General features: G+C 44.1%; 4 long non-coding RNA genes across 8 annotated transcripts in view; all 4 read left to right on the forward strand.

Annotated features, from left to right (window-relative positions):
• The first annotated feature begins 9,148 nt into the window (after positions 1–9,148).
• On the forward strand, positions 9,149–20,246 carry LOC134424482 (uncharacterized). 3 transcript variants are annotated; one of them, XR_010029437.1, is made up of 4 exons: positions 9,149–9,321; positions 13,410–15,259; positions 15,381–16,149; positions 17,294–17,812. It is a non-coding gene; the product is annotated as an uncharacterized LOC134424482 (long non-coding RNA). The 3 variants fall into 3 exon arrangements; XR_010029438.1 differs by lacking the exon at positions 9,149–9,321 and having other exon boundaries at positions 12,599–15,259; positions 15,381–15,640; positions 15,749–16,149; positions 17,294–20,246; XR_010029436.1 differs by lacking the exon at positions 9,149–9,321 and having other exon boundaries at positions 12,597–15,259; positions 17,294–20,244.
• Positions 20,247–24,230: 3,984 nt separating this feature from the next.
• LOC134424483 (uncharacterized) lies at positions 24,231–46,149 on the forward strand. 3 transcript variants are annotated; one of them, XR_010029440.1, is made up of 8 exons: positions 24,231–24,407; positions 42,095–42,159; positions 42,778–42,841; positions 43,134–43,212; positions 43,532–43,607; positions 43,727–44,036; positions 44,377–44,494; positions 45,640–46,149. It is a non-coding gene; the product is annotated as an uncharacterized LOC134424483 (long non-coding RNA). The 3 variants fall into 3 exon arrangements; XR_010029441.1 differs by lacking the exon at positions 24,231–24,407 and adding an exon at positions 39,459–39,574; XR_010029439.1 differs by lacking the exon at positions 24,231–24,407 and having other exon boundaries at positions 41,793–42,159.
• On the forward strand, positions 27,805–32,307 carry LOC134424484 (uncharacterized). Its single transcript, XR_010029442.1, has 3 exons — positions 27,805–30,340; positions 30,462–30,721; positions 30,830–32,307. It is a non-coding gene; the product is annotated as an uncharacterized LOC134424484 (long non-coding RNA).
• A 23,805-nt stretch (positions 46,150–69,954) lies between the features above and the next one.
• LOC134424091 (uncharacterized) overlaps positions 69,955–70,510 on the forward strand; it is a 1,574-nt gene continuing 1,018 nt past the window's right edge. The window contains exon 1 of the long non-coding RNA XR_010029334.1: positions 69,955–70,510. This exon is cut by the window's right edge and continues 855 nt beyond it. This is a non-coding gene — a long non-coding RNA (uncharacterized LOC134424091).

Genomic DNA, 70,510 nt, shown 5'->3' on the forward strand with positions numbered 1-70,510 from the left:
TAATGGTGAGTTTTTCACCTTCTCCTTCATTGTTTTGCTCATCTGAATAAAAAAAAAAAAAAAGGCAAGATTAAAGAAAAAGCAATAGTTTTATTATTTTTACCCTGTTATGTCTGTTTCCTCAGTATTTGCTGCAGCTCTGCTTACCCAAGGTTTGGGTAAAACAAGCTTTGGGTTCCCTCTGTCTCACTGGGAGTTGCCCAATTCAGTTGCATCTGGTGAAATTCACCCTGAGACCTTACAGAACCAGCTCCAACTACGTGAGAGCCATTTGCAGTTCTCTCCAGACACCTGGAGAATGGGCGACATTTCTGAGAATCCGGCGAGCGTGCTTCTATCAAAACTCAGTCTGTGAAATTCCTGGGGAAAACCCTTCTGTGTCCTGAAGGGTTCAAACTCTGGTGAGGATCCAGTTATCAGGTGCTCACCTGGATGGTTCCAGCTCTTAAAGTGAACACTTGTACTCTTGCCCTGTAGTTTACATCTATTGTATTTTTGTTATTTTGCAGGATTTTTTGTCTTTGCAAAATATTGTGCATTTCACTCTTTGGAACCTCTCAGATGGTTCTTTGGTGCAGCACCACCCCAGGGGACACTTGCCTGCTGTCCTGAAGGGGTTGGTGGCTAGAATTGTGAATCCTGGAGAGTTTATAAGTCTTCTGTCCCCAGGGAGGTGTCGTGCTTTGTTTACTTTTGTTCTGTTGGTTAGGCGCTGCTTCTCGTTGCAAGTACGAATTTCAAACTGCCCTGTTCTTTTTTTAACTGTTTTCCTGGTTCTCTCCCTACGGCAGGGAAAGACTCTCGTATCCTTGTCATCGGGCTCGGTGCTGTCCAAGAAGATACAGAGACTAAAAAAATCATAAGAAGCAAAATATGACTGCAGGGAAAAGAAGCTGGAGAGAACAGAAGGTGATGTTGTTATCCTTACCCTGTATTAGAAACATCCGCTGTGCTTTGATGCTGGCAGCTGCCAGGGGCTTGTTAGCACTTTGTAGGCAGGTGTAGGTGTTCACTTGTAGGTTTTTTCTCTGTTCAAGTCAATTCAAACTTTGCTAAGCTTATATTTGCAGATTACTCTCTAGCACAGTCCAGCATGACATTTTTGAATGTTGTAAAAATACCATGTTACTTGGAAATTGCTAATGAAGAGAAGATTTAGGGGAAAATAAGATTTCAGGGTTGGAAGATGTGAGAAGAATTTTGTGGGGACGTTAGACTGAAGTAAAGCACACTTGAAGCTGGACTGGCACGCTGGCAGGTCCCCTATTAAACAGTAGTGCTGACATTAGCCTGGGGGTTGCCCATTGTTTCTGTAGAAATCAATGTTTCCTGGTCTTCAGAGGTAAGCTGCTTTGAAAAGCTGGAAGGTGCAGCATGCTGACAATCCCCGTGCTTTGGATTAAAAGTAGATTTCAGAAGGGTCCTAAGCTTTTGTCTTTTCCTTGAAGTTGATGTAATCCTGTCGAGGAGTTTTTAATTCTCTGTTGCCATGTCATCCATCAGAGCCCTGTTGTACTAATCTTATACAAGTACAAAACAAAAAATCAGACCCTGTCCCAAGCACTTAGAGGCCAGAACACGATTTCCTCGGGCTGCCGTTTGTGTGCCATCGGTACTCACCACGAATTGAGCCCTCTGGCTCTGACAGAGCCCCTGGATGCTGACGGAAGGGGGCTGGTCACAGACCCTGGAGGTGCCTGTCCCCCAGGGAGGGAGAGGACGAGGCAGTGTGGCCTGCAGGGAGGGTGTCGTCCCCAGAGAGCAGCCGGCGACTCCATGCCTGCCCGGGGCTGCGGGTGCACCCTCGGGGTGGACGCCTGCCCTCAGGTTTCCCTCTGGGCACCCGGGGAGGGAACCAGGTCCATCCGTGTGGCAGCTGCAGGGCCTGCAGGCTCTGGGCCCTGGAGCCGAGTGAGCCTGAGCTGCTGCACGCTTGCTGTGAGCTTTGGGGTGAGCGTGCATCACCGCAGGCCTGGGATGGATTGAAATGCGCTGAGGAAAGCAGAGGGAGGGAAATGCTCTGTTAACTTGTGCCAATTCTTCTGTCAGACTCATCACGGCGGGACAGCGTGAGGACTGAAAGTGTAAGAAGATGTGGAGGGAAACAGAGAATCTGACAGGAGCAGCGAACGCACGAGTGCACGAATTTTGCTTTTTGCTTGGATGTAAACTCAGGAGTTGAGAGGAATTTGGGAGTGAGAAGGGACATCTCAGAAGGAGAAGAAGAAAAAGAGGTTGTTGTTGTTGTTACAGTCCTGGCAAAATCTTTTGTTCTAGCTAATAAAAGAAGTTAGTTTAAAAAACAAAAAGGAAAAAATGTAGTGTTTTTTTTTTCCTTCACTATGATATTCATTGGTGGTATATGGTGTGTTGTTTCATTTCTTGGTATTATTAACTCTGTGTAAATTGTTTTTTGAGTGAAGCTGACTTTCTGGATGGGTTGGTTTGTATTTGAGGCAGGATTAATTTCAGTAGGGTTCTTTCATAGATTTCTGATGGGTATTACTGGGATTTTGGTTTTGTTTACTGTATGTATGAACCTAGAGCTTTGGTAGGGCCAGCTGGGCTGCTGGAGTTTTGGGTGTGAATTTATTAGATGGCTTTTGTTAGATGCAGTTTTTAATTTTTGAAATGTTTTTCAATGTAGTGGTTTTAAGGTGGTTTTTAAGAATTCATTGTATTGCTTTATCTTGTTTGTAGTTGGTGTATGATAAGGGATGTGGTGTGAGTTCTTGAACATTATGGTTTTGGTGTTCCTAAGTTCTGATTTCTTTGTGGTTCAATAGCTTTTTTTATTTTTATTTTTTGGGACAGGGGCATTTATATGGTGGGTTTTTATAGGCAATATGTTTTTTAATTTAGGTAGTGATATTTTTTAATATTTTAATAGTTTAGGTTTTTTATTTTCATGGTTTTAATTATTTTTTTTAATTTTTTGAAATAACTTTTATAGATTACATGTTATTATTTGTGCATTAACATAAAGGTAGAGCTTTGGGGACTTTTTTTAGTAATGTTTAGGGTCAGTTGTGCAGTTTTGAGTCTAGTGCGTTGGTTTGATTTAATTTTTAATGGGTGTTTGTTTTTATTAGCAGTTGTGTCATTTTCAAGGTGTGTTTGAGTTTTTTGGGGTTTTTGAGATACTGGTTTAGGAGGAAGTTTATGATGAGCATGTGCGGAGGTTTTGGGCTACTTTATAGTGGGATTTAAAATTTATTTACAGTTAGGTTTATTTGAGTTTTTATTAGGGTTCAGTGACGTTGTGGGATGTTTGTTCCGTTAGTAACAGAAATAGGTTTTGTTTTGCTGTGCTGCGATGGGATGGGCGTGTGCTGCGTGCCGGTGCTGACAAAGGTACAGTATTGTTGTGGCTCTGGTGCGTCGGGTTAATGAACTGACATGGTTTAATGTAGAGATGAAAATAGAAATAAATATACATTTAAAAATAAATATAAAATTAGAGTGGTAAACATAAATATAGATAACAGATACATACATAAAACTATAATATATGGTATATAATTGTAACATGTTATCATATAGATAAATGATAGTCTATTTTATATATATATACACAAAGATATATAAATATAGATTGTAAATATAAAAATATTTAAATAGAGTTAAAGTAAATTGGGCAGTTTTATTAGGGTATAGGCTGGGGTTTTTAAATGATAGCAATAAAATATAAATTCAGATATACAAATATATATAGAAATACAAATATCTATACATATTTAATTTAAACAAATATAAGTAAGAAAATATGTATAATACAGAAAATATATTTCTATGATTATATTAGAAGGTATTCCCTCTAATATAGATAAAATCTATGCATAAAATAAATAAAAATATCCATATAAATATCATTATAATTTTGAAAAATAAATTTACTTCGTAAATTTTAAATCTGGTTCAAATAAAGGGGTGTCCTTGGTTTTTATTTGGTTAGAGGCAGGAGTTTTATTTTAAATAATATAAGCAATATAGAAATGTGGATCTTAAGATAGAAATATATAATAAATATATAAAGAGAAATTGCTAAACTATGAATATAAATTTAAATATAAATATATGTAAGTAATATGAGGAGTTGTGGCATGGAATATAAATAACATTAAATGGCAATATAAATTATAAATGGGAATATAAATATAAAAATATGTAAATATCGTTTAAAAGAAATGGAATGTTTTGGCTTTTATTTAAGTAGAGGCAGGGTTTTTAATTTGAATATTATACGTGTTCCAGAAGTAAAAATCTTGACGCAGAAATATTTAATCCATATAAAAATATGAATAAAAAAATATAAAAAATATAAATACCTACTCGCATCGGATGTAATATAGAATATAAATTTATTTATAAATTGACATTGGTAAAGATAAATATATAAGTAAGCAATATACATTAATATACATTATAAATACAAATATGAATATAACAATTGAACATTAGGATAAAATCTATTTAAATATTTTTTAAAAGAAAGGGTTCGGTTTTTTTTTATTGTTGTGTTAGAGGCAGGGTTTTTATTTTAAATAGTATGAATGTAGATATTGTTATATATTTCTAAATATTGAGATATACAATCAAGATATAAATATATATATAAACACAAAATATAAATAAATACAAATAATAGGAAGTGATGTAATGAAGAATACAAATAACAGTATACATAAGTATACATTTTAAATGTAAATGTGAATATGAACCTGAAAAATAGAATTTTATAAAATATTTAAGTACAGTTTGGAAGAAAGGGGTTCTTTTTGGCTTTAATGTGGATGGAGGCAAAGGTTTTATTTTAAATAATCCAAGTGTTACCGAAGTAAAAATCGTAACAGAAATGTATACTTACTATGTGAAAATATTTATAAAAATATACAAATAAATTTAAGTTTTAGGGATATATGCAATATGGAATAGAAATGTATTTATAAAAAGAAATGTATAAATGGACAGTGTACATCAATATACGTTGTAAATAGAAATGTGAATATTAATATGAAAAAATATTTTAAAAAATATTTAAATATTTTTTTTAATAATTTTTTTTGTGTTGTGTTTTGTTTTGTTTTGTCTTTTATCCTATTAGATTAGAGGCAGACGGTTTTTTTCCCTCTTCCCGGTTGTTTTGGGGCATTTATTTCAGAGCAGTTTTCGGCGGGGGTCGCCCCTGTTCTTTTTTGCCGCCTTCGCTGCCGCAGCCCCGAGGCGCGCTGCGCCCCCGGCTGGGGCGGGCGGCAGTGCTGCCGCCTTGTGGGCAGAGCGCGGTACTGCAGCCGTGCAGCTAGAGGCGGCCAGCTTGGGAGTGGCGCGTGGGCGATGTCGCGGAGTTTTGTTTGACCTTCTCAGCATGGCGGCGAAAAGGGCGGGGAAGTGGAGGACCGTGTGGGTGTTTAACTGCACTGCCTGCACGGAATACCGACGTCATGGCGGCCCCGACGGATTTTTCTGTGGCGTTTCATGTGTACCCGAGACATGCTGTGGGCTCAGGGGCTCCGCGGGCGGGCGTATTTTGGCGGGTTTGTGAGAGGCATCTGGGTAAACGCCTCGCTGTGCCGGGGTCCTCTCACGTCCGCTTTCCCGCCCTGAGGGAGCCGAGCCGGGCCGAATAGTTCCGAAGAGCCGAAGAGTCGAGTGTGGCCGGAAAGAGCCGAGTTTCCCCGAAGAGCCGAGTGTGGCCGGAAAGAGCCGAGTTTCCCCGAAGAGCCGAGTGTGGCCGGAAAGAGCCGAGTTTCCCCGAAGAGCCGAGTGTGGCCGGAAAAAGCCGAGTTTCCCCGAAGAGCCGAGTGCGGCCGAAAACAGCCGTGTTTCACCGAAGAGCCGAGTGCGGCCGAAAACAGCCGAGTTGAGCCGAAGAGCCCAGTGCGGCCGAAAACAGCCGAGTTTACACCAAGAGCCGATGATAGCCGACTGGAACCGATAGCCGAGTGTAGCCGACTTGAGCCGCATTTAGACAATGTGCCGAATACGACCGAGTTTAGCCGAAGAGCCGAACTGAAACGAGTTTAGACCAAGAGCCGAACCACGCCGAATTCAGCCGAGTTTCATTAAACAGAACCGAACGACGCCGCAGCGCTCTGCATGCAGTGCGCCTGTGCAGACGGCAGGGATCGCTGTGCCTGCAGAGCGCCGGTGCACACGGCAGGGGGCGCTGTATAAAGTATAAAATATCAACTATCTATAAAAAGGAATAAAAGCTCTATGTCATGTGCAGCAGTAGAAAATTTCAGGCTCCCAGGGAATAAATCGTTTTCTTTAAATCATTTTCGTTTTGGAGGTATTTTTACTCCCAGGTAGCCTGAAAGTTACTACTGCTGCTTTTTTATTCTAAAGCTAGAAAGGAAAACCAAGATTAGAAATGCAGGGAAAGAAAGAAAGAAAAAGAAAAAAAGAAAATAAGGAAAGGAAATGAAAGGAAAAAAGAAGGAAGGAGAGGAAGGAAGGAGAGGAAGGAAGGAGAGGAAGGAGAGGAAGGAGAGGAAGGAGAGGAAGGAAGGAAGGAAGGAAGGAAGGAAGGAAGGAAGGAAGGAAGGAAGGAAGGAAGGAAGGAAGGAAGGAAGGAAGGAAGGAAGGAAGGAAGGAAGGAAGGAAGGAAGGAAGGAAGGAAGGAAGGAAGGAAGATAAGAAGATAAAAAAACCCAAAAACCAGGAGGGCAAGGAGAAACCTAGGGGGAAAAAAAATAGAAGAAGAAAAGAAAAGAAAAACCAACAAAAAAAAAAAAAAAAGGAAGATGGGCAAGAAAAATCCCTGAAAACAGACCAGAGGAAAACCCCAAGATGGGCAAGAAAAAAAATCGCAACAAAAAACTAAGATGGCGAAGAAAAAATCCAGAAAAGGAAAACCCAGGAAAAAAAAAAAAAACCTGAAAAAAACCCCCAAGGGGGGCAAGGAAAAACCAGAAAAAACACCAAGATGGGCAAGAAGAAACGAAGAAAAAACCCCAAGAAGTGCCAGAAAAAAAGAGAGGCAATAAAGGCCACAAAAACTCAAGACAAAAGAAAACAAAACCAAGACATGCCAGAAAAAGGTACGAAAATGGTTCTGCCAGGTGCGATCAAGGTGAGCGGGTTCAGATTCAGGTCCAGGAGATGAACAAGTGTCAGATTAGCTTGGGGCACTGCTGTGCAATGCAGCCGTGACAGGATTCATGTTTAAATATAGTTTAAATAGATTGGGGATTGGTTGGCTTTTATTGGGGTATAGGCTGGAGATTTCATAAAAAATATAAAACTAGAAATGCAAATATATCATATATATGTCGATATCAATAAATATTTAATACATATAAATATAAGTAAAAGAAATCTATTGTGTCAAAAGAATATATCTATTATTATATAAAAAGGTATTCTCTCCAATATATATAATATCTATAAATATAACAAATGAAAATTACAAATATAGATGTGAACAAAATTATGACAAACAAAATTATTTTTAAAATTTTAAATGTGTTTTAAAGAAAGGGGTGTCTTTGCTTTTTATTTCGTTAGAGGCAGGGGTTTTATTTTAAATAATATAAGTACTATAGAAATGTAAATCGACATACAGAAATATATAATAAATATATAGAGATATAAAGATATAATACCAAACTATGAATAGAAATAGAAATCTATGCAAGTAACATGAAGAGATGCAATATATAATATAATTTTTATTATAGAGTAATATAAATTCTAAATATAAATGCGAATATAAATATGAAAAATATATGATTGGGGCTCGGAGCAGCCCAGGTGTCAGCTGTAATGATGATGGGGGCTCGGAGCAGCCCAGGTGTGAGTGTGAGGATGATGGGGGCTCGGAGCAGCCCAGGTGTGAGTGTGAGGATGATGGGGGCTCGGAGCAGCCCAGGTGTGAGTGTGAGGATGATGAGGGGCCGGCTCCTGCCGGGGCGAGGCTGTTTTAGGGGGAGGCTTTGCCTCAGCTCCCTTTTGCATGGAGCTGCTGAGTGGAGGGGTTTATGGGGCACTCCCGGCGCTGTCTCATGGAAGGACTGCGAGAGCTTCCCACAGGGTCGGGGGCACCACCTGGATCCGCGCTTGGGTACGTGGAGCATCGCTTAAAGGAGGCGCCGAGGGACGAATCTTTGTGCCGGGGAGCAGCAGCCGAACAGGTGAGCCCGTGTGGGTTCGGAGCGGGGACTTTTCTCCTTCCCCTTTGCAATTTCATCTTGCCAGTCCCTCCCCGGTTCCCCAGGAACACAAATGGAGCTTATGAAGACAAAAGGGATTAAGGAGAAGGAAGCAGCTCCTCTTCTTTTATTGTCTGCGTTTGACCTGAGGGGATCCCTCTTGACTTGTGGTTTTAAAGGTGTTGATTGCAGGAAAAGCTGCCTTTTCCAGGCTGTTAGGGGTATCCCGGGGGTTCTATTCTAAGGGGAATGGGAAAAGTATTCTTGTGGTATTATGGGTTTGATTTGAAGGCAGCCACCCCATTTGCACCACCCTCGGGTTTAAATGGCGGGGGCAGCCCTGGTGTCCCTCCTTTTCAAGGGTTTGAATGGAGGTCGAAATCGCCCTTTCCCATCAGTCGAAGGCTTTCATTTGGGGAGCGCCCCTACTTTTCTGCTCTCCTAGGGGGTGAAATTTTAGGGGAGAACACATTTCTTTGCCCTTGTTGAAGTGAGGTGCGCCCCGTCTGCGGTTTCGGGGTTGGTTGCGGGAAGCCGCAGCTCCGGCAGCGTTTGCAGGGCTGCAATGGGGCTGTGCCGCTGCATTGGAGGGCGCTGCCCGTGCCCGCGGCCCGGCCCGGAACGTTCCCGCTCGGGAGCGCTGCTGGCACGGCCCGGGCAGCTGCCGGGGCGCACGGGGGATTCGGCGCGGCCGGGCCGGCCGAGGGCGGCAGTGGCGGAGCCGCGCCGGTGCGAGCCGTGCGGAGCCGAGCGGAGCCGGGCCGGGCCGGCCAAGGGCGGCAGAGGCGGCGCGGGCGCTGCTGCGCCGGCCCGGGCGGTGCCGGCCGCTCCGTCCGCTCCGGGCGCGGGGCTCGGGCGCCGCCGGTAGCCCCGGGCCCGGTGCCGGCCCCGCCGGGCAGGGGCAGTGGGCGGGGCTCCCCGGGGCGGCGCCGGCCCCGCGCGCCGGAGCAGCCGCCGCAGGAGCCGCTTTCCTGCCGGGAGCCGCGCTCCGTCCGGGGCCGGCAGCGAGCGCGGGGTTCGGCCGCTCCAAGTTCGGCGGTGCCGTGGCTCGGAGGCGCTTTGGAGGCGTTGATGGCATCGCTGGGTTCGGTTTGCAGCGGGTGTCCGCTAAGGGATATGGTGTTCTTCCTGAGCGGCACGGTTCTCGGTGCCGGTAGAGATGATAAAGGTTCGTTTCGGATTGGCTTTTGTAGTCGGATATGAAATAAACAGGGCCAGGAGACTTCTTCTCCTGTGTAATGCCTTTATTAAAAAGTGATCAGCTCAGGATTGGGCGGCTCGACGGGTCTGCAGCGTCCGTCGTCTCCCAGGGCGACTCAGAGGAGGAGGATATGCGCAGCTCTGTCCACCAGGGGCAGAGCCGGGGATCAGATCCTCTTGGGAGCCTTTTTAGGTCTCCTGATCCCATAAGATGGTGTCAGATGTTGGTTTCTCTCACTCAGTCGGCCTGGTCTCAGCTCCGGGGTCAACTCCCATGGTCAGGGCGAGAGGGTCCGAAGGTGTTCTGCGTCTCTGCAGGCTCAGCACTCGGTTCCTCACGTCCAGACATCACTCTAGTCTCTCAACTCTTAGGTGGCTCGTTGTTTTTGGGGTTTCTCCATGAGTTTGGAGATGGGGGTCTCACAAAGCATTCTGGTCTTGCGAGTCACTTTGCATAACCCCCCCCCCCACCTTCTCAGGTGTCTTCACTATTCTGGGAAAGGTACAACTTAGCTTCGGGCAAGGTCCCCACCCAGGAGAAGGGCCATTACCTCGCCCCGGCCAGGGCTTTTACTAATACAAAAACAACCATTAACGACAACGACCCGTGATTACAATAACAAAACACACAGAACTTGGGCAGGGCCAGTGGTCTGGCTGCCTTTTTGAAACTTTTTCTCATAAAAAATATTAACCGAGTTTTTGTTCATAACAGGATATATATTTTTTTGCCGGGGTATTATGTTTAGAAGGGCGCGCAATGGTTTTTACGGGTCGTAGCGCGAAGCAGCGGTTCGCATTTTAATTCTGTTGCGGTGGCTTTTATTAGCGTGAGTGTGTAGTGTTTGTTTTGGGGGGCTTGGGGTAGCGTCCTGTCGTTCATAGCAGCGGGTTTTTAATCTCGATAATTGCATGTGTGTTTATCGTCTTCCAGGGCTTTTATTTGTTTGGTTTGTTTGATTGTAGTGTATGTTTTATGGTTACGGGTAATTTGGGGGACATTGTTTATGGTTACGTTTGTCTTTAGTCTTTGTGTTTGTTTCTAGGTGGTATTTTTATTTTGATAGCTTGAGGCACTATGGGTTTATTCAGTGGGGAATAATTTTTTTGTTGCAGATTTATCTGTTTTTTGGTATTATTCTTGTTGTTGGTTTCTTTATTTTCCTTTGTTGTTGTTGTTGTTGTCTTTTAATGTATTTGCGTATTGTTTATCAGGGTTTTTTTTGGAAACATGGGTATTTATATGGTGGGTTTTTAAAGTATTTATTTATTTGGGTAGTTAATTTCTTAGTTTTTAGTGGTTGAGATGTTTTTCCATTTTGTTAATTAGTTCAGGTTTTAAAGTTATTTTTACAGAGGATTGTTTATTCTTTGAGTTAGTGTAGAGGTAGAATTTTGTTGTTTTTTATTTTTTTTTAGTAACGTCGTTCAGGGTGAGTGGCACTGTCTTGAGTTTAGTAGATTGGTTTGACTTTTTTTTAGTACTTTTTGTAATTTTCTGTGTGTGTTTCTATAGGATTTTCTTTTATTTTGGTTCCATTTTTCTGTCGTGATGAGAATTGTTATTGAAAAGAGTGTTCTTTGTTTTTTCGCTGACACTTGTTTGGGTGTTGGAGGTATCTTGATGTTTTTGGAAGATATTGGTGGGAATTTGATGCTGTTTGTTCTGTCATTTCATTTAGGAATTGGATTTTAAATATGCAATTATGACTCTAACTATATTGAAACAAAAGAAATAGATGTGTAGCAATGGGAATGGGCCAATTTTATTTTTATATATTCGGTCAATTTTTAAAATTTAACATGTAACATAAGTCATTATATGTTACAATAAGTTACTCTAATTTTAATAGAGTATTGTGTATGTTTATAGATATATGAATAGAGAATATAAATGTAAATACAACCCAAACAAAAATACAAATATATAAATGTATTGCAACTATATGCAGATATATCAAAAATTAATAATAAATTGTAAATGTAAAATAACATGAATTGTAAAGTATATAATACACGTAATACTGCATATATTTTATTAAATATATTATAGGAAATGGATATAAAATAGATATAAATATGTATGTGATATATGTATCTATCTATCTATCTATATCTATCATTTGTTGTATATTATGATAAATATAAATATAAAAAAAATTTAGGTAGTTTAAAATAATGGATGGTTTTGTTTTTTCTTTGCCAAAGCAGGTGTTTTAGTGTAAAAATTACAAATACAAATAATATAAAGGTAGAAATATAAGTATAGAAATATATCATAAACACATTAAAGATTTATATAAAAATTAGAAATATAAGGAAAAATAAGTTGTAGCAGTAGATATGGTAAATAATTTAAAAAATAATTCCCGTATATTTTTTGAATAAGGTGCATATTATATATAGTTATTAATATAATGCATCAATATAAACTATAAATTTATATAAAATATCAACTATCTATAAGAAGGAATAAAAGCTCTGTGTCACGTGCAGCAGTAGAAAATTTCAGGCTCCCAGGGAATAAATAGTTTTCTTTAAATCATTTTCGTTTTGCAGAGTTTTTTTTTTACTCTCGGGTAGCCTGAAAGTTTCTACTGCTGCTTTTTTATTCTAAAGGTGGAAAGGTAAACCAAGATTAGAAATACAAGAAAGGGGAAAGGAAAGGGAAGGGAAAGGGAAAAGGAAAAGGGAAGGGAAGTGGTGAAAAACAGAGTGAAAAAAGTAAAAAGAGTTGGAAGGAAAAAGAGAGGGCATTCGGGAGGAGCGGTGCTGCCTCAGGTCCTTCCCCGCCCTGGGGCGAAGGACCCGTTTGATGCCCAGGAGGGAGTGCAGGTCCCGGTGGCTCCCGGGGGACGGAGCGGTGGCTGTCAGCCCGAGACTACAACTCCCGGCAGGCCGTGCTACCGACGCGGCGTGTGACGCAACGGCCGACGCGGCACATGAGTGGCTGGCGTGCCAGGCGGCCGCGCGGGGCTGTGCGCGCGCAGCTGCCGGCGCCTCTCCCGCGCGGGACAGCGACGCTGGAGGAGCGCAGCCTCCGTCTGGCCGCCCGCCCGGAGCTGAGCAGCGCGGAAGGAGCGTCCGCCCGGTTCCTCGGCCTCCCTCAGCGGTGCCGGGGGCGGGGGCGCTGCCGCCCGCCGATGGCGGAGGGCGAGGCGGTGCTTTGCTGCCGCGGGCCGGGAGCTGCGGGAGCCGCCCCGGGCGAGCGGCGCCGGGCGCTGCCGCGGTCCCGGTGGGGCGGCCGCCCTCGGGCTGGCGGAGGCGCCGGAGGAGCCCCCGAGCTGCAGCCGTCTCCCTCGGGCTGCTGCCGGTGCTGCGGGCGGAGGCGGCTCCGCCGCGTGTTGGGCGCTGCGAGCAGGGAGCGCTGCGGTATCGCCGGCATGACGGGGCTGCTGCCTGCGTTAGTGCTCGTGGCTCTTTGTGCCGTGACAGCGGATGGAGCGGCGCTGAGCGGGACACCCAGAGATGGCCGGGAGAATGCCCAGCGCAGGGAGCGGGCGGGCTGTGTGCTTCGGATGGCACAGGTGCGAGCTGCAAAGTCACCCCCCCTTCCGCCCCTGCCCTCCCGAGCCCCGGAGAAAATGCTTTCCAGCATTGTCGAGCTTCTGAAAGACAAAACTTGTGATTTGACACTAGCATCCAGAAAAGGTTTCTGTCTAGATTAGCAAATGCCTAAATTGTTCTTGGTTACATCCCATGACCGGTTTTAGGCAGTGACTTCATACTGCTTTTAGGATTTTCTTGTACACTGGTGAGAAAATAGGCAGGTCTGATAGTGGTTTCACTTTTTTTCTACTTCACGTTCCATAAGATTCTTTTATCCAAGCGATTGTTTTAAAATTCTACTGTAAGCGTTTGTGGTTCACTTTTTTTTTCTTTGCAGCACCCGGGCCTTTTTTTTTTTCTCTAAATCGGGAGTAAATATAGCTGAGTAAAATTACCTTGGTTATCTTCCTTCTTTTTAAACTTAATTGTTTTTATTAATAATTCTATCTGAATATGCAGAAAAAGTGAGTATGTCCTGTAATCTATGCTAGCTTTTCTCGTTTACAGGGTACTCACAAAATATGTCTCCCTTAGTGTCCCACAGAAACATTCTGGGTGCAATCTGAATTAAGGTATGTGTTTTCAAATAAGTAATCAGTTTAGATATTTGCCTGTGTACCTTTTCCTGTAATTCAGAGCTTGTGTTCTGTGGGTTTTATGATAAACCTGTAAAACATGTAAGAATGGTTTTGCAAGTCTGAATCGTTGAAGGCAGCAATAAGTGGATTTAAAGCCTGTTCTTGAGCAGACAAAGGGGAAAAGTGTGACTCTGATGCTGAACTTGTCATTTTTCATTTGACTTGCCTTTAATTATTGAAGAAGAGAGAGAACTAGGAAAAGAAATAGAATTGATTATTGAGCACTCCTAAAAAGCTCACCATGATTCTGTGTAGAGCCAAAGTGAAGGATGATGGAACAGAGCTCTGTGCATTAGAAGGAAATAAACCTGATGTCCACACAGAGTCTTACTAATTTCTGTTTTTAAAATGCAAAATAAGTTTAGGAAGTGTTGGAAGTTAGTATTTTGGGAAAGAAATGGCAGTTCCACAAAACATTCCATTCCATTTAAGAGAGGCCCTTGGACTGATTCATGTTGTAACTGCTGTCACTGCAATCAGTTGGTGGTTCAGCCTTGAAACGTGCACTTGGCCTTCTATAAAGCACTGTTTTGTTTGCCTTTCAGTGCTATGAGTCTTGATAAATTGGAGAAGTGCCCAAGAGAAATTCATCATCCTGAGATACAAAAGGTAGGAAGTGACTTTTTCTGGTTTGGTTCTTTTTCTTTATTGTTTTCTGGAAATAGAAGTAATTAAGTATAGATACTACTGGTTTGTTTCTTCCAGTAGCTGATAATACTAATACCAATAATAATAATAATAATAATAGTAAAGTAATACTACTTCAACTGTCTTTATTTATCCATTGAACTGGCCATTTTAAATCTAAACTTCTAAACACAAATCAAACCATCATCCTTGTAGAATCTTTAATAGGAGTGGGCTAAAGATCCTGGTTTTGTTGACAGGATTTATTGGTTCATGAACAGCAAGAGGTAAGTACAAGCCTAACTACCCTCTAGCTCACAGACCTGCCCGGTGAATAGAGCTTTGTTTTTTTGATGGGCTTGTGATGACTTTGAGATCAATTGCTCATTCATTACAGTAAAAAAAAAAAAATTGTTTTGAACATGACAGCAAAAATAACTTTAAGCACAACTTAATAATAATAATAGATCACCAATTTTAGTTAATAATTTTATGCTATACTCTTGGGTGAGGGAAGACTCGGACACTCAATATGAGATCAGCAAGCTATGTTTATTGCAGAGAGTATCAGACACTTATACAGCACATAATAAGCTTATGAATATTCTGTAAGCCAAGCGATCTATTGGTTAAACTATACCATCAACTCTTCCTCATTCCTTTGGGCCTACATTCCCTATTTCCCACGTCTCTCTGTCTACTTGTTATCCTACCCAGCTAGGCCCAGGCACACGCTATCTTGCAGGTGCAAAACTCAAAAATACCTGTGTTCGGTACTTTCCCAGCTCCTGGTCGGCTAACGAGCGAATGTCTGCGTGACCTCTGTCATGGAGCCATTTCTCCACACTATACTATCAAAGTTTAAAGGTAAATTATTATATATTAGGAGATGGTGTAAAGTGTATGTTGTAATGTGTAGGATATATACAAAGATACGTACTTGAAAGTCCGTAGAGGAAACAAATTTTTACGCCTTCTGTTTGACTGTTTGTCATATATTTGGTTTTATTTCCCAGGGATCAGTGAATTTTAACTCTGGAGTCCTCTATGCTAAGGATGCTCAGCTTAGAGATGATGAAATGTTCAGTAATGGTGAGTTTTTCACCTTCTCCTTCATTGTTTTGCTCATCTGAATAAAAAAAAAAAAAAAAGGCAAGATTAAAGAAAAAGCAATAGTTTTATTATTTTTACCCTGTTATGTCTGTTTCCTCAGTATTTGCTGCAGCTCTGCTTACCCAAGCTTTGGGTTCCCTCTGTCTCACTGGGAGTTGCCCAATTCAGTTGCATCTGGTGAAATTCACCCTGAGACCTTACAGAACCAGCTCCAACTACGTGAGAGCCATTTGCAGTTCTCTCCAGACACCTGGAGAATGGGCGACATTTCTGAGAATCCGGCGAGCGTGCTTCTATCAAAACTCAGTCTGTGAAATTCCTGGGGAAAACCCTTCTGTGTCCTGAAGGGTTCAAACTCTGGTGAGGATCCAGTTATCAGGTGCTCACCTGGATGGTTCCAGCTCTTAAAGTGAACACTTGTACTCTTGCCCTGTAGTTTACATCTATTGTATTTTTGTTATTTTGCAGGATTTTTTGTCTTTGCAAAATATTGTGCATTTCACTCTTTGGAACCTCTCAGATGGTTCTCTGGTGCAGCACCACCCCATGGGACACTTGGCTGCTGTCCTGAAGGGTTTGGTCGCTAGAATTGTGAATCCTGGAGAGTTTGTGAGTCTTCTGTCCCCAGGGAGGTACCATGCTTTGTTTACTTTTTGTTCTGTTGGTTAGGCGCTGCTTCTCGTTGCAAGTACGAATTTCAAACTGCCCTGTTCTTTTTTTAACTGTTTTCCTGGTTCTCTCCGTCCGGCAGGGAAAGACTCTCGTATCCTTGTCATCGGGCTCGGTGCTGTCCAAGAAGATACAGAGACTAAAAAAATCATAAGAAGCAAAATATGACTGCAGGGAAAAGAAGCTGGAGAGAACAGAAGGTGATGTTGTTATCCTTACCCTGTATTAGAAACATCCGCTGTGCTTTGATGCTGGCAGCTGCCAGGGGCTTGTTAGCTCTTTGTAGGCAGGTGTAGGTGTTCACTTGTAGGTTTTTTCTCTGTTCAAGTCAATTCAAACTTTGCTAAGCTTATATTTGCAGATTACTCTCTAGCACAGTCCAGCATGACATTTTTGAATGTTGTAAAAATACCATGTTACTTGGAAATTGCTAATGAAGAGAAGATTTAGGGGAAAATAAGATTTCAGGGTTGGAAGATGTGAGAAGAATTTTGTGGGGACGTTAGACTGAAGTAAAGCACACTTGAAGCTGGACTGGCACGCTGGCAGGTCCCCTATTAAACAGTAGTGCTGAGATTAGCCTGGGGGTTGCCCATTGTTTCTGTAGAAATCAATGTTTCCTGGTCTTCAGAGGTAAGCTGCTTTGAAAAGCTGGAAGGTGCAGCATGCTGACAATCCCCGTGCTTTGGATTAAAAGTAGATTTCAGAAGGGTCCTAAGCTTTTGTCTTTTCCTTGAAGTTGATGTAATCCTGTCGAGGAGTTTTTAATTCTCTGTTGCCATGTCATCCATCAGAGCCCTGTTGTACTAATCTTCATACAAGTACAAAACAAAAAATCAGACCCTGTCCCAAGCACTTAGAGGCCAGAACACGATTTCCTCAGGCTGCCATTTGTGTGCCATCGGTACTCACCACGAATTGAGCCCTCTGGCTCTGACAGAGCCCCTGGATGCTGACGGAAGGGGGCTGGTCACAGACCCTGGAGGTGCCTGTCCCACAGGGAGGGAGAGGCCGAGGCAGTGTGGCCTGCAGGGAGGGTCTGGTCCCCAGAGAGCAGCCGGCGACTCCATGCCTGCCCGGGGCTGCGGGTGCACCCTCGGGGTGGACGCCTGCCCTCAGGTTTCCCCTGGGCACCCGGGGAGGGAACCAGGTCCATCCGTGTGGCAGCTGCAGGGCCTGCAGGCTCTGGGCCCTGGAGCCGAGTGAGCCTGAGCTGCTGCATGCTTGCTGTGAGCGTTGGGGTGAGCGTGCATCACTGCAGGCCTGGGATGGATTGAAATGCGCTGAGGAAAGCAGAGGGAGGGAGGGAAATGCTCTGTTAACATGTGCCAATTCTTCTGTCAGACTCATCACGGCGGGACAGCGTGAAGACTGAAAGTGTAAGAAGATGTGGAGGGAAACAGAGAATCTGACAGGAGCATCGGAGGGACGAGTGCACGAATTTTGCTTTTTGCTTGGATGTAAACTCAGGAGTTGAGAGGAATTTGGGAGTGAGAAGGGACATCTCAGAAGGAGAAGAAGAAAAAGAGGTTGTTGCTACAGTCCTGGCAAAATCTTTTGTTCTAGCTAATAAAAGAAGTTAGTTTAAAAAACAAAAAGGAAAAAATGTAGTGTTTTTTTTTTCCTTCACTATGATATTCATTGGTGGTATATGGTGTGTTGTTTCATTTCTTGGTATTATTAACTCTGTGTAAATTGTTTTTTGAGTGAAGCTGACTTTCTGGATGGGTTGGTTTGTATTTGAGGCAGGATTAATTTCAGTAGGGTTCTTTCATAGATTTCTGATGGGTATTACTGGGATTTTGGTTTTGTTTACTGTATGTATGAACCTAGAGCTTTGGTAGGGCCAGCTGGGCTGCTGGAGTTTTGGGTGTGTATTTATTAGATGGCTTTTGTTAGATGCAGTTTTTAATTTTTGAAATGTTTTTCAATGTAGTGGTTTTAAGGTGGTTTTTAAGAATTCATTGTATTGCTTTATCTTGTTTGTAGTTGGTGTATGATAAGGGATGTGGTGTGAGTTCTTGAACATTATGGTTTTGGTGTTCCTAAGTTCTGATTTCTTTGTGGTTCAATAGCTTTTTTTATTTTTATTTTTTGGGACAGGGGCATTTATATGGTGGGTTTTTATAGGCAATATGTTTTTTAATTTAGGTAGTGATATTTTTTAATATTTTAATAGTTTAGGTTTTTTATTTTCATGGTTTTAATTATTTTTTTTAATTTTTTGAAATAACTTTTATAGATTACATGTTATTATTTGTGCATTAACATAAAGGTAGAGCTTTGGGGACTTTTTTTAGTAATGTTTAGGGTCAGTTGTGCAGTTTTGAGTCTAGTGCGTTGGTTTGATTTAATTTTTAATGGGTGTTTGTTTTTATTAGCAGTTGTGTCATTTTCAGGGTGTGTTTGAGTTTTTTGGGGTTTTTGAGATACTGGTTTAGGAGGAAGTTTATGATGAGCATGTGCGGAGGTTTTGGGCTACTTTATAGTGGGATTTAAAATTTATTTACAGTTAGGTTTATTTGAGTTTTTATTAGGGTTCAGTGACGTTGTGGGATGTTTGTTCCGTTAGTAACAGAAATAGGTTTTGTTTTGCTGTGCTGCGATGGGATGGGCGTGTGCTGCGTGCCGGTGCTGACAAAGGTACAGTATTGTTGTGGCTCTGGTGCGTCGGGTTAATGAACTGACATGGTTTAATGTAGAGATGAAAATAGAAATAAATATACATTTAAAAATAAATATAACATTAGAGTGGTAAACATAAATATAGATAACAGATACATACATAAAACTATAATATATGGTATATAATTGTAACATGTTATCATATAGATAAATGATAGTCTATTTTATATATATATACACAAAGATATATAAATATAGATTGTAAATATAAAAATATTTAAATAGAGTTAAAGTAAATTGGGCAGTTTTATTAGGGTATAGGCTGGGGTTTTTAAATGATAGCAATAAAATATAAATTCAGATATACAAATATATATAGAAATACAAATATCTATACATATTTAATTTAAACAAATATAAGTAAGAAAATATGTATAATACAGAAAATATATTTCTATGATTATATTAGAAGGTATTCCCTCTAATATAGATAAAATCTATGCATAAAATAAATAAAAATATCCATATAAATATCATTATAATTTTGAAAAATAAATTTACTTCGTAAATTTTAAATCTGGTTCAAATAAAGGGGTGTCCTTGGTTTTTATTTGGTTAGAGGCAGGAGTTTTATTTTAAATAATATAAGCAATATAGAAATGTGGATCTTAAGATAGAAATATATAATAAATATATAAAGAGAAATTGCTAAACTATGAATATAAATTTAAATATAAATATATGTAAGTAATATGAGGAGTTGTGGCATGGAATATAAATAACATTAAATGGCAATATAAATTATAAATGGGAATATAAATATAAAAATATGTAAATATCGTTTAAAAGAAATGGAATGTTTTGGCTTTTATTTAAGTAGAGGCAGGGTTTTTAATTTGAATATTATACGTGTTCCAGAAGTAAAAATCTTGACGCAGAAATATTTAATCCATATAAAAATATGAATAAAAAAATATAAAAAATATAAATACCTACTCGCATCGGATGTAATATAGAATATAAATTTATTTATAAATTGACATTGGTAAAGATAAATATATAAGTAAGCAATATACATTAATATACATTATAAATACAAATATGAATATAACAATTGAACATTAGGATAAAATCTATTTAAATATTTTTTAAAAGAAAGGGTTCGGTTTTTTTTTATTGTTGTGTTAGAGGCAGGGTTTTTATTTTAAATAGTATGAATGTAGATATTGTTATATATTTCTAAATATTGAGATATACAATCAAGATATAAATATATATATAAACACAAAATATAAATAAATACAAATAATAGGAAGTGATGTAATGAAGAATACAAATAACAGTATACATAAGTATACATTTTAAATGTAAATGTGAATATGAACCTGAAAAATAGAATTTTATAAAATATTTAAGTACAGTTTGGAAGAAAGGGGTTCTTTTTGGCTTTAATGTGGATGGAGGCAAAGGTTTTATTTTAAATAATCCAAGTGTTACCGAAGTAAAAATCGTAACAGAAATGTATACTTACTATGTGAAAATATTTATAAAAATATACAAATAAATTTAAGTTTTAGGGATATATGCAATATGGAATAGAAATGTATTTATAAAAAGAAATGTATAAATGGACAGTGTACATCAATATACGTTGTAAATAGAAATGTGAATATTAATATGAAAAAATATTTTAAAAAATATTTAAATATTTTTTTTAATAATTTTTTTTGTGTTGTGTTTTGTTTTGTTTTGTCTTTTATCCTATTAGATTAGAGGCAGACGGTTTTTTTCCCTCTTCCCGGTTGTTTTGGGGCATTTATTTCAGAGCAGTTTTCGGCGGGGGTCGCCCCTGTTCTTTTTTGCCGCCTTCGCTGCCGCAGCCCCGAGGCGCGCTGCGCCCCCGGCTGGGGCGGGCGGCAGTGCTGCCGCCTTGTGGGCAGAGCGCGGTACTGCAGCCGTGCAGCTAGAGGCGGCCAGCTTGGGAGTGGCGCGTGGGCGATGTCGCGGAGTTTTGTTTGACCTTCTCAGCATGGCGGCGAAAAGGGCGGGGAAGTGGAGGACCGTGTGGGTGTTTAACTGCACTGCCTGCACGGAATACCGACGTCATGGCGGCCCCGACGGATTTTTCTGTGGCGTTTCATGTGTACCCGAGACATGCTGTGGGCTCAGGGGCTCCGCGGGCGGGCGTATTTTGGCGGGTTTGTGAGAGGCATCTGGGTAAACGCCTCGCTGTGCCGGGGTCCTCTCACGTCCGCTTTCCCGCCCTGAGGGAGCCGAGCCGGGCCGAATAGTTCCGAAGAGCCGAAGAGTCGAGTGTGGCCGGAAAGAGCCGAGTTTCCCCGAAGAGCCGAGTGTGGCCGGAAAGAGCCGAGTTTCCCCGAAGAGCCGAGTGTGGCCGGAAAAAGCCGAGTTTCCCCGAAGAGCCGAGTGCGGCCGAAAACAGCCGTGTTTCACCGAAGAGCCGAGTGTGGCCGAAAACAGCCGAGTTGAGCCGAAGAGCCCAGTGCGGCCGAAAACAGCCGAGTTTACACCAAGAGCCGATGATAGCCGACTGGAACCGATAGCCGAGTGTAGCCGACTTGAGCCGCATTTAGACAATGTGCCGAATACGACCGAGTTTAGCCGAAGAGCCGAACTGAAACGAGTTTAGACCAAGAGCCGAACCACGCCGAATTCAGCCGAGTTTCATTAAACAGAACCGAACGACGCCGCAGCGCTCTGCATGCAGTGCGCCTGTGCAGACGGCAGGGATCGCTGTGCCTGCAGAGCGCCGGTGCACACGGCAGGGGGCGCTGTATAAAGTATAAAATATCAACTATCTATAAAAAGGAATAAAAGCTCTATGTCATGTGCAGCAGTAGAAAATTTCAGGCTCCCAGGGAATAAATCGTTTTCTTTAAATCATTTTCGTTTTGGAGGTATTTTTACTCCCAGGTAGCCTGAAAGTTACTACTGCTGCTTTTTTATTCTAAAGCTAGAAAGGAAAACCAAGATTAGAAATGCAGGGAAAGAAAGAAAGAAAAAGAAAAAAAGAAAATAAGGAAAGGAAATGAAAGGAAAAAAGAAGGAAGGAGAGGAAGGAGAGGAAGGAAGGAAGGAAGGAAGGAAGGAAGGAAGGAAGGAAGGAAGGAAGGAAGATAAGAAGATAAGAAGATAAAAAAACCCAAAAACCAGGAGGGCAAGGAGAAACCTAGGGGGGAAAAAAAATAGAAGAAGAAAAGAAAAGAAAAACCAACAAAAAAAAAAAAAAAAAGGAAGATGGGCAAGAAAAATCCCTGAAAACAGACCAGAGGAAAACCCCAAGATGGGCAAGAAAAAAAATCGCAACAAAAAACTAAGATGGCGAAGAAAAAATCCAGAAAAGGAAAACCCAGGAAAAAAAAAAAAAACCTGAAAAAAACCCCCAAGGGGGGCAAGGAAAAACCAGAAAAAACACCAAGATGGGCAAGAAGAAACGAAGAAAAAACCCCAAGAAGTGCCAGAAAAAAAGAGAGGCAATAAAGGCCACAAAAACTCAAGACAAAAGAAAACAAAACCAAGACATGCCAGAAAAAGGTACGAAAATGGTTCTGCCAGGTGCGATCAAGGTGAGCGGGTTCAGATTCAGGTCCAGGAGATGAACAAGTGTCAGATTAGCTTGGGGCACTGCTGTGCAATGCAGCCGTGACAGGATTCATGTTTAAATATAGTTTAAATAGATTGGGGATTGGTTGGCTTTTATTGGGGTATAGGCTGGAGATTTCATAAAAAATATAAAACTAGAAATGCAAATATATCATATATATGTCGATATCAATAAATATTTAATACATATAAATATAAGTAAAAGAAATCTATTGTGTCAAAAGAATATATCTATTATTATATAAAAAGGTATTCTCTCCAATATATATAATATCTATAAATATAACAAATGAAAATTACAAATATAGATGTGAACAAAATTATGACAAACAAAATTATTTTTAAAATTTTAAATGTGTTTTAAAGAAAGGGGTGTCTTTGCTTTTTATTTCGTTAGAGGCAGGGGTTTTATTTTAAATAATATAAGTACTATAGAAATGTAAATCGACATACAGAAATATATAATAAATATATAGAGATATAAAGATATAATACCAAACTATGAATAGAAATAGAAATCTATGCAAGTAACATGAAGAGATGCAATATATAATATAATTTTTATTATAGAGTAATATAAATTCTAAATATAAATGCGAATATAAATATGAAAAATATATGATTGGGGCTCGGAGCAGCCCAGGTGTCAGCTGTAATGATGATGGGGGCTCGGAGCAGCCCAGGTGTGAGTGTGAGGATGATGGGGGCTCGGAGCAGCCCAGGTGTGAGTGTGAGGATGATGGGGGCTCGGAGCAGCCCAGGTGTGAGTGTGAGGATGATGAGGGGCCGGCTCCTGCCGGGGCGAGGCTGTTTTAGGGGGAGGCTTTGCCTCAGCTCCCTTTTGCATGGAGCTGCTGAGTGGAGGGGTTTATGGGGCACTCCCGGCGCTGTCTCATGGAAGGACTGCGAGAGCTTCCCACAGGGTCGGGGGCACCACCTGGATCCGCGCTTGGGTACGTGGAGCATCGCTTAAAGGAGGCGCCGAGGGACGAATCTTTGTGCCGGGGAGCAGCAGCCGAACAGGTGAGCCCGTGTGGGTTCGGAGCGGGGAATTTTCTCCTTCCCCTTTGCAATTTCATCTTGCCAGTCCCTCCCCGGTTCCCCAGGAACACAAATGGAGCTTATGAAGACAAAAGGGATTAAGGAGAAGGAAGCAGCTCCTCTTCTTTTATTGTCTGCGTTTGACCTGAGGGGATCCCTCTTGACTTGTGGTTTTAAAGGTGTTGATTGCAGGAAAAGCTGCCTTTTGCAGGCTGTTAGGGGTATCCCGGGGGTTCTATTCTAAGGGGAATGGGAAAAGTATTCTTGTGGTATTATGGGTTTGATTTGAAGGCAGCCACCCCATTTGCACCACCCTCGGGTTTAAATGGCGGGGGCAGCCCTGGTGTCCCTCCTTTTCAAGGGTTTGAATGGAGGTCGAAATCGCCCTTTCCCATCAGTCGAAGGCTTTCATTTGGGGAGCGCCCCTACTTTTCTGCTCTCCTAGGGGGTGAAATTTTAGGGGAGAACACATTTCTTTGCCCTTGTTGAAGTGAGGTGCGCCCCGTCTGCGGTTTCGGGGTTGGTTGCGGGAAGCCGCAGCTCCGGCAGCGTTTGCAGGGCTGCAATGGGGCTGTGCCGCTGCATTGGAGGGCGCTGCCCGTGCCCGCGGCCCGGCCCGGAACGTTCCCGCTCGGGAGCGCTGCTGGCACGGCCCGGGCAGCTGCCGGGGCGCACGGGGGATTCGGCGCGGCCGGGCCGGCCGAGGGCGGCAGTGGCGGAGCCGCGCCGGTGCGAGCCGTGCGGAGCCGAGCGGAGCCGGGCCGGGCCGGCCAAGGGCGGCAGAGGCGGCGCGGGCGCTGCTGCGCCGGCCCGGGCGGTGCCGGCCGCTCCGTCCGCTCCGGGCGCGGGGCTCGGGCGCCGCCGGTAGCCCCGCGCCCGGTGCCGGCCCCGCCGGGCAGGGGCAGCGGGCGGGGCTCCCCGGGGCGGCGCCGGCCCCGCGTGCCGGAGCAGCCGCCACAGGAGCCGCTTTCCTGCCGGGAGCCGCGCTCCGTCCGGGGCCGGCAGCGAGCGCGGGGTTCGGCCGCTCCAAGTTCGGCGGTGCCGTGGCTCGGAGGCGCTTTGGAGGCGTTGATGGCATCGCTGGGTTCGGTTTGCAGCGGGTGTCCGCTAAGGGATATGGTGTTCTTCCTGAGCGGCACGGTTCTCGGTGCCGGTAGAGATGATAAAGGTTCGTTTCGGATTGGGTTTTGTAGTCGGATATGAAATAAACAGGGCCAGGAGACTTCTTCTCCTGTGTAATGCCTTTATTAAAAAGTGATCAGCTCAGGATTGGGCGGCTCGACGGGTCTGCAGCGTCCGTCGTCTCCCAGGGCGACTCAGAGGAGGAGGATATGCGCAGCTCTGTCCACCAGGGGCAGAGCCGGGGATCAGATCCTCTTGGGAGCCTTTTTGGGTCTCCTGATCCCATAAGATGGTGTCAGATGTTGGTTTCTCTCACTCAGTCGGCCTGGTCTCAGCTCCGGGGTCAACTCCCATGGTCAGGGCGAGAGGGTCCGAAGGTGTTCTGCGTCTCTGCAGGCTCAGCACTCGGTTCCTCACGTCCAGACATCACTCTAGTCTCTCAACTCTTAGGTGGCTCGTTGTTTTTGGGGTTTCTCCATGAGTTTGGAGATGGGGGTCTCACAAAGCATTCTGGTCTTGCGAGTCACTTTGCATAACCCCCCCCCCACCTTCTCAGGTGTCTTCACTATTCTGGGAAAGGTACAACTTAGCTTCGGGCAAGGTCCCCACCCAGGAGAAGGGCCATTACCTCGCCCCGGCCAGGGCTTTTACTAATACAAAAACAACCATTAACGACAACGACCCGTGATTACAATAACAAAACACACAGAACTTGGGCAGGGCCAGTGGTCTGGCTGCCTTTTTGAAACTTTTTCTCATAAAAAATATTAACCGAGTTTTTGTTCATAACAGGATATATATTTTTTTGCCGGGGTATTATGTTTAGAAGGGCGCGCAATGGTTTTTACGGGTCGTAGCGCGAAGCAGCGGTTCGCATTTTAATTCTGTTGCGGTGGCTTTTATTAGCGTGAGTGTGTAGTGTTTGTTTTGGGGGGCTTGGGGTAGCGTCCTGTCGTTCATAGCAGCGGGTTTTTAATCTCGATAATTGCATGTGTGTTTATCGTCTTCCAGGGCTTTTATTTGTTTGGTTTGTTTGATTGTAGTGTATGTTTTATGGTTACGGGTAATTTGGGGGACATTGTTTATGGTTACGTTTGTCTTTAGTCTTTGTGTTTGTTTCTAGGTGGTATTTTTATTTTGATAGCTTGAGGCACTATGGGTTTATTCAGTGGGGAATAATTTTTTTGTTGCAGATTTATCTGTTTTTTGGTATTATTCTTGTTGTTGGTTTCTTTATTTTCCTTTGTTGTTGTTGTTGTTGTCTTTTAATGTATTTGCGTATTGTTTATCAGGGTTTTTTTTGGAAACATGGGTATTTATATGGTGGGTTTTTAAAGTATTTATTTATTTGGGTAGTTAATTTCTTAGTTTTTAGTGGTTGAGATGTTTTTCCATTTTGTTAATTAGTTCAGGTTTTAAAGTTATTTTTACAGAGGATTGTTTATTCTTTGAGTTAGTGTAGAGGTAGAATTTTGTTGTTTTTTATTTTTTTTTAGTAACGTCGTTCAGGGTGAGTGGCACTGTCTTGAGTTTAGTAGATTGGTTTGACTTTTTTTTAGTACTTTTTGTAATTTTCTGTGTGTGTTTCTATAGGATTTTCTTTTATTTTGGTTCCATTTTTCTGTCGTGATGAGAATTGTTATTGAAAAGAGTGTTCTTTGTTTTTTCGCTGACACTTGTTTGGGTGTTGGAGGTATCTTGATGTTTTTGGAAGATATTGGTGGGAATTTGATGCTGTTTGTTCTGTCATTTCATTTAGGAATTGGATTTTAAATATGCAATTATGACTCTAACTATATTGAAACAAAAGAAATAGATGTGTAGCAATGGGAATGGGCCAATTTTATTTTTATATATTCGGTCAATTTTTAAAATTTAACATGTAACATAAGTCACTATATGTTACAATAAGTTACTCTAATTTTAATAGAGTATTGTGTATGTTTATAGATATATGAATAGAGAATATAAATGTAAATACAACCCAAACAAAAATACAAATATATAAATGTATTGCAACTATATGCAGATATATCAAAAATTAATAATAAATTGTAAATGTAAAATAACATGAATTGTAAAGTATATAATACACGTAATACTGCATATATTTTATTAAATATATTATAGGAAATGGATATAAAATAGATATAAATATGTATGTGATATATCTATCTATCTATCTATATCTATCATTTGTTGTATATTATGATAAATATAAATATAAAAAAAATTTAGGTAGTTTAAAATAATGGATGGTTTTGTTTTTTCTTTGCCAAAGCAGGTGTTTTAGTGTAAAAATTACAAATACAAATAATATAAAGGTAGAAATATAAGTATAGAAATATATCATAAACACATTAAAGATTTATATAAAAATTAGAAATATAAGGAAAAATAAGTTGTAGCAGTAGATATGGTAAATAATTTAAAAAATAATTCCCGTATATTTTTTGAATAAGGTGCATATTATATATAGTTATTAATATAATGCATCAATATAAACTATAAATTTATATAAAATATCAACTATCTATAAGAAGGAATAAAAGCTCTGTGTCACGTGCAGCAGTAGAAAATTTCAGGCTCCCAGGGAATAAATAGTTTTCTTTAAATCATTTTCGTTTTGCAGAGTTTTTTTTTTACTCTCGGGTAGCCTGAAAGTTTCTACTGCTGCTTTTTTATTCTAAAGGTGGAAAGGTAAACCAAGATTAGAAATACAAGAAAGGGGAAAGGAAAGGGAAGGGAAAGGGAAAAGGAAAAGGGAAGGGAAGTGGTGAAAAACAGAGTGAAAAAAGTAAAAAGAGTTGGAAGGAAAAAGAGAGGGCATTCGGGAGGAGCGGTGCTGCCTCAGGTCCTTCCCCGCCCTGGGGCGAAGGACCCGTTTGATGCCCAGGAGGGAGTGCAGGTCCCGGTGGCTCCCGGGGGACGGAGCGGTGGCTGTCAGCCCGAGACTACAACTCCCGGCAGGCCGTGCTACCGACGCGGCGTGTGACGCAACGGCCGACGCGGCACATGAGTGGCTGGCGTGCCAGGCGGTCGCGCGGGGCTGTGCGCGCGCAGCTGCCGGCGCCTCTCCCGCGCGGGACAGCGACGCTGGAGGAGCGCAGCCTCCGTCTGGCCGCCCGCGCGGAGCTGAGCAGCGCGGAAGGAGCGTCCGCCCGGTTCCTCGGCCGCACACAGCGGTGCCGGGGGCGGGGGCGCTGCCGCCCGCCGATGGCGGAGGGCGAGGCGGTGCTTTGCTGCCGCGGGCCGGGAGCTGCAGGAGCCGCCCCGGGCGAGCGGCGCCGGGTGCTCCCGCGGTCCCGGTGGGGCGGCTGCCCTCGGGCTGGCGGAGGCGCCGGAGGAGCCCCCGAGCTGCAGCCGTCTCCCTCGGGCTGCTGCCGGTGCTGCGGGCGGAGGCGGCTCCGCCGCGTGTTGGGCGCTGCGAGCAGGGAGCGCTGCGATATCGCCGGCATGGCGGGGCTGCTGCCTGCGTTAGTGCTCGTGGCTCTTTGTGCCGTGACAGCGGATGGAGCGGCGCTGAGCGGGACACCCAGAGATGGCCGGGAGAATGCCCAGCGCAGGGAGCGGGCGGGCTGTGTGCTTCGGATGGCACAGGTGCGAGCTGCAAAGCCACCCCCCCTTCCGCCCCTGCCCTCCCGAGCCCCGGGGAAAATGCTTTCCAGCATTGTCGAGCTTCTGAAAGACAAAACTTGTGATTTGACACTAGCATCCAGAAAAGGTTTCTGTCTAGATTAGCAAATGCCTAAATTGTTCTTGGTTACATCCCATGACCGGTTTTAGGCAGTGACTTCATACTGCTTTTAGGATTTTCTTGTACACTGGTGAGAAAATAGGCAGGTCTGATAGTGGTTTCACTTTTTTTCTACTTCACGTTCCATAAGATTCTTTTATCCAAGCGATTGTTTTAAAATTCTACTGTAAGCGTTTGTGGTTCACTTTTTTTTTCTTTGCAGCACCCGGGCCTTTTTTTTTTTCTCTAAATCGGGAGTAAATATAGCTGAGTAAAATTACCTTGGTTATCTTCCTTCTTTTTAAACTTAATTGTTTTTATTAATAATTCTATCTGAATATGCAGAAAAAGTGAGTATGTCCTGTAATCTATGCTAGCTTTTCTCGTTTACAGGGTACTCACAAAATATGTCTCCCTTAGTGTCCCACAGAAACATTCTGGGTGCAATCTGAATTAAGGTATGTGTTTTCAAATAAGTAATCAGTTTAGATATTTGCCTGTGTACCTTTTCCTGTAATTCAGAGCTTGTGTTCTGTGGGTTTTATGATAAACCTGTAAAACATGTAAGAATGGTTTTGCAAGTCTGAATCGTTGAAGGCAGCAATAAGTGGATTTAAAGCCTGTTCTTGAGCAGACAAAGGGGAAAAGTGTGACTCTGATGCTGAACTTGTCATTTTTCATTTGACTTGCCTTTAATTATTGAAGAAGAGAGAGAACTAGGAAAAGAAATAGAATTGATTATTGAGCACTCCTAAAAAGCTCACCATGATTCTGTGTAGAGCCAAAGTGAAGGATGATGGAACAGAGCTCTGTGCATTAGAAGGAAATAAACCTGATGTCCACACAGAGTCTTACTAATTTCTGTTTTTAAAATGCAAAATAAGTTTAGGAAGTGTTGGAAGTTAGTATTTTGGGAAAGAAATGGCAGTTCCACAAAACATTCCATTCCATTTAAGAGAGGCCCTTGGACTGATTCATGTTGTAACTGCTGTCACTGCAATCAGTTGGTGGTTCAGCCTTGAAACGTGCACTTGGCCTTCTATAAAGCACTGTTTTGTTTGCCTTTCAGTGCTATGAGTCTTGATAAATTGGAGAAGTGCCCAAGAGAAATTCATCATCCTGAGATACAAAAGGTAGGAAGTGACTTTTTCTGGTTTGGTTCTTTTTCTTTATTGTTTTCTGGAAATAGAAGTAATTAAGTATAGATACTACTGGTTTGTTTCTTCCAGTAGCTGATAATACTAATACCAATAATAATAATAATAATAATAGTAAAGTAATACTACTTCAACTGTCTTTATTTATCCATTGAACTGGCCATTTTAAATCTAAACTTCTAAACACAAATCAAACCATCATCCTTGTAGAATCTTTAATAGGAGTGGGCTAAAGATCCTGGTTTTGTTGACAGGATTTATTGGTTCATGAACAGCAAGAGGTAAGTACAAGCCTAACTACCCTCTAGCTCACAGACCTGCCCGGTGAATAGAGCTTTGTTTTTTTGATGGGCTTGTGATGACTTTGAGATCAATTGCTCATTCATTACAGTAAAAAAAAAAAAATTGTTTTGAACATGACAGCAAAAATAACTTTAAGCACAACTTAATAATAATAATAGATCACCAATTTTAGTTAATAATTTTATGCTATACTCTTGGGTGAGGGAAGACTCGGACACTCAATATGAGATCAGCAAGCTATGTTTATTGCAGAGAGTATCAGACACTTATACAGCACATAATAAGCTTATGAATATTCTGTAAGCCAAGCGATCTATTGGTTAAACTATACCATCAACTCTTCCTCATTCCTTTGGGCCTACATTCCCTATTTCCCACGTCTCTCTGTCTACTTGTTATCCTACCCAGCTAGGCCCAGGCACACGCTATCTTGCAGGTGCAAAACTCAAAAATACCTGTGTTCGGTACTTTCCCAGCTCCTGGTCGGCTAACGAGCGAATGTCTGCGTGACCTCTGTCATGGAGCCATTTCTCCACACTATACTATCAAAGTTTAAAGGTAAATTATTATATATTAGGAGATGGTGTAAAGTGTATGTTGTAATGTGTAGGATATATACAAAGATACGTACTTGAAAGTCCGTAGAGGAAACAAATTTTTACGCCTTCTGTTTGACTGTTTGTCATATATTTGGTTTTATTTCCCAGGGATCAGTGAATTTTAACTCTGGAGTCCTCTATGCTAAGGATGCTCAGCTTAGAGATGATGAAATGTTCAGTAATGGTGAGTTTTTCACCTTCTCCTTCATTGTTTTGCTCATCTGAATAAAAAAAAAAAAAAAAGGCAAGATTAAAGAAAAAGCAATAGTTTTATTATTTTTACCCTGTTATGTCTGTTTCCTCAGTATTTGCTGCAGCTCTGCTTACCCAAGCTTTGGGTTCCTTCTGTCCCACTGGGAGTTGCCCAGTTTGGTTGCATCTGGTGAAATTCACCCTGAGACCTTACAGAACCAGCTCCAACTACGTGAGAGCCATTTGCAGTTCTCTCCAGACACCTGGAGAATGGGCGACATTTCTGAGAATCCGGCGAGCGTGCTTCTATCAAAACTCAGTCTGTGAAATTCCTGGGGAAAACCCTTCTGTGTCCTGAAGGGTTCAAACTCTGGTGAGGATCCAGTTATCAGGTGCTCACCTGGATGGTTCCAGCTCTTAAAGTGAACACTTGTACTCTTGCCCTGTAGTTTACATCTATTGTATTTTTGTTATTTTGCAGGATTTTTTGTCTTTGCAAAATATTGTGCATTTCACTCTTTGGAACCTCTCAGATGGTTCTCTGGTGCAGCACCACCCCATGGGACACTTGGCTGCTGTCCTGAAGGGTTTGGTCGCTAGAATTGTGAATCCTGGAGAGTTTGTGAGTCTTCTGTCCCCAGGGAGGTACCATGCTTTGTTTACTTTTTGTTCTGTTGGTTAGGCGCTGCTTCTCGTTGCAAGTACGAATTTCAAACTGCCCTGTTCTTTTTTTAACTGTTTTCCTGGTTCTCTCCGTCCGGCAGGGAAAGACTCTCGTATCCTTGTCATCGGGCTCGGTGCTGTCCAAGAAGATACAGAGACTAAAAAAATCATAAGAAGCAAAATATGACTGCAGGGAAAAGAAGCTGGAGAGAACAGAAGGTGATGTTGTTATCCTTACCCTGTATTAGAAACATCCGCTGTGCTTTGATGCTGGCAGCTGCCAGGGGCTTGTTAGCTCTTTGTAGGCAGGTGTAGGTGTTCACTTGTAGGTTTTTTCTCTGTTCAAGTCAATTCAAACTTTGCTAAGCTTATATTTGCAGATTACTCTCTAGCACAGTCCAGCATGACATTTTTGAATGTTGTAAAAATACCATGTTACTTGGAAATTGCTAATGAAGAGAAGATTTAGGGGAAAATAAGATTTCAGGGTTGGAAGATGTGAGAAGAATTTTGTGGGGACGTTAGACTGAAGTAAAGCACACTTGAAGCTGGACTGGCACGCTGGCAGGTCCCCTATTAAACAGTAGTGCTGAGATTAGCCTGGGGGTTGCCCATTGTTTCTGTAGAAATCAATGTTTCCTGGTCTTCAGAGGTAAGCTGCTTTGAAAAGCTGGAAGGTGCAGCATGCTGACAATCCCCGTGCTTTGGATTAAAAGTAGATTTCAGAAGGGTCCTAAGCTTTTGTCTTTTCCTTGAAGTTGATGTAATCCTGTCGAGGAGTTTTTAATTCTCTGTTGCCATGTCATCCATCAGAGCCCTGTTGTACTAATCTTATACAAGTACAAAACAAAAAATCAGACCCTGTCCCAAGCACTTAGAGGCCAGAACACGATTTCCTCAGGCTGCCATTTGTGTGCCATCGGTACTCACCACGAATTGAGCCCTCTGGCTCTGACAGAGCCCCTGGATGCTGACAGAAGGGGGCTGGTCACAGACCCTGGAGGTGCCTGTCCCCCAGGGTGGGAGAGGACGAGGCAGTGTGGCCTGCAGGGAGGGTCTGGTCCCCAGAGAGCAGCCGGCGACTCCATGCCTGCCCGGGGCTGCGGGTGCACCCTCGGGGTGGACGCCTGCCCTCAGGTTTCCCCTGGGCACCCGGGGAGGGAACCAGGTCCATCCGTGTGGCAGCTGCAGGGCCTGCAGGCTCTGGGCCCTGGAGCCGAGTGAGCCTGAGCTGCTGCACGCTTGCTGTGAGCGTTGGGGTGAGCGTGCATCACTGCAGGCCTGGGATGGATTGAAATGCGCTGAGGAAAGCAGAGGGAGGGAGGGAGGGAAATGCTCTGTTAACATGTGCCAATTCTTCTGTCAGACTCATCACGGCGGGACAGCGTGAAGACTGAAAGTGTAAGAAGATGTGGAGGGAAACAGAGAATCTGACAGGAGCATCGGAGGGACGAGTGCACGAATTTTGCTTTTTGCTTGGATGTAAACTCAGGAGTTGAGAGGAATTTGGGAGTGAGAAGGGACATTTTAGAAGGAGAAGAAGAAAAAGAAGTTGTTGCTACAGTCCTGGCAAAATCTTTTGTTCTAGCTAATAAAAGAAGTTAGTTTAAAAAACAAAAAGGAAAAAATGTAGTGTTTTTTTTTTCCTTCACTATGATATTCATTGGTGGTATATGGTGTGTTGTTTCATTTCTTGGTATTATTAACTCTGTGTAAATTGTTTTTTGAGTGAAGCTGACTTTCTGGATGGGTTGGTTTGTATTTGAGGCAGGATTAATTTCAGTAGGGTTCTTTCATAGATTTCTGATGGGTATTACTGGGATTTTGGTTTTGTTTACTGTATGTATGAACCTAGAGCTTTGGTAGGGCCAGCTGGGCTGCTGGAGTTTTGGGTGTGAATTTATTAGATGGCTTTTGTTAGATGCAGTTTTTAATTTTTGAAATGTTTTTCAATGTAGTGGTTTTAAGGTGGTTTTTAAGAATTCATTGTATTGCTTTATCTTGTTTGTAGTTGGTGTATGATAAGGGATGTGGTGTGAGTTCTTGAACATTATGGTTTTGGTGTTCCTAAGTTCTGATTTCTTTGTGGTTCAATAGCTTTTTTTATTTTTATTTTTTGGGACAGGGGCATTTATATGGTGGGTTTTTATAGGCAATATGTTTTTTAATTTAGGTAGTGATATTTTTTAATATTTTAATAGTTTAGGTTTTTTATTTTCATGGTTTTAATTATTTTTTTTAATTTTTTGAAATAACTTTTATAGATTACATGTTATTATTTGTGCATTAACATAAAGGTAGAGCTTTGGGGACTTTTTTTAGTAATGTTTAGGGTCAGTTGTGCAGTTTTGAGTCTAGTGCGTTGGTTTGATTTAATTTTTAATGGGTGTTTGTTTTTATTAGCAGTTGTGTCATTTTCAGGGTGTGTTTGAGTTTTTTGGGGTTTTTGAGATACTGGTTTAGGAGGAAGTTTATGATGAGCATGTGCGGAGGTTTTGGGCTACTTTATAGTGGGATTTAAAATTTATTTACAGTTAGGTTTATTTGAGTTTTTATTAGGGTTCAGTGACGTTGTGGGATGTTTGTTCCGTTAGTAACAGAAATAGGTTTTGTTTTGCTGTGCTGCGATGGGATGGGCGTGTGCTGCGTGCCGGTGCTGACAAAGGTACAGTATTGTTGTGGCTCTGGTGCGTCGGGTTAATGAACTGACATGGTTTAATGTAGAGATGAAAATAGAAATAAATATACATTTAAAAATAAATATAACATTAGAGTGGTAAACATAAATATAGATAACAGATACATACATAAAACTATAATATATGGTATATAATTGTAACATGTTATCATATAGATAAATGATAGTCTATTTTATATATATATACACAAAGATATATAAATATAGATTGTAAATATAAAAATATTTAAATAGAGTTAAAGTAAATTGGGCAGTTTTATTAGGGTATAGGCTGGGGTTTTTAAATGATAGCAATAAAATATAAATTCAGATATACAAATATATATAGAAATACAAATATCTATACATATTTAATTTAAACAAATATAAGTAAGAAAATATGTATAATACAGAAAATATATTTCTATGATTATATTAGAAGGTATTCCCTCTAATATAGATAAAATCTATGCATAAAATAAATAAAAATATCCATATAAATATCATTATAATTTTGAAAAATAAATTTACTTCGTAAATTTTAAATCTGGTTCAAATAAAGGGGTGTCCTTGGTTTTTATTTGGTTAGAGGCAGGAGTTTTATTTTAAATAATATAAGCAATATAGAAATGTGGATCTTAAGATAGAAATATATAATAAATATATAAAGAGAAATTGCTAAACTATGAATATAAATTTAAATATAAATATATGTAAGTAATATGAGGAGTTGTGGCATGGAATATAAATAACATTAAATGGCAATATAAATTATAAATGGGAATATAAATATAAAAATATGTAAATATCGTTTAAAAGAAATGGAATGTTTTGGCTTTTATTTAAGTAGAGGCAGGGTTTTTAATTTGAATATTATACGTGTTCCAGAAGTAAAAATCTTGACGCAGAAATATTTAATCCATATAAAAATATGAATAAAAAAATATAAAAAATATAAATACCTACTCGCATCGGATGTAATATAGAATATAAATTTATTTATAAATTGACATTGGTAAAGATAAATATATAAGTAAGCAATATACATTAATATACATTATAAATACAAATATGAATATAACAATTGAACATTAGGATAAAATCTATTTAAATATTTTTTAAAAGAAAGGGTTCGGTTTTTTTTTATTGTTGTGTTAGAGGCAGGGTTTTTATTTTAAATAGTATGAATGTAGATATTGTTATATATTTCTAAATATTGAGATATACAATCAAGATATAAATATATATATAAACACAAAATATAAATAAATACAAATAATAGGAAGTGATGTAATGAAGAATACAAATAACAGTATACATAAGTATACATTTTAAATGTAAATGTGAATATGAACCTGAAAAATAGAATTTTATAAAATATTTAAGTACAGTTTGGAAGAAAGGGGTTCTTTTTGGCTTTAATGTGGATGGAGGCAAAGGTTTTATTTTAAATAATCCAAGTGTTACCGAAGTAAAAATCGTAACAGAAATGTATACTTACTATGTGAAAATATTTATAAAAATATACAAATAAATTTAAGTTTTAGGGATATATGCAATATGGAATAGAAATGTATTTATAAAAAGAAATGTATAAATGGACAGTGTACATCAATATACGTTGTAAATAGAAATGTGAATATTAATATGAAAAAATATTTTAAAAAATATTTAAATATTTTTTTTAATAATTTTTTTTGTGTTGTGTTTTGTTTTGTTTTGTCTTTTATCCTATTAGATTAGAGGCAGACGGTTTTTTTCCCTCTTCCCGGTTGTTTTGGGGCATTTATTTCAGAGCAGTTTTCGGCGGGGGTCGCCCCTGTTCTTTTTTGCCGCCTTCGCTGCCGCAGCCCCGAGGCGCGCTGCGCCCCCGGCTGGGGCGGGCGGCAGTGCTGCCGCCTTGTGGGCAGAGCGCGGTACTGCAGCCGTGCAGCTAGAGGCGGCCAGCTTGGGAGTGGCGCGTGGGCGATGTCGCGGAGTTTTGTTTGACCTTCTCAGCATGGCGGCGAAAAGGGCGGGGAAGTGGAGGACCGTGTGGGTGTTTAACTGCACTGCCTGCACGGAATACCGACGTCATGGCGGCCCCGACGGATTTTTCTGTGGCGTTTCATGTGTACCCGAGACATGCTGTGGGCTCAGGGGCTCCGCGGGCGGGCGTATTTTGGCGGGTTTGTGAGAGGCATCTGGGTAAACGCCTCGCTGTGCCGGGGTCCTCTCACGTCCGCTTTCCCGCCCTGAGGGAGCCGAGCCGGGCCGAATAGTTCCGAAGAGCCGAAGAGTCGAGTGTGGCCGGAAAGAGCCGAGTTTCCCCGAAGAGCCGAGTGTGGCCGGAAAGAGCCGAGTTTCCCCGAAGAGCCGAGTGTGGCCGGAAAGAGCCGAGTTTCCCCGAAGAGCCGAGTGTGGCCGGAAAAAGCCGAGTTTCCCCGAAGAGCCGAGTGCGGCCGAAAACAGCCGTGTTTCACCGAAGAGCCGAGTGTGGCCGAAAACAGCCGAGTTGAGCCGAAGAGCCCAGTGCGGCCGAAAACAGCCGAGTTTACACCAAGAGCCGATGATAGCCGACTGGAACCGATAGCCGAGTGTAGCCGACTTGAGCCGCATTTAGACAATGTGCCGAATACGACCGAGTTTAGCCGAAGAGCCGAACTGAAACGAGTTTAGACCAAGAGCCGAACCACGCCGAATTCAGCCGAGTTTCATTAAACAGAACCGAACGACGCCGCAGCGCTCTGCATGCAGTGCGCCTGTGCAGACGGCAGGGATCGCTGTGCCTGCAGAGCGCCGGTGCACACGGCAGGGGGCGCTGTATAAAGTATAAAATATCAACTATCTATAAAAAGGAATAAAAGCTCTATGTCATGTGCAGCAGTAGAAAATTTCAGGCTCCCAGGGAATAAATCGTTTTCTTTAAATCATTTTCGTTTTGGAGGTTTTTTTACTCCCAGGTAGCCTGAAAGTTACTACTGCTGCTTTTTTATTCTAAAGCTAGAAAGGAAAACCAAGATTAGAAATGCAGGGAAAGAAAGAAAGAAAAAGAAAAAAAGAAAATAAGGAAAGGAAATGAAAGGAAAAAAGAAGGAAGGAGAGGAAGGAAGGAGAGGAAGGAGAGGAAGGAAGGAGAGGAAGGAGAGGAAGGAAGGAAGGAAGGAAGGAAGGAAGGAAGGAAGGAAGGAAGGAAGGAAGGAAGGAAGGAAGGAAGGAAGGAAGGAAGGAAGGAAGGAAGGAAGGAAGGAAGATAAGAAGATAAAAAAACCCAAAAACCAGGAGGGCAAGGAGAAACCTAGGGGGAAAAAAAATAGAAGAAGAAAAGAAAAGAAAAACCAACAAAAAAAAAAAAAAAAAAACGAAGATGGGCAAGAAAAATCCCTGAAAACAGACCAGAGGAAAACCCCAAGATGGGCAAGAAAAAAAAATCGCAACAAAAAACCAAGATGGCAAAGAAAAAATCCAGAAAAGGAAAACCCAGGAAAAAAAAAAAAAAACTGAAAAAAACCCCCAAGGGGGGCAAGGAAAAACCAGAAAAAACACCAAGATGGGCAAGAAGAAACGAAGAAAAAACCCCAAGAAGTGCCAGAAAAAAAGAGAGGCAATAAAGGCCACAAAAACTCAAGACAAAAGAAAACAAAACCAAGACATGCCAGAAAAAGGTACGAAAATGGTTCTGCCAGGTGCGATCAAGGTGAGCGGGTTCAGTTTCAGGTCCAGGGGATGAACAAGTGTCAGATTAGCTTGGGGCACTGCTGTGCAATGCAGCCGTGACAGGATTTATGTTTAAATATAGTTTAAATAAATTGGGGATTGTTTGGCTTTTATTGGGGTATGGGCTGGAGATTTCATAAAAAATATAAAACTAGAAATGCAAATATATCATATATATGTCGATATCAATAAATATTTAATACATATAAATATAAGTAAAAGAAATCTATTGTGTCAAAAGAATCTATATGTTATTATATAAAAAGGTATTCTCTCCAATATATATAATATCTATAAATATAACAAACGAAAATTACAAATATAGATGTGAATAGAATTATGACAAACAAAATTATTTTTAAACTTTTAAATGTGTTTTAAAGAAAGGGGTGTCTTTGCTTTTTATTTCGTTAGAGGCAGGGGTTTTATTTTAAATAATATAAGTACTATAGAAATGTAAATCGACATACAGAAATATATAATAAATATATAGAGATATAAAGATATAATACCAAACTATGAATAGAAATAGAAATCTATGCAAGTAACATGAAGAGATGCAATATATAATATAATTTTTATTATAGAGTAATATAAATTCTAAATATAAATGCGAATATAAATATGAAAAATATATGATGGGGGCTCGGAGCAGCCCAGGTGTGAGTGTGAGGATAATGGGGTCTCGGAGCAGCCCAGGTATGAGCTGTGAGGATGATGGGGGCTCGGAGCAGCCCAGGTGTGAGTGTGAGGATGATGAGGGGCCGGCTCCTGCCGGGGCGAGGCTGTTTTAGGGGGAGGCTTTGCCTCAGCTCCCTTTTGCACGGAGCTGCTGAGTGGAGGGGTTTATGGGGCGCTCCCGGCGCTGTCTCATGGAAGGACTGCGGGAGCTTCCCACAGGGTCGGGGGCACCACCTGGATCCGCGCTTGGGTACGTGGAGCATCGCTTAAAGGAGGCGCCGAGGGACGAATCTTTGTGCCGGGGAGCAGCAGCCGAACAGGTGAGCCCGTGTGGGTTTGGAGCGGGGAATTTTCTCCTTCCCCTTTGCAATTTCATCTTGCCAGTCCCTCCCCGGATCCCCAGGAACAAAAATGGAGCTTGCGAGGACAAAAGGGATTAAGGAGAAGGAAGCAGCTCCTCTTCTCTTATTGTCTGCGTTTGACCTGAGGGGATCCCTCTTGACTTGTGGTTTTAAGGGTGTTGATTGCAGGAAAAGCTGCCTTTTGCAGGCTGTTGGGGTATCCCGGGGGTGACAGGGAATCCCTGCGTTCTATTCTAAGGGGAATGGGAAAAGTATTCTTGTGGCATTATGGGTTTGATTTGAAGGCAGCCACCCCATTTGCACCACCCTCGGGTTTAAATGGCGGGGGCAGCCCTGGTGTCCCTCCTTTTCAAGGGTTTGAATGGAGGTCGAAATCGCCCTTTCCCATCAGTCGAAGGCTTTCATTTGGGGAGCGCCCCTACTTTTCTGCTCTTCTAGGGGGTGAAATTTTAGGGGAGAACACATTTCTTTGCCCTTGTTGAAGTGAGGTGCGCCCCGTCTGCGGTTTCGGGGTTGGTTGCGGGAAGCCGCAGCTCCGGCAGCGTTTGCAGGGCTGCAATGGGGCTGTGCCGCTGCATTGGAGGGCGCTGCCCGTGCCCGCGGCCCGGCCCGGAACGTTCCCGCTCGGGAGCGCTGCTGGCACGGCCCGGGCAGCTGCCGGGGCGCACGGGGGATTCGGCGCGGCCGGGCCGGCCGAGGGCGGCAGTGGCGGAGCCGCGCCGGTGCGAGCCGTGCGGAGCCGAGCGGAGCCGGGCCGGGCCGGCCAAGGGCGGCAGAGGCGGCGCGGGCGCTGCTGCGCCGGCCCGGGCGGTGCCGGCCGCTCCGTCCGCTCCGGGCGCGGGGCTCGGGCGCCGCCGGTAGCCCCGGGCCCGGTGCCGGCCCCGCCGGGCAGGGGCAGCGGGCGGGGCTCCCCGGGACGGCGCCGGCCCCGCGTGCCGGAGCAGCCGCCGCAGGAGCCGCTTTCCTGCCGGGAGCCGCGCTCCGTCCGGGGCCGGCAGCGAGCGCGGGGTTCGGCCGCTCCAAGTTCGGCGGTGCCGTGGCTCGGAGGCGCTTTGGAGGCGTTGATGGCATCGCTGGGTTCGGTTTGCAGCGGGTGTCCGCTAAGGGATACGGTGTTCTTCCTGAGTGGGCACGGTTCTCGGTGCCGGTAGGGATGATAATGGTTTGTTTTGGATTGAGTTTTGTAGTCGGATATATATTTTTTTGCCGGGGTATTATGTTTAGAAGGGCGCGCAATGTTTTTTACGGGTCGTAGCGCGAAGCAGCGGTTCGCATTTTAATTCTGTTGCGGTGGCTTTTATTAGCGTGAGTGTGTAGTGTTTGTTTTGGGGGGCTTGGGGAAGCGTCCTGTCCTTCATAGCAGCGGGTTTTTAATCTCGATAATTGCATGTGTGTTTATCGTCTTCCAGGGCTTTTATTTGTTTGGTTTGTTTGATTGTAGTGTATGTTTTATGGTTACGGGTAATTTGGGGGACATTGTTTATGGTTACGTTTGTCTTTAGTCTTTGTGTTTGTTTCTAGGTGGTATTTTTATTTTGATAGCTTGAGGCACTATGGGTTTATTCAGTTGGGAATAAGTTTTTTGTTGCAGATTTCAGTTTATTTGGTTTTTGGTATTATTCTTGTTGTTGCTTTCTTTATTTTCCTTTTTTGTTGTTGTTGTTGTTGTTGTCTTTTAATGTATTTGCGTATTGTTTATCAGGGGTTTTTTTGGGTATTTATATGGTGGGTTTTTAAAGTATTTATTTATTTGGGTAGTTAATTTCTTAGTTTTTAGTGGTTGAGATGTTTTTCCATTTTGTTAATTAGTTCAGGTTTTAAAGTTATTTTTACAGAGGATTGTTTATTCCTTGAGTTAGTGTAGAGGTAGAATTTTGTTGTTTTTTATTTTTTTTAGTAACGTCGTTCAGGGTCAGTGGCACTGTCTTGAGTTTAGTAGATTGGTTTGACTTTTTTTTAGTACTTTTTGTAATTTGCTGTGTGTGTTTCTATAGGATTTTCTTTTATTTTGGTTCCATTTTTCTGTCGTGATGAGAATTGTTATTGAAAAGAGTGTTCTTTGTTTTTTCGCTGACACTTGTTTGGCTGTTGGAGGTATCTTGATGTTTTTGGAAGATATTGGTGGGAATTTGATGCTGTTTGTTCTGTCATTTCATTTAGGAATTGGATTTTAAATATGCAGTTATGACTCTAACTGTATTGAAACAAAAGAAATAGATGTGTAGCAATGGGAATGAGCCAATTTTATTTTTATATATTCGGTCAATTTCTAAAATTTAACATGTAACATGAGTCATTATATGTTACAATAAGTTATTCTAATTTTAATAGAGTATTGTGTATGTTTATAGATATATGAATAGAGAATATAAATGTAAATACAACCCAAACAAAAATACAAATATATAAATGTATTGCAACTATATGCAGATATATCAAAAATTAATAATAAATTGTAAATATAAAATAACATAAATTGATACAATATATAATACAAGTGATACTGCATATATTTTATGAAAAATATTATAGGAAATGGATATAAAATAGATATAAATACGGATGTGATATATCTATCTATCTATCTATCTCTATCTATCATTTGTTGTATATTATGATAAATACAAATATAAAAAAACATTTAGGTAGTTTAAAATAATGGATGGTTTTGTTTTTTCTTTGCCGAAGCAGGGGTTTTCGTGTAAAAATTACAAATACAAATAATATAAAGGTAGAAATATGAGTATAGAAATATATCATAAACACGTTAAAGATTTATATAAAAATTAGAAATATAAGGAAAAATAAGTTGTAGCAGTAGATATGGTAAATAATTTAAAAAATATTTCCCGTATATTTTTTGAATAAGGTGCATATTATATATAGTTATTAATACAATACATCAATATAAACGATAAATATATATAAAATATCAACTATCTATAAGAAGGAATAAAAGCTCTGTGTCACGTGCAGCAGTAGAAAATTTCAGGCTCCCAGGGAATAAATAGTTTTCTTTAAATCATTTTCGTTTTGGATTTTTTTTTTTTTACTCCCGGGTAGCCTGAAAGTTTCTACTGCTGCTTTTTTATTCTAAAGGTGGAAAGGAAAACCAAGATCAGAAATACAAGAAAGGGGAAGGGGAAGGGAAGGAAGGGAAGCAGGAGAGGAAGAGGGAAGGGAAGTGGTGAAAAACAGGGTGAAAAAAGTAAAAAGAGTTGGAGGGAAAAAGAGAGGGCATTGGGGAGGAGCGGTGCTGCCTCAGGTCCTTCCCCGCCCTGGGGCGAAGGAGCCGTTTGATGCCCAGGAGGGAGTGCAGGTCCCGGTGGCTCCCGGGGGACGGAGCGGTGGCTGTCAGCCCGAGACTCCAACTCCCGGCAGGCCGTGCTGCCGGCGCGGCGTGTGACGCAACGGCTATCGCGGCACATGAGTGGCTGTCAGCCCGAGACTCCAACTCCCGGCAGGCCCTGCTGCTGGCGCGGCGTGTGACGCAACGGGCGACGCGGCCCGGCATTTTTCTCTAAATCGGCAGTAAATACAGCTGAGTAAAATTAGCTTGGTTTTCTTCCTTCTTTTGTAACTGAACTGTTTTTATTAAAAATCCTATTTGAATATGTAGAAAAAGTGGGGATGTCCTGTAATATATCGTAGCTTTTCTTGTTTACAGGGTACTGAGAAAATACGTCTCCCTTAGAGTCCCGCGGAAAGGTTCTCAGTGCGCTCTCTATCAAGGTATGTATTTACAAATAAGTGATCCCTTTAGATATTTGCCTGTGTACCTTTTCCTGTAATTCAGAGCTTGCGTTCTGTGGGTTTTATGATAAACCTGTAAAACATGTAAAAATGGTTTTGCAAGTCTTAAACCTTGAAGGCAGCAATAAGTGGATTTAGAGCCTGTTGTTGACCAGACAAAGGGGAAAAGTGTGACTTTGATGCTGAACTTGTCATTTTTCATTTGACTTGTCTTGAATGATTTAGGAATAGAGAGAACTAGAAAAAGAGAGAAATAGAATTGGTTCTTGAGCACTCCTCAACTGCTCACCATGATCCAGTGTAGAGCCAAAGGGAAGGGTGATGGAACAGAGCTCTGAGCTTTGGAAGGAAATAAATTTAAACCTGACCTCCTCACAGAGTCTCACTAACTTCTTTTGTTTTAAAATACAAAATACGATTAGGAAGTGTTGGAAGTTAGTGTTTTGGGAAAGAAACGGCAGTTCCACAGAACATTCCATTTCACAGAGGCTCTGGGAACGATTCATGTTGTAAGTGCTGTCACTGCAATCAGTTAGTGGTTCAGCCTTGAAACGTGCACTTGGCCTTCTATAAAGCACTGTTTTGTTTGCCTTTCAGTGCTATGAGTCTTGATAAATTGGAGAAGAGCCCAAGAGAAATTTTTCATCCCTTGATATAAAAGGTAGGAAGTGACTTTTTTTGGTTTGGTTCTTTTTCTTTATTATTTTCTGGAAATAAAAGTAATTAAGTATAGGTACTACTGGTTTGTTTCTTCCAGTAGCAGGTGATAACAATAGCAGTAGTACTAGTAAAAATAATAATAGAAATAATAATAATAGTAATGTAATACTACGTAAACTGTCTTTATCCATTGAACTGGCCATTTCAAATCAAAACTTCTAAACACAAATCAAACCATCATCCTTGTAGAATCTTTCACAGCAGCGGGCTAAAGATCCTGGTTTTGTTGACAGGATTTATTGGTTCTGGAAGAACAAGAGGGAAGTACAAGCCTAACTACTTCTAGCTCACAGGCCCGTCCGGTGAACCCAGGTTTGTGTTTTGGTGGGCTTGTGATGACTTTGAAATCAATTGCTCATTCCAGTAAAAAAAATTCATGTTTTTTTGAACGTGACAGCAGAAATAACTTTAGGCACCAACTGAATAATAATAGATCACCAGTTTAAGTTAAAAATTCATGCTATACTATCAAAATTTAAAGGTAAATTATTATGTATTAGGTGATGGTATAAAGTGTATGTTCTAATGTGTAATGCAAAGATACATACGTACCTGAAAGTCCTTAGCGGAAACAAATTTTTATGTCTGCTGTTTGATTTTTTACCATACGATATTTGGCTTTATTTCCCAGGGATCGGTGAATTTTAACTTTGGAGTCCCCTATGCTAAGGATGCTCAGCTTACAGGTGATGAAATGTTCAGTAATGGTGAGTTTTTCACCTTCTCTTTAATTGCTATGCTGATCTGAATAAGAAAAAAAAAACAAAAGCAAGAGAAAAAAAAGGATGGTTTATTATTTTTTACGCTGTTATGTTTGTTTCCTCAGTATTTGCTGCAGCTCTGCTTACCCAAGCTTTGGGTTCCTTCTGTCCCACTGGGAGTTGCCCAGTTTGGTTGCATCTGGTGAAATTCACCCTGAGACCTTACAGAACTAGCTCCAACTACGTGAGAGCCATTTGCAGTTCTCTCCAGACACCTGGAGAATGGGCGACGTTTCTGAGGATCCGGCGAGCGTGCTTCTGTCAAAACTCAGTCTGTGAAATTCCTGGGGAAAACCCTTCTGTGTCCTGAAGGGTTCAAACTCTGGTGAGGATCCAGTTATCAGGGGCTCACCTGGATGGTTCCAGCTCCCAAAGGTAACACTTGTACTCTTGCCCTGTAGTTTACATCTATTGTATTTTTGTTATTTTGCAACATTTTTTGTCTTTGCAAAATATTGTGCATTTCACTCTTTGGAACCTCTCAGATGGTTCTTTGGTGCAGCACCACCCCATGGGACACTTGGCTGCTGTCCTGAAGGGTTTGGTCGCTAGAATTGTGAATCCTGGAGAGTTTGTGAGTCTTCTGTCCCCAGGGAGGTGTCGTGCTTTGTTTACTTTTGTTCTGTTGGTTAGGCGCTGCTTCTCGTTGCAAGTATGAATTTCAAACTGCCCTGTTCTTATTTTAACTGTTTTCCTGGTTCTCTCTGTCCGGCAGGGAAAGACTCTCGTATCCTTGTCGTCGGGCTCGGTGCTGTCCAAGAAGATACGGGGACTAAAAAAATCATAAGAAGCAAAATATGACTGCAGGGAAAAGAAGCTGGAGAGAACAGAAGGTGATGTTGTTATCCTTACCCTGTATTAGAAACATCCGCTGTGCTTTGATGCTGGCAGCTGCCAGGGGCTTGTTAGCTCTTTGTAGGCAGGTGTAGGTGTTCACTTGTAGGTTTTATCTCTGGACAAGTCAATTCAAACTTTGCTAAGCTTATATTTGCAGATTGCTCTCTAGCACAGTCCAGCATGACATTTTTGAATGTTGTAAAAATACCATGTTACTTGGAAATTGCTAATGAAGAGAAGCTTTAGGGGAAAATAAGATTTCAGGGTTGGAAGATGTGAGAAGAATTTTGTGGGGACGTTAGACTGAAGTAAAGCACACTTGAAGCTGGACTGGCACGCTGGCAGGTCCCCTATTAAACAGTAGTGCTGAGATTAGCCTGGGGGTTGCCCATTGTTTCTGTAGAAATCAATGTTTCCTGGTCTTGAGAGGGAAGCTGCTTTGAAAAGCTGGAAGGTGCAGCATGCTGACAATCCCCGTGCTTTGGATTAAAAGTAGATTTCAGAAGGGTCCTAAGCTTTTGTCTTTTCCTAGAAGTCGATGTAATCCTATCGAGGAGTGTTTAGTTCTGTGTTGCCATGTCATCCATCAGAGCCCTGTTGTACTAATCTTCATACAAGTACAAAACAAAAAATCAGACCCTGTCCCAAGCACTTAGAGACCAGAACACGATTTCCTCGGGCTGCCATTTGCGTGCCATCGGTACTCACCACGAATTGAGCCCTCTGGCTCTGACAGAGCCCCTGGATGCTGACGGAAGGGGGCTGGTCACAGACCCTGGAGGTGCCTGTCCCCCAGGGAGGGAGAGGACGAGGCAGTGTGGCCTGCAGGGAGGGTGTCGTCCCCAGAGAGCAGCCGGCGACTCCATGCCTGCCCGGGGCTGCGGGTGCCCCCTCGGGGTGGACGCCTGCCCTCAGGTTTCCCTCTGGGCACCCGGGGAGGGAACCAGGTCCATCCGTGTGGCAGCTGCAGGGCCTGCAGGCTCTGGGCCCTGGAGCCGAGTGAGCCTGAGCTGCTGCATGCTTGCTGTGAGCTTTGGGGTGAGCGTGCATCACTGCAGGCCTGGGATGGATTGAAATGCGCTGAGGAAAGCGGAGGGAGGGAGGGAAATGCTCTGTTAACATGTGCCAATTCTTCTGTCAGACTCATCACGGCGGGACAGCGTGAGGACTGAAAGTGTAAGAAGATGTGGAGGGAAACAGAGAATCTGACAGGAGCATCGGAGGGACGAGTGCAGGAATTTTGCTTTTTGCTTGGATGTAAACTCAGGAGTTGAGAGGAATTTGGGAGTGAGAAGGGACATCTCAGAAGGAGAAGAAGAAAAAGAGGTTGTTGTTGTTGTTACAGTCCTGGCAAAATCTTTTGTTCTAGCTAATAAAAGAAGTTAGTTTAAAAAACAAAAAGGAAAAAATGTAGTGTTTTTTTTTTCCTTCACTATGATATTCATTGGTGGTATATGGTGTGTTGTTTCATTTCTTGGTATTATTAACTCTGTGTAAATTGTTTTTTGAGTGAAGCTGACTTTCTGGATGGGTTGGTTTGTATTTGAGGCAGGATTAATTTCAGTAGGGTTCTTTCATAGATTTCTGATGGGTATTACTGGGATTTTGGTTTTGTTTACTGTATGTATGAACCTAGAGCTTTGGTAGGGCCAGCTGGGCTGCTGGAGTTTTGGGTGTGTATTTATTAGATGGCTTTTGTTAGATGCAGTTTTTAATTTTTGAAATGTTTTTCAATGTAGTGGTTTTAAGGTGGTTTTTAAGAATTCATTGTATTGTTTTCTGTTGTTTGTAGTTGGTGTATGATAAGGGATGTGGTGTGACTTTTTGAACATTATGGTTTTGGTGTTCCTAAGTTCTGATTTCTTTGTGGTTCAATATTTTTTTTTATTTTTATTTTTTGGGACAGGGGCATTTATATGGTGGGTTTTTATAGGCAATATGTTTTTTAATTTAGGTAGTGATATTTTTTAATATTTTAATAGTTTAGGTTTTTTATTTTCATGGTTTTAATTATTTTTTTTAATTTTTTGAAATAACTTTTATAGATTACATGTTATTATTTGTGCATTAACATAAAGGTAGAGCTTTGGGGACTTTTTTTAGTAATGTTTAGGGTCAGTTGTGCAGTTTTGAGTCTAGTGCGTTGGTTTGATTTAATTTTTAATGGGTGTTTGTTTTTATTAGCAGTTGTGTCATTTTCAAGGTGTGTTTGAGTTTTTTGGGGTTTTTGAGATACTGGTTTAGGAGGAAGTTTATGATGAGCATGTGCGGAGGTTTTGGGCTACTTTATAGTGGGATTTAAAATTTATTTACAGTTAGGTTTATTTGAGTTTTTATTAGGGTTCAGTGACGTTGTGGGATATTTGTTCCGTTAGTAACAGAAACAGGTTTTGTTTTGCTGTGCTGCGATGGGATGGGCGTGTGCTGCGTGCCGGTGCTGACAAAGGTACAGTATTGTTGTGGCTCTGGTGCGTCGGGTTAATGAACTGACATGGTTTAATGTAGAGATGAAAATAGAAATAAATATACATTTAAAAATAAATATAACATTAGAGTGGTAAACATAAATATAGATAACAGATACATACATAAAACTATAATACATGGTATATAATTGTAACATATTATCATATATGTAAATGATAGTCTATTTTATATATATATATATATATATACAAAGATATATAAATATAGATTGTAAATATAAAAATATTTAAATAGAGTTAAAGTAAATTGGGTGGTTTTATTAGGTTATAGGCTGGGGTTTTTAAATGATAGCAATAAAATATAAATTCAGATATACAAATATATATAGAAATACAAATATCTATACATATTTAATTTAAAGAAATATAAGTAAGAAAATATATATAATACAGAAAATATATATCTATGATTATATTAGAAGGTATTCTCTCTAATATATATAATATCTATTAATAAAAGTAAATAAAAATATTCATATCAATATCATTATAATTTTGAAAAATAAATTTACTTCCTAAATTTTAAATCTGGTTCAAATAAAGGGGTGTCCTTGGTTTTTATTTGGTTAGAGGCAGGAGTTTTATTTTAAATAATATAAGCAATATAGAAATGTGGATCTTAAGATAGAAATATATAATAAATATATAAAGAGAAATTGCTAAACTATGAATAGAAATTTAAATATAAATATATGTAAGTAATATGAAGAGTTGTAGCATAGAATATAAATAACATTATATGGCATTATAAATTATAAATGGGAATATAAATATAAAAATATGGAAATATAGTTTAAGAGAAAGGGAATGTTTTGACTTCTATTTAAGTAGAGGCAGGGTTTTTATTTTGAATATTGCAAGTGTTCCAGAAGTAAAAATCTTGACGCAGAAATATTTAATCAATATAAAAAATATGAATATAAATATATAAAAAATATAAATACCTACTCACACCGCAGGTAATATAGAATATAAATTTATTTATAAATTGACATTGGTAAAGATAAGTGTATAAGTAAGCAATATACATTAATATACATTATAAATACAAATATGAATATAAAAATTGAACATGAGGATAAAATCTATTTAAATATTGTTTAAAACAAAGGGTTGGGTTTTTTTTATTCTTGTGTTAGAGGCAGGGTTTTTATTTTAAATGATATGAATGTAGATATTATTGTTATATATTTCTAAATATTGAGATATACAATTAAGATATAAATATATATATAAACACAAAATATAAATAAATACAAATAATAGGAAGAGATGTAATGAAGAATACAAATAACAGTATACATAAGTATACATTTTAAATGTAAATGTGAATATGAACCTGAAAAATAGAATTTAAAAGATATTTAAGTACAGTTTTGAAGAAAGGGGTTCTTTTTGGCTTTAATGTGGATGGAGGCAAAGGTTTTATTTTAAATAATCCAAGTGTTACCGAAGTAAAAATCGTAACAGAAATGTATACTTACTATGTGAAAATATTTATAAAAATATACAAATAAATTTAAGTTTTAGGGATATATGCAATATGGAATAGAAATGTATTTATAAAAAGAAATGTATAAATGGACAGTGTACATCAATATACGTTGTAAATAGAAATGTGAATATTAATATGAAAAAATATTTTTAAAAATATTTAAATATTTTTTTTAATAATTTTTTTGTGTTGTGTTTTGTTTTGTTTTGTCTTTTATCCTATTAGATTAGAGGCAGACGGTTTTTTTCCCTCTTCCCGGTTGTTTTGGGGCATTTATTTCAGAGCAGTTTTCGGCGGGGGTCGCCCCTGTTCTTTTTTGCCGCCTTCGCTGCCGCAGCCCCGAGGCGCGCTGCGCCCCCGGCTGGGGCGGGCGGCAGTGCTGCCGCCTTGTGGGCAGAGCGCGGTACTGCAGCCGTGCAGCTAGAGGCGGCCAGCTTGGGAGTGGCGCGTGGGCGATGTCGCGGAGTTTTGTTTGACCTTCTCAGCATGGCGGCGAAAAGGGCGGGGAAGTGGAGGACCGTGTGGGTGTTTAACTGCACTGCCTGCACGGAATACCGACGTCATGGCGGCCCCGACGGATTTTTCTGTGGCGTTTCATGTGTACCCGAGACATGCTGTGGGCTCAGGGGCTCCGCGGGCGGGCGTATTTTGGCGGGTTTGTGAGAGGCATCTGGGTAAACGCCTCGCTGTGCCGGGGTCCTCTCACGTCCGCTTTCCCGCCCTGAGGGAGCCGAGCCGGGCCGAATAGTTCCGAAGAGCCGAAGAGTCGAGTGTGGCCGGAAAGAGCCGAGTTTCCCCGAAGAGCCGAGTGTGGCCGGAAAGAGCCGAGTTTCCCCGAAGAGCCGAGTGTGCCTGGAAAAAGCCGAGTTTACACCAAGAGCCGATCATAGCCGACTGGAACCGATAGCCGTGTGTAGCCGACTTGAGCCGCATTTACACAATGTGCCGAATATGACCAAGTTTAGCCAACCGTGCCAAGTTCGGCCGAAGAGCCGAACTTAAACGAGTTTAGACCAAGAGCCGAACCAAGCCGAATTCAGCCGAGTTTCATTAAACAGAACCGAACGACGCCGCAGCGCTGTGCCTGCAGTGCACTGGTGCAGACGGCAGGGAGCGCTGTATAAAGTATAAAATATCAACTATCTATAAGAAGAAATAAAAGCTCTATATCACGTGCAGCAGTAGAAAATTTCAGGCTCCCAGGGAATAAACAGTTTTCTTTAAATCATTTTTGTTTTGGAGTTTTTTTAATCCCAGGTAGCCTGAAAGTTACTATTGCTGCTTTTTTCTTCTAAAGCTAGAAAGGAAAACTAAGATTAGAAATACAGGGAAAGAAAGAAAGAAGGGAGGAAGGAAAGGAGAAAGGAAGGGAGGAAGGGAAGGAAAGGAAGGAAGGAAGGGAGGGAAGGAAGGGAAGGAAGGGAAGGAAGGGAAGGAAGGAAGAAAGAAAGAAAGAAAGAAAGAAAGAAAGAAAGAAAGACAGACAAAGAAAGAAAGAAAGAAAACAAACCAGGAGGGCAAGGAGAAACCTAGGGGGAAAAAAAAGAAAAGAAAAAAAACCCAACAAAAAACAAACCCACAGAAAAAAACCTCGAGATGGGCAGGAAAACCACACCCCTTCCGCAAAAAAAACCCCAAGATGGGCAAGAAAAAGCCCAGAATATAACCTCAAGATGGGCAAGAAAAATCCCTGAAAACAGACCAGGGAAAAAACCCAAGATGGGCAAGAAAAAAAAATCAGAACAAAAAACCAAGATGGCAAAGAAAAACCCAGAAGGAAAAGAAAAAAAAAAAAAAAAAAACAGAAAAAAAAAACCCAAGGGGTGCAAGGAAAAACCCGAAAAAACACCAAAATGGGCAAGAAGAAACAAAGAAAAAACCCAAGAAATGCCAGAAAAAAATCAAGGAAAAAGGGAGTAAAGGCCCCAAGAAACAAGGCAAGAAAGAGAGGCAATAAAGGCCACAAAAACTCAAGACAAAAAAAACCAAAAACAAGGCATGCCAGAAAAAGGTACGAAAATGGTTCTGCCAGGTGCGATCAAGGTGAGCGGGTTCAGTTTCAGGTCCAGGAGACGAACAAGTGTCAGATTAGCTTGGGGCACTGCTGTGCAATGCAGCTGTGACAGGATTTATGTTTAAATATAGTTTAAATAAATTGGGGATTGTTTGGCTTTTATTGGGGTATGGGCTGGAGATTTCATAAAAAATATAAAACTAGAAATGCAAATATATCATATATATGTCGATATCAATAAATATTTAATACATAAAAATATAAGTAAAAGAAATATATTGTGTCAAAAGAACGTATCTATTATTATATAAAAAGGTATTCTCTCCAATATATATAATATCTATAAATATAACAAATGGAAATTACAAATATAGATGTGAATAGAATTATGACAAACAAAATTATTTTTAAACTTTTAAATGTGTTTTAAAGAAAGGGGTGTCTTTGCTTTTTATTTCGTTAGAGGCAGGGGTTTTATTTTAAATAATATAAGTACTATACAAATGTAAATCGACATACGGAAATATATAATAAATATATAGAGATATAAAGATATAATACCAAACTATGAAGAGAAATAGAAATAGAAATCTATGTAAAGTAACATGAAGAGAGGTATATATAATATAATTTTTATTATACAGTAATATAAATTCTAAATATACATGCGACTATAAATATGAAAAATATATGATGGGGGCTCGGAGCACCCCAGGTGTGAGTGTGAGGATGATGAGGGCTCGGAGCAGCCCAGGTGTGAGCTGTGACGATGATGAGGGCTCGGAGCAGCCCAGGTGTGAGCTGTGACGATGATGGGGGCTCGGAGCAGCCCAGGTGTGAGTGTGAGGATGATGGGGTCTTGGAGCAGCCCAGGTGTGAGTGTGAGGATGATGAGGGGCCGGCTCCTGCCAGGGCGAGGCTGTTTTAGGTGGAGGCTTTGCCTCAGCTCCCTTTTGCACGGAGCTGCTGAGTGGAGGGGTTTATGGGCCGCTCCCGGCGCTGTCTCATGGAAGGACTGCGGGAGCTTCCCACAGGGTCGGGGGCACCACCTGGATCCGCGCTTGGGTACGTGGAGCATCGCTTAAAGGAGGCGCCGAGGGACGAATCTTTGTGCCGGGGAGCAGCAGCCCAACAGGTGAGCCCGTGTGGGTTCGGAGCGGGGACTTTTCTCCTTCCCCTTTCCAATTTCATCTTGCCAGTCCCTCCCCGGATCCCCAGGAACAAAAGTGGAGCTTATGAGGACAAAAGGGATTAAGGAGAAGGAAGCAGCTCCTCTTCTCTTATTGTCTGTGTTTGAACTGAGGGGATCCCTCTTGACTTGTGGTTTTAAGGGTGTTGATTGCAGGAAAAGCTGCCTTTTCCAGGCTGTTCGGGGTATCCCGGGGGTGACAGGGAATCCCTGCGTTCTATTCTAAGGGGAATGGGAAAAGTATTCTTGTGGTATTATGGGTTTGATTTGAAGGCAGCCACCCCATTTTCAACACCCTCGGGTTTAAATGGAGGGGGCAGCCCTGGTGTCCCTCCTTTTCAAGGGTTTGAATGGAGGTCGAAATTGTCCTTTCCCATCAGTCGAAGGCTTTCATTTGGGGAGCGCCCCTTCTTTTCTGCTCTCTACGGTTTTTTTTAAGAATTGTTTTTGCTTGTTCTTTGTTGTGCTTCTGTGCTTAGAAAACCTCCCTTTAAAATCAGTTCAGTTCATCAGTTGAACCTTTGTTTGCAGACCCTCACTGAGCAGAATTCATTGCAGACTCAGTGCACGCTGTGCCGGCCTCCCGGGAGTGTGAGGAGCTCATGTGTGCTACTTTTTGCTTTAGGACGCTCTGAGGTATTTATTCCTTTTGGGATACATGATGAGAATTCCCAAGAGAGGTAGTTATAAGGTATGACATCGGGAAAAAGCCTGTGTATTTGGAATGTTGTTGCTGTCAAAAGTTAATTTTTTCTTAGCCAGTAGTTAGCTTTTTGCTTTATTTTTGTGGTATCAGTATTTTGTTGTTTAAAAAATTGCTTCAAAATAAGTTCAGTGGCTGGCCATCAGTACCTTGTTCAGATTTGCCTATTTGCTTGTAGCTGAAATGTTCACATCTTGTTTATCATTCTATTTAAGAAACTGCTGCCCAGCCAACTAATAACTGAATATCTATCTGTCTGGGACACGGGGAGAGGATTTAGGTAATGTCTTTGTTTCCAGAAAGAAGTTCCAGTGTAGTTTCTAAATAGAGGAGAAGGGGGTGAAGACTCGGGGCTCTGATGCCGTTGGGGCGCCCCAAGGTCCCCAGGAGAAGGAGCCCCACTGGGGTGCAGGAGCAGGTGTGTTCTCATCTAATATTGAACAAATTTTAAATATAAATATGACAATTATTAGCAGGAAAATATTTTAAAAATACTTAAATAAAGCGGGTTTTCTTTATTGGTCCATAGGCAGGGTTTTGATTGTAAGAATTATAAATACAAATAAAGGTAGAAATCTAAGTTTAGAAATATATAATAAATACATACAGATAAATATAAAAATTAAAAATATAAGAAAAAATTAATTGTAGCAGTAGATATTATACATAATTTAAATAATAATTTAAATCTATTTTAAAATTTTATATATATAATATATATCATTATTAATGTAATACATCCAAAGAAACGATAAATTAAAATATGAATGTATAATTATACAAAGTATAAATAAAAAATATTTCAATATCCTTTAAAAGAAGGGGTTTTTTTATTTATTTGGTTAGGGACGGGGTTTTTATTTGGAATAATGGAAGTATTATAGAAGTACAAAACTAAAGATAGAAATATACAGTCAATATAGAAAGATATTTGTAAAAACACGAGCGAACGACGCCGCCTTCGGCCGAATGGAACGAGCTCAGCCGAACCAAGGCGAGACCGGCCGAACCTGACGGCCTCGAGCGAACCGAGGCCAGGCTTGCGAGGCTGCCTGAACGGAGCCGAGCTCAGCCGAACCGAGCCCGCTGCTCTCGTGCGCGCTAATTAGCGCGAGTGCGGTCACAGCCTAATAAGCTCCTGTGCCACGCCGCGCTCCCGATCGTGTCCGTGCGATGGCCGGGCCGCCCGCGGGACGCGGCAGCAGGAGAGCCCCGAACCGGGCGAGTTTAACGTGAGGCGCCGCCGCTTGCCCGCCCTCAGGGAGCCGAGCGGAGTCGTGTCGAGCGCACTGAGCGGCTCCGAGTTCGGCCGAAGCGAGGCGAGCCGAGCCGCGCCGAACGTACAGAGCGGCTCCGAGTTCGGCCGAAGCGAGGCGAGCCGAGCCGCGCCGAACGTACAGAGCGGCTCCGAGTTCGGCCGAAGCGAGGCGAGCCGCGCCGCGCGCACTGAGCGGCTCCGAGTTCGGCCGAAGCGAGGCGAGGCGAGCCGCGCCGAGCGCACAGAGCGGCTCCGAGTTCGGCCGAAGCGAGGCGAGCCGCGCCGCGCGCACTGAGCGGCTCCGAGTTCGGCCGAAGCGAGGGGAGCCGAGCCGCGCCGATTGTACAGAGCGGCTCCGAGTTCGGCCGAAGCGAGGCGAGCCGCGCCGAGCGCACAGAGCGGCTCCGAGTTGGGCCGAACTGAGCCGAGGCGCCCCGAGCGCAGAGAGCGGCTCCGAGTTCGGCCGAAGCGAGGCGAGCCGAGCCGCGCCGAACGTACAGAGCGGCTCCGAGTTCGGCCGAAGCGAGGCGAGCCGCGCCGCGCGCACTGAGCGGCTCCGAGTTCGGCCGAAGCGAGGCGAGGCGAGCCGCGCCGCGCGCACTGAGCGGCTCCGAGTTCGGCCGAAGCGAGGGGAGCCGAGCCGCGCCGATTGTACAGAGCGGCTCCGAGTTCGGCCGAAGCGAGGCGAGCCGCGCCGAGCGCACAGAGCGGCTCCGAGTTGGGCCGAAGTGAGCCGAGGCGCCCCGAGCGCAGAGAGCGGCTCCGAGTTCGGCCGAAGCGAGGCGAGCCGAGCCGCGCCGAACGTACAGAGCGGCTCCGAGTTCTGCCGAAGCGAGGCGAGCCGCGCCGCGCGCACTGAGCGGCTCCGAGTTCGGCCGAAGCGAGGCGAGGCGAGCCGCGCCGAACGTACAGAGCGGCTCCGAGTTCGGCCGAAGCGAGGCGAGCCGCGCCGCGCGCACTGAGCGGCTCCGAGTTCGGCCGAAGCGAGGCGAGACGAGCCGCGCCGCGCGCACTGAGCGGCTCCGAGTTCGGCCGAAGCGAGGGGAGCCGAGCCGCGCCGATTGTACAGAGCGGCTCCGAGTTCGGCCGAAGCGAGGCGAGCCGCGCCGAGCGCACAGAGCGGCTCCGAGTTGGGCCGAAGTGAGCCGAGGCGCGCCGATTGTACAGAGCGGCTCCGAGTTCGGCCGAAGCGAGGCGAGCCGAGCCGCGCCGAACGTACAGAGCGGCTCCGAGTTCTGCCGAAGCGAGGCGAGCCGCGCCGCGCGCACTGAGCGGCTCCGAGTTCGGCCGAAGCGAGGCGAGCCGAGCCGCGCCGATTGTACAGAGCGGCTCCGAGTTCGGCCGAAGCGAGGCGAGCCGCGCCGAGCGCACAGAGCGGCTCCGAGTTGGGCCGAAGTGAGGCGAGCCGCGCCGAGCGCACTGATCGGCTCCGAGTTGGGCCGAAGCGAGCCGAGGCGCGCCGAGCGCACTGATCGGCTCCGAGTTGGGCCGAAGCGAGCCGAGGCGCGCCGAGCGCAGATAGCGGCTCCGAGTTCGGCCGAAGCGAGCCGAGGCGCGCCGATTGTACAGAGCGGCTCCGAGTTCGGCCGAAGCGAGCCGAGGCGCGCCGAGCGCACAGAGCGGCTCCGAGTTCGGCCGAAGCGAGCCGAGGCGCGCCGAGCGCACAGAGCGGCTCCGAGTTCGGCCGAAGCGAGCCGAGGCGCGCCGAGCGCACAGAGCGGCTCCGAGTTCGGCCGAAGCGAGCCGAGGCGCGCCGAGCGCACTGATCGGCTCCGAGTTGGGCCGAAGCGAGCCGAGGCGCGCCGAGCGCAGAGAGCGGCTCCGAGTTCGGCCGAAGCGAGGCGAGCCGTGCCGAGCGCACAGAGCGGCTCCGAGTTGGGCCGAAGCGAGCCGAGCCGTGCCGAAGGGTAGAGTCCAGCCGAATGCAGATGACAGTGGCCGAGTTTAGCTGATTACAGCCGAATTTAGCCGAGCAGCTGTGAGCCTTGAGGTGAGCGTGCATCATTGCCGGCTTGGGATTGAGTGAAATGCACTAAGGAAACCAGCTCTGGGGAGGGAGGCAGGGAAATCCTCTCCTAACGTTTACCAATTCGTCCGTCAAACTCATCACGGCAGGACAGCGTGAAGACTGAAAGTGTAAGAAGATGTGGAGAGAAACAGAGAATCTGACAGGAGCATCGAATGCACAAGTGCACCAATTTTGCTTTTTGCTTGGATGTAAATTCAGAAGTTGTAAGGAATTTGGGAATGAGAAGGGACATTTTAGAAGAAGAAGAAGGAGAAGAAGTTGTTACAGTCCTGGGAAAAGCTTTTGTTCTAGATAATAAAAGAAGTTAGTTTAAATAAAAAAAAAAAAAAAAAAAAAAAAGTGGTTTCTTTTTTCTTCACTATTATATTCATTGGTGGTATATCGTGTGTTGTTTTATTTCTTGGTGTTATTAACTCTGTGTAAATTGTTTTTTGAGTGAAGCTAACTTTGGATGGGTTGTTTTGTATTTGAGGTAGGATCAATTTCAATAGGTTTCTTTCACAGACTTCTGATCGGTATTACTGGGATTTTGGTTTTGTTTACTGTATGCATAAACATAGAGATTTGGTAGGGCCAGTTGGGCTGCTGGAGTTTTGGGTGTGAATTTATTAGATGGCTTTTGTTAAACACAGAATAATTATATAAGGTAACAGCAAATTACCCAATTACCCAATTTATCCAGCTATGTAACCTTACCACAAAGTTTTATATCTTGCCAGTTTTCTGTTCTTCTGCTCCAAGTAGTTGTTGTAAAAAAGAAAGCACTGTTACTTTTCTGAAGAGTTTTCTTCTATAACAAGCCCTTTACTGCCCTTGAATGTGAGTCAGAGCTAAACAGCTGCAGCTGCTCTGAGGGCTTGGTGGGATTCGCCCCCTCCCTTTTCCTGGGTGCCATGGGAACGAGAGGCGGGGCACAATCAGGGGTATATTAACCCCAGCCGTGGCTGAGGGGCTTCATTCCCTCTCGGGGATGTGCTGGGGTAAGAGCTCTCCTCCCATTTCAGCGAAGAGGCTTTTTCAGCTCGTCTCAGCTTCTTTTCAGCAGGTGTTTCTGGGCATCTAAAGCACAGAGGCTTGGAAGATTCTGTGAAGAAACCAGCATAGAACACAGGGGATATTTAGGTTTGTGATTCTGGGTTTTGTGTTTAGGGGTGGTAAAGTGCCTTTGTAATTTTTGGTTTTGCTCTGTTTTTTTTTTTGTTGTTGGATTTTTTTTTGGTGGAAATTTTGGTTTCTTAGGTTTTCTTTTTGGGGTTTTTGGTTGGTTTTCGTTGCTTTCTTTGATTTTTTGGTGGTTTCTGTATTTTTTTTGGGGGGGGGGGATTTAGGTGTTTTGGGTTTTTTTATTTTTGTTTTCTGGTTTAGTTTTTTTTTGTTGTTGTTGTTGTTATTGTTTTTTTTTTTTGTTTTTTTTTTTCCTTTAATGGAGGAGTGAGACTCCCTGAAATTCCAAGCTGTGTGAAGCACAACAGATTCTCAGCAGATTCATCATGTCTTCAGAGGGATCTGCCCAGTGTCAAGGATGATGTTTGAGACTCAGGCTTCTGATGAGCTGAGGATTGTGACTGGGAGAGGGAGGGTGAGCAGGTATCCAGTTAGGAGTTCTTGGGAGGGGGTTTGCAGGCAGCAGGGTGAGAAAGGGTGTTTATTTGTTTATTTGAGGCCCCCCCCCCCCCCCCCCCCCCCAAGGCTGTTCAGAAGCCTAGCAGAGGCATTGCCATGTCTTACAGCACACAAGGTCATCCACTGCACTCACAGCAATGCCATTTAACTTTACCTTTCTCTTACCCAGGTACCACCCCTAATGAAGGCCACAGCCTTGGAATCAGGATGAAGCTGGAGCCTGAGGGAGCCAGGCACGCTCAGGAAAGGGCAAGTAGCTGCCTTGCAGGGATTTGGCCCACATAACTCTGGACTCACACTTTGGTTTTGGTTTTCTTTATTGTAGCTGACTGAGAGGCTCATAGGCGCTAACGAGGCCCTCCGAGGCAGACTCATTTCAGGTGCAGCGTGGATTCCCATCACCCATCATCCAAAAGATAAGTTTGGGGCCACGGCCTGGAGATGGTGGAGTAGCAGGTTGGGAATCCCTGGGACAGATTTAAAAATGAGCAGAGGAGAAAGCAATTTTCTCCAAGGGCCTATTAGGACAGCTAAAGGGCGAGGCTCTACTTTTGATGGCAGCTTTCAGGCGGGCAGTGCAGAACAGCTCTGGTCTGTCTGGTGTTGTCTCGTGTGCCCTGTTCCCTGGTGTGTCTTTGGGGTCCCTTTTCCCTTCTCCCCTCGAGGCCCTCACCACAAGCATGATGTGTCGTGTTTGGTGTCCCCCTGTTTGTCACGTTCTGTTTCACGGGTGTGTGCACACGTTTGTGCCGGAGCTGTTCTGCCCTGCCCATGGCCTGCTGCAGTAGGACAAACCATAGGGAGTGGGAATTTGTAATGTGGGGTGTACTTGGGCTCTGGATGCTATTCCTAGGTTGGCATAAGGTGTTTGCAGCTTGTGAGTTACCCTGGTGGTGTTTGACATATGTTGTAACTTTCTTTCAGGTGCAGATGCATTCCACGTGTGGCAGAGGGTCAGGGTTAGGAGGTGCCGGGCCTTCTTAGGAGCGTGGTGAGTAGCAGAGTGGTGGGGTTTTGGCTGATGCGGTGCCAAGGTCAGGCCCTGATGTTTGGTTCTCTTTAATCTAGCTTTCTGAGAGACCCCAGCCCGGTGCCAGCAGGACCTTCCCAGCTGACGAGGTGGCCTTTCTTTGCACCTGACAGGGACCAGCATCCCCAGATGTCTGAGAGATAAGTAGAGGGCTGTGACCCACAGAGGGGATGAAGGCATGGTGCTGGTTTGGGAATGACTGGGAGGGGTTTTTGAGTCCAATTTGGAGGTGGGGGGTGTTCATGAAGTGGCCCCTTAGGCCCCATAAAAGCCACGTCTCACTTTTGATCCCAGTGCTGAGGTGTGCAGGGCAGAGCAGTCCCGGTGTGTCTCGTGTCCTTTGTCTGTTGTGCATTATGTGTTGTTTGTGTATCCCATGTCTTTTACCTTAGGGGGGCCTTTCAGAAACCCTGGCATCATTGTTAGCATCTGTGATCTCTGCATTCCGTGGCCTGGCACCCGGACCACAGAACTTTTGACTGGGGAGCTCAGACAGGCATCAGACTCTCTTCTGTCTTTGGAAGCATCCAGTCAGGTGTCTTGTCAGGTCTTGTTCTGAGCTGTACGGACAGCTATGCCCCGCCTGGATCCATTATGGTGGATTAGGACTTGTAAAAAATGTGAGGGCAGGCAGAGGATTCTGACCATAGGATTCCTAGGCATCGATCTTTGCTGTTCTTGGAATAAATCCTTCAGTTCGCATCTTCTTCCTCCAGGGTTCTCTGAGCCTCATCAGCTCACCATCGGTCTCAGCTCGGTCATCTCCTTTTGCATTCTCTCAGTCCTTGCAGCCATTTTCCTTGCCAAGAGATTTCTGTTCCTGTTGTGTCCCCGTTGCCTGTCCTGTGTTGTCTGTCCTGTGTCACGGGTGTCAGCACACATTTTTGCCGGGGCTGCTCTGCCCTGCCGCACAGCCTGGTGCAATAGGAGAAGTCTCGGAGACTTGGAATTTGTAATGTGGGGTGTAGTTGGACTCTAGGTGGGATTTGTAGATGGACACAGGATATCTGGAGCTCCTCAGTTATCCTGCAACAGTTTGATTCTTGTCCTAACTTTTTTTTCAGATTGAGATGGATTAAATCTGTGCCCGAGGGCCCCGTCCCGGGTGATGGGATTGCCCCGAGCAGGTGAGGCCCCGTTTGTCTCTGCAGCAGAAGTGTGTATGGTGACTGTGTTACAGCTCTGTTCTTTATCTTTCTTTTAGGAAGTCAATCTGGATGCCAGCAGTCAAGGTGGGCAGGGGAGAGAAGTGGTTGTTATTGCTCAGCTCTCAAGCACAACCATTTTTCAGGAGATTCATCATGTCACAAGAGGGATTTGCCCAGTGTCAAGGATGATGTTTGAGATTGAGGCTTCAGGTGATTGAGGATTGTGACTGGGAGAGGGAGGATGATCAGGTATCCAGTTAGGAGTTCTTGGGAGGGGGTTTGCAGGCAGCAGGGTGAGAAAGGGTGTTTATTTGAGGCCCCCCCCCCACAAGGCTGTTCAGCAGCCTAGCAGAGGCATTCCCATGTCTTGCAGCACACAAGGTCCTCCACTGCACTCACAGGAATGCCATTTAACTTTGCCTTTCTCTTACCCAGGTGCCACCCCTAATGAAGGCCACAGCCTTGGAATCAGGATGAAGCTGGAGCCTGAGGGAGCCAGGCACGCTCAGGAAAGGGCAAGTAGCTGACTTGCAGGGATTTGGCCCACATAACTCTGGACTCACACAACTCTGGACTCACACTTTGGTTTTGGTTTTCTTTATTGCAGCTGACCGAGAGGCTCACAGGCCATCACAGAGCCTTCCGAGGCAGACTCATTTCAGGTGCAGCGTGGATTCCCATCACCCATCATCCAAAAGATAAGTTTGGGGCCACGGCCTGGAGATGGGAGTGTATCAGGTTGGGAGTTCTTGTGCCAGAATTAAAATTTGGCTGTGGGAAAAGCAATCTTCTCCAAGGGCCTCTTAGGACAGCTAAAGGGCGAGGCTCTACTTTTGATGGCAGCTTTCAGGCGGGCAGTGCAGAACAGCTCTGGTCTGTCTGGTGTTATCTCGTGTGCCGTGTTCCCTAGTGTGTCTTTGGGGTCTCTTTGTCCCTTCTCCCCTCGAGGCCCTCACCACAAGCATGATGTGTCGTGTTTCTTGTCCCCCTGTTTGTCACGTTCTGTGTCACGGGTGTGTGCTCACATTTGTGCCAGAGCTGTTCTGCCCTGCCCATGGCCTGCTGCAGTAGGACAAACCATAGGGAGTGGGAATTTGTGATGTGGGCTGTACTTGGGCTCTAGATTCTATTCCTAGGTTGGCGTAAGGTGTTTGCAGCTTGTGAGTTACCCTGGTGGTGTTTGACATATGTTGTAACTTTCTTTCAGGTGCAGATGCATTCCACGTGTTGCAGAGGGTCAGGGTTAGGAGGTGCCGGGCCTTCTTAGGAGCGCGGTGAGTAGCAGAGTGGTGGGGTTTTGGCCGATGCGGTGCCAAGGTCAGGCCCTGATGTTTGGTTCTCTTTAATCTAGCTGTCTGAGAGACACCAGCCCGGTGCCAGCAGGACCTTCCCAGGTGACGAGGTGGCCTTTCTTTGCACCTGACACAGACTGGCATCCCCAGATGTCTGAGAGATAAGTAGAGGGCTGTGACCCACAGAAGGGATGAAGGCATGGTGCTGGTTTGGGAATTAATGGGAGGGGTTTTTGAGTCCAATTTGGAGGTGGGGGGTGTTCATGAAGTGGCCCCTTAGGCCCCATAAAAGCCAAGTCTCACTTTTGATCCCAGTGCTGAGGTGTGCAGGGCAGAGCAGTCCCGGTGTGTCTCGTGTCCTTTGTCTGTTGTGCATTATGTGTTGTTTGTGTATCCCATGTCTTTTACCTTAGGGGAGCCTGTCAGAAACCTTGGCATCCTTGTTAGCATCTGTGATCACTGCATTCCCAGGCCTGGCACGCAGGCCACAGAACTTTTGACTGGGGAGCTCAGACAGGCATCAGACTCTCTTCTGTCTTTGGAAGCATCCAGTCAGGTGTCTTGTCAGGTCTTGTTCTGAGCTGTACGGACAGCTATGCCCCACCTGGATCCATTATGGTGGATTAGGACTTGTAATATTACGAGGTTAGGTAGAGGGTTTTGACTGTAGGATTCCTAGGCATCCATCTTTGATTTATTCCAATAACTGCATTCAGTTAGCATCTTCTTCCTCCAGGGTTCTCTGAGCCTCATCAGCTCACCATCGGTCTCAGCTCGGTCATCTCCCTTTGCGTTCTCTCAGTCCTTGCAGCCATTTTCCTTGCCAAGAGATTTCTGTTCCTGTTGTGTCCCCGTTGTCTGTCCTGTCTGTCCTGTGTCACGGGTGTCATCACACATTTGGGACGGGGCTGCTCTGCCCTGCCGCACAGCCTGGTGCGAAAGGAGAAGTCCTGGGGACTTGGAATTTGTAATTTGGGGTGTAGTTGGACTCTAGATGGGATTTGTAGATGGACACATCATATCTGGAGCTCTTCAGTTATCCTGCAACAGTGTGACTCTTGTCCTACCTTTTTTTTCAGATTAAGATGGATTAAATCTGTGCCAGAGGGCCCCATCCCGGGTGAGGGGATTGCCCCGAGCAGGTGAGGCCCATTTGTCTCTGCAGCAGAAGTGTGTATGGTGACTGTTACAGCACTGTTCTTTGTCTTTCTTTTTAGGAAATCAATCTGGATGCCAGCAGTCAAGGTGGGCAGCGGGGAGGAGTGGTTGTTATTGATCAGCTCTCAAGCACAACAATTTTTCAGGAGATTCATCGTGTCGCAAGAGAGATCTGCCCAGTGTCAAGGATGATGTTTGAGATTGAGGCTTCAGGTGAGTTGAGGATTGTGACTGGGAGAGGGAGGGTGAGTAGGTATCCAGTTAGGAGTTCTTGGGAGGGGGTTTGCAGGCAGCAGGGTGAGAAAGGGTGTTTGTTTGTTTGTTTATTTGAGGCCCCCCCCCACAAGGCTGTTCAGAAGCCTAGCAGAGGCATTGCCATGTCTTGCAGCACACAAGGTCCTCCACTGCACTCACAGGAATGCCATTTAACTTTGCCTTTCTCTTACCCAGGTGCCACTCCTAAGGAAGGCCACAGCCTTGGAATCAGGATGAAGCTGGAGCCTGAAGGAGCCAGGCACACTCAGGAAAGGGCAAGTAGCTGCCTGTGTGGGATTTGGCCCACATAACTCTGGACTCACACTTTGGTTTTGGTTTTCTTTATTGTAGCTGACCGAGAGGCTCACAGGCCATCACAGAGCCTTCCGAGGCAGACGCATTTCAGGTGCAGCGTGGATTCCCATCACCCATCATCCAAAAGATAAGTTTGGGGCCACGGCCTGGAGATGGGAGTGTATCAGGTTGGGAGTTCTTGTGCCAGAATTAAAAATTGGCAGTGGGAAAAGCAATCTTCTCCAAGGGCCTCTTAGGACAGGTAAAGGGAGAGGCTCTACTTTTGATGGCAGATGTCAGGCGGGCAGTGCAGAACAGCTCTGGTCTGTCTGGTGTTGTCTCGTGTGCTGTGTTACCTGGTGTGTCTTTGGGGTCCCTTTTGCCTTCTCCCCTCACCACAAGCATGATGTGTCGTGTTTCATGTCCCCCTGTTTGTCACGTTCTGTGTCACGGGTGTCTGCAGGTATTTGTGCCGGAGCTGTTCTGCCCTGCTGCATGGCGTGCTTCAGTAGGACAAACCCTGGGGAGTTGGAATTTGTAATGTGGGCTGTACTTGGGCTCTAGATGCTCTTCCTAGATTGACATAAGGTGTTTGCAGCTTGTGAGTTATCCTGGTGGTGTTTGACATATGTTCTAACTTTCTTTCAGGTGCAGCTGCATTCCATGTGTGGCAGAGGGTCAGGGTTAGGAGGTGCCGGGCCTTCTTAGGAGCGCGGTGAGTAGCAGAGTGGTGGGGTTTTGGGTGATGCGGTGCCAAGATCAGGCCCTGATGTTTGGTTCTCTTTAATCTAGCTGTCTGAGAGACACCAGCCTGGTGCCAGCAGGACCTTCCCAGCTGACGAGGTGGCCTTTCTTTGCACCTGACAGGGACCAGCATCCCCAGATGTCTGAGAGATAAGTAGAGGGCTGTGACCCACAGAGGGGATGAAGGCATGGTGCTGGTTTGGGAATGACCGGGAGGCGTTTTTGAGTCCAATTTTGGGGGAGGGGGGGTAGTGTGTTCATGAAGTGGCCCCTTAGGCCCCATAAAAGCAAAGTCTCACTTTTGATCCCAGTGCTGAGGTGTGCAGGGCAGAGCAGTCCCGGTGTGTCTCGTGTCACTTGTCTGTTGTGCATTATGTGTTGTTTGTGTATCCCATGTCTTTTACCTTAGGGGGGCCTGTCAGAAACCTTGGCATCCTTGTTAGCATCTGTGATCACTGCATTCCTTGGCCTGGCACCTGGGCCAGTGAACTTTTGACTGGGGAGCTCAGACAGGCATCAGACTCTCTTCTGTCTTTGGAAGCATCCAGTCAGGTGTCTTGTCAGGTCTTGTTCTGAGCTGTACGGACAGCTATGCCCCACCTGGATCCATTATGGTGGATTAGGACTTGTAAGAATGTGAGGGCAGGCAGAGGATTCCGACCATAGGATTCCTAGGCATCGATCTTTGCTCTTCTTGGAATAAATCCTTCAGTTAGCATCTTCTTCCTCCAGGGTTCTCTGAGCCTCATCAGCTGACCGTCAGTTTGAACACAGTCATCTCCTTTTGCGTTCTCTCAGTCCTTGCAGCCATTTTCCTTGCCAAGAGATTTCTGTTCCTGTTGTGTCCCCGTTGTCTGTCCTGTCCTGTCTGTCCTGTGTCACGGGTGTCAGCACACATTTTTGCCGGGGCTGCTCTGCCCTGCCGCACAGCCTGGTGCGAAAGGAGAAGTCCTGGGGACTTGGAATTTGTAATTTGGGGTGTAGTTGGACTCTAGATGGGATTTGTAGATGGACACATCATATCTGGAGCTCTTCAGTTATCCTGCAACAGTGTGACTCTTGTCCTAACTTTTTTTCCAGAATCAGATGGATTAAATCTTTGTCAGGGGGCCCCATCCCGGGTGAGGGGATTGCCCCGAGCAGGTGAGGCCCCATTTGTCTCTGCAGCAGAAGTGTGTATGATGACTGTGTTACAGCTCTGTTCTTTGTCTTTCTTTTTAGGAAATAAATCTGGATTCCAGCAGCCAAGGTGGGCAGCGGAGAGAAGTGGTTGTTATTGCTCAGCTCTGAAGCACAACAATTTTTCAGCAGATTGATCGTGTCACAAGAGGGATCTGCCCAGTGTCAAGGATGATGTTTGAGATTGAGGCTTCAGGTGAGTTGAGGATTGTGACTGGGAGAGGGAGGGTGTTCAGGTATCCAGTTAGGAGTTCTTGGGAGGGGGTTTGCAGGCAGCAGGGTGAGAAAGGGTGTTGATTTGAGGGGCCCTCCCGCCACAAGGCTGTTCAGAAGCCTAGCAGAGGCATTGCCATGTCTTAGAGCACACAAGGTCATCCACTGCACTCACAGCAATGCCATTTAACTTTGCCTTTCTCTTACCCAGGTGCCACTCCTAAGGAAGGCCGCAGTCTTGGAATCAGGATGAAGCTGGAGCCTGAGGGAGCCAGGCACGCTCAGGAAAGGGCAAGTAGCTGCCTTGGTGGGATTTGGCCCACATAACTCTGGACTCACACTTTGGTTTTGGTTTTCTTTATTGTAGCTGACTGAGAGGCTAACAGGCCATCAGAGAGCCTTCCGAGGCAGACTCATTTCAGGTGCAGCGTGGATTCCCATCGCCTATCATCCAAAAGATAAGTTTGGGGCCACGGCCTGGAGATGGGAGTGTATCAGGTTGGGAGTTCTTGTGCCAGAATTAAAAATTGGCAGTGGGAAAAGCATTCTTCTCCAAGGGCCTCTTAGGACAGGTAAAGGGAGAGGCTCTACTTTTGATGGCAGATGTCAGGCGGGCAGTGCAGAACAGCTCTGGTCTGTCTGGTGTTGTCTCGTGTGCTGTGTTACCTGGTGTGTCTTTGGGGTCCCTTTTGCCTTCTCCCCTCGAGGCCCTCACCACAAGCATGATGTGTCGTGTTTCTTGTCCCCCCTGTTGGTCGCGTTCCGTTTCACGGGTGTGTGCTCACATTTGTGCCGGAGCTGTTCTGCCCTGCTGCATGGCGTGCTTCAGTAGGACAAACCCTGGGGAGTTGAAATTTGTAATGTGGGCTGTACTAGGGCTCTAGATGCTATTCCTAGATTGACATAAGGTGTTTGCAGCTTGTGAGTTACCCTGGTGGTGTTTGACATATGTTCTAACTTTCTTTCAGGTGCAGCTGCATTCCATGTGTGGCAGAGGGTCAGGGTTAGGAGGTTCCGGGCCTTCTTAGGAGCGCGGTGAGTAGCAGAGTGGTGGGGTTTTGGCCGATGCGGTGCCAAGGTCAGGCACTGATGTTTGGTTCTCTTTAATCTAGCTATCTGAGAGACACTAGCCCGGTGCCAGCAGGACCTTCCCAGGTGACGAGGTGGCCTTTCTATGCACCTGACAGGGACCAGCATCCCCAGATGTCTGAGAGATAAGTAGAGGGCTGTGACCCACAGTGGGGATGAAGGCATGGTGCTGGTTTGGGAATGACTGGGAGGGGTTTTTGAGTCCAATTTGGGGGGGGGGGGGGGTAGTGTGTTCATGAAGTGGCCCCTTAGGCCCCATAAAAGCCAAGTCTCACTTTTGATCCCAGTGCTGAGGTGTGCAGGGCAGAGCAGTCCCGGTGTGTCTCGTGTCACTTGTCTGTTGTGCATTATGTGTTGTTTGTGTATCCCATGTCTTTTACCTTAGGGGGGCCTGTCAGAAACCTTGGCATCCTTGTTAGCATCTGTGATCACTGCATTCCTTGGCCTGGCACCTGGGCCAGTGAACTTTTGACTGGGGAGCTCAGACAGGCATCCGACTCTCTTCTGTCTTTGGAAGCATCCAGTCAGGTGTCTTGTCAGGTCTTGTTCTGAGCTGTACGGACAGCTATGCCCCACCTGGATCCATTATGGTGGATTAGGACTTGTAAAAAATGTGAGGGCAGGCAGAGGATTCTGACCATAGGATTCCTAGGCATCGATCTTTGCTGTTCTTGGAATAAATCCTTCAGTTAGCATCTTCTTCCTCCAGGGTTCTCTGAGCCTCATCAGCTCACCATCGGTCTCAGCTCGGTCATCTCCTTTTGCGTTCTCTCAGTCCTTGCAGCCATTTTCCTTGCCAAGAGATTTCTGTTCCTGTTGTGTCCCCGTTGTCTGTCCTGTGTTGTCTGTCCTGTGTCACGGGTGTCTGCACACATTTGTGCCGGGGCTGCTCTGCCCTGCGGCATAGCCAGCTGCGATAGGAGAAGTCCTGGGGACTTGGAATGTGTAATGCGGGGTGTAGTTGGACTGTAGGTGGGATTTGTAGATGGACACATCATATCTGGAGCTCCTCAGTTATCCTGCAACAGTTTGACTCTTGTCCTACCTTTTTTTTCAGATTCAGATGGATTAAATCTGTGCCAGAGGGCCCCGTCCCGGGTGAGGGGATTGCCCCGAGCAGGTGAGGCCCCATTTGTTTCTGCAGCAGAAGTGTGTATGGTGACTGTGTTACAGCTCTGTTCTTTGTCTTTCTTTTTAGGAAGTCAATCTGGATGCCAGCAGTCAAGGTGGGCAGGGGAGAGAAGTGGTTGTTATCGCTCAGCTCTGAAGCACAACCATTTTTCAGGAGATTCATCATGTCACAAGAGGGATCTGCCCAGTGTCAAGGATGATGTTTGAGATTGAGGCTTCAGGTGAGTTGAGGATTGTGACTGGGAGAGGGAGGGTGTTCAGGTATCCAGTTAGGAGTTCTTGGGAGGGGGTTTGCAGGCAGCAGGGTGAGAAAGGGTGTTTATTTGTTTATTTGAGGGCCCCTCCCCCCAAGGCTGTTCAGAAGCCTAGCAGAGGCATTGCCATGTCTTACAGCACACAAGGTCATCCACTGCACTCACAGGAATGCCATTTAACTTTGCCTTTCTCTAACCCAGGTACCACCCCTAATGAAGGCCACATCCTTGGAATCAGGATGAAGCTGGAGCCTGAGGGAGCCAGGCACGCTCAGGAAAGGGCAAGTAGCTGCCTTGCAGGGATTTGGCCCACATAAGTCTGAACTCATACTTTGGTTTTGGTTTTCTTTATTGTAGCTGACTGGGAGGCTAACAGGCCATCACAGAGCCCTCCGAGGCAGACTCATTTCAGGTGCAGCGTGGATTCCCCTCACCAATCATCCAAAAGATAAGTTTGGGGCCATGGCCTGGCGATGGGAGTGTAGCAGGTTGGGAGTTCTTGGGGCAGAGTTAAAAACCAGCAGAGGGAAAAGCATTCTTCTCCAAGGGCCTGTTAGGACAGGTAAAGGGAGAGGCTCTTCTTTTGATGGCAGCTTTCAGGCGGGCAGTGCAGAACAGCTCCGGTCTGTGTCCTGTTGTCTGGTGTGCTGTGTTCCCTAGTGTGTCTTTGGGGTCCCTTTTGCCCTCTTCCCTCGATGCCCTCACCACAAGCATGATGTGTTGTGTTTGGTGTCCCCCTGTTTGTCACGTTCTGTGTCACTGGTGTCTGCAGGTATTTGTGCCGGAGCTGTTCTGCCCTGCTGCATGGCGTGCTTCAGTAGGACAAACCCTGGGGAGTTGGAATTTGTGATGTGGGCTGTACTTGGGCTCTAGGTGCTATTCCTAGGTTTACATAAGGTGTTTCCAGCTTGAAAGTTAAAGTTATTGTGGAGGTGTGTGACATATGTTCTAACTTTCTTTCAGGTGTGGATGCATTGCATCCATGGCAGAGGGTCAGGGTTAGGAGGTGCTGGGCATTCCTAGGAGCATAGTGAGTAGCAGAGTGGTGGGGTTTTGGCCGATGCGGTGCCAAGGTCAGGCACTGATGTTTGGTTCTCTTTAATCTAGCTTTCTGAGAGACCCCAGCCCGGTGCCAGCAGGACCTTCCCAGCTGACGAGGTGGCCTTTCTTTGCACCTGACACAGGCATCCCCTGATGTCTGAGAGATAAGCAGAGGGCTGCAACCCTCAGAGGGGATGAACGTGGGGTGCTTTTTCAGGACTCCCTGAGGTGGGGGTCTGAGTTGGCTCTGGCAATGAGGTTAGCCAAGATGTTGCCCCTTAGGCCCCATAAAAGCAAAGTCTCCCTTTTGGTCACAGTGCTGAGGTGCGCAGCAGGGCAGAGCAGTCCTGGTGTGTCTTGTGTCACTTGTGTATTGTGTGTTTTCCTGGATATCTCATGTCTCTTATCTTAGCCCTGTGAGGGGCCTCTCAGAAACCTTTCCTAGCATCCGTGATCTCAGCGTTCCTCGCCCTGGCACCCATGCCATAGATCTTTTGACTGGGGAGCTCACACAGGCATCAGAAATGCATCTCGCTTTAGAAGCGTCCACTCCAATGTCTTGTCATGTCTTGTTCTGAGCTGTACGGACAGCCATGCTGCGCAATGATCCATTATAGCAGAGTAGGACTTGTAAGGATGTGAGGTTAGGGAGAGGATTCTGACTGTAGGATTCTCGGGCATCCATCTTTGCAGTTTTTGGAATAAATCATTCTGTTTGCATCTTCTTCCTCCAGGGTTCTCTGAGCCTCATCAGCTCGCCATCAGTTTCAACTCTTCTTCTTTTGCATTCTCTCAGTCCTTGCAGCCATTTTCCTTGATAAGAGATTTCCGTTCCTGTTGTGTCCCCAGTGTTTGTCACGTCTTGTCTGTCCTGTGTCACGGGTGTCTGCACACATTTGTGCTGGAGCTGCTGTTCTGCCCTGCTGCATATCCTGGTGCAATATGAGAAGTCTCAGGGACTTGGAATTTGTAATGTGTAGTTGGATTCTAGATGGGATTTGTAGATGGACACAGGATACGTGGAGCCCATAAGTTATCCTGCAGCCCTTTCACTTTCATCCTAACTTTCTTTTAGTTGCAGAAGGATAAATCCAGGGCAGAGCCCCCCATTCTGGGTGAGGGGATTCACCTGTGAAGGTCAGTCACTGTTTGTCTCTACAGAGGAAGCATAAATTGTGGCTGCTGCAGCTCTGCTCTTTGTCTTTATTTTTAGGAAGTCAAGGCAGAGAGCAGCTGTCAAGGCTGAGTGGGCAAGGTGAGCATTGAGTAGGGTACCGAAACAGTTGTTATTGCTGAGGTCTCAGTTTCTGGTGCAGCTCTAGGTATGTATTATTCCTCTTTTTATTTTAGATGGACTGCTTGCCATCTATCCTAGCCCAGCATGCCCATGCCAGGTGGGTTCAAGCTTAAGGTATCAGTACGGCATACTTGTCAGGGTTGGGAGGTTGTGTTTTCACAGTATCTCAGCATGCTTTTCTGCTTTGTTTCTTTGCAGGTGCTGTTGCTGCCCTAGGCATGCCGGGGAAGAGAGGAGGGCAGGTGACTCGGAGTTTAGACGGGCTGATTCCTAGGTGAGCGTTATGCAGCAGCATGCTAAGTGTGTACATTTTCTTTTTGCAGGTATCTTCCGGGCGGCCTCTGGAGTCAAATCAAGACTTGAGGTGAGCTGGGGCAGGGGTGCGAAGGAGTCCCGGGGATTACTGTTTTTGAGGGCAATAGTCACCTTTTCTGTTTTGCCTTAGGTACCCTGGGCAGGCTTGTAGCCACAGCTTGGAAGCGGCAGCACCGAAGCGCACACATTGAGAACGTCTCAATGTCCACGTCCGACCGAGGATGGATTTTGTCTGCTTGTCTTCCAAAAGCTAAGTGTCGGGGCCAGTGGTTGGGAGAAGGGGAAAAGCCTTTACTATCACAGGAGGCAATCTGATGTCAGCTTAGCGGAGAGGTCTGTAGTGGGACAGGCTCCCTGGAAGTAAAGGGAGAGGGTTTCTCCTCAGCCTCACCAGAGCCTTTGCCGGGCAGGGCAGTTCCTACCCATCTCCACATTCTCGTGAACTTTGCGTCATCTGCCTTCCTCGACTTGAAGTTGTCACGGCTCTTTCCCCCGTGGAGCTTGCCTTCAGGTCCGGAGCTGTAGCCGCAGTCACCTGGCAGTCCGCTTCCTTCTCTAGGCTTGCTGAGCCTCTCGAGCATCCTCCTAACTGCTTTGGCCCTAACTTCCTTTAATGAGTTGCATTTAATCATCACGTGCTGTTGTCATAGGGCTTCCTTTCCCTTGGCCTCATTGGCCTCTGGCTCGTCTTGTGCTAGGACTCTCGGGTCCCTAAAGGGAAAGTGCCAAGCAGTTGCAACTTGTCTCTGTGTTATGTCATCTGTGTCTATGTTAT

This window comes from Melospiza melodia, chromosome 13 (assembly GCF_035770615.1).
Source record: "Melospiza melodia melodia isolate bMelMel2 chromosome 13, bMelMel2.pri, whole genome shotgun sequence".
Lineage (NCBI taxonomy): Eukaryota > Metazoa > Chordata > Aves > Passeriformes > Passerellidae > Melospiza > Melospiza melodia.